The sequence below is a fragment of the Psammomys obesus genome, unplaced genomic scaffold (assembly GCF_907164565.1).
Source record: "Psammomys obesus unplaced genomic scaffold, mPsaObe1.curated_primary_1811, whole genome shotgun sequence".
In the NCBI taxonomy this organism is placed as follows: domain Eukaryota; kingdom Metazoa; phylum Chordata; class Mammalia; order Rodentia; family Muridae; genus Psammomys; species Psammomys obesus.
The window spans coordinates 21388982-21460792 of NW_026596109.1; the positions used below are offsets into that span (position 1 = coordinate 21388982).

The following is a 71811-nucleotide window of genomic DNA, read 5'->3' on the forward strand; positions in this document are numbered from 1 at the left end:
CTCTTATGGGAGAATGCTCAAGGAAGCTGCAGAAATATTTTTAAATTGCCTCTGCTGACTACATTCATTGGCCTGTGTAACAATTATTCTGTTAAAAACAATCTTTCTCCTGCCCTTATTTCCTTATTTTTCCCCACTCCCATGATCCCCTTTATATATTTGAAGATTCCCAGGGGGTCCTGCAGAGACTGATGCACCAACCAAGGACCATGCATGGAGAGGACCTAGACTCCCTGCTTAGATGTAGCCCTTAGGCAGCTCAATCTTCATGTGGGTGCCTTAGTAAGGGGAGCAGGGGCTGTATGTCATGAATTCAGTTGCCTGCTCTTTCATCACTTGCCCCTGGTGATGCAGCTTTGCCAGGCCACAGAGGAAGAGGACCCAGGCGGTCTTGATGAGACTTGATAAGCTATGGGCAGATGGCAGGGGAGGAGAACTCCCCCTTTTAGTGGACTAGGGGAAGGGGATAGGAGGGAAGAGAGAGGGAAGGTGGGACAGGGAGGAGATGAGGGAGGGGGCTATAATTGGGATATAAATTGAATAAAATGTAAAATAAAGAAATAAATAATAGAATTTTAGAAAGATTATATTTCTAAAGTCATACCAAGGGACATATATTTAGTTGTTTTTTTTTTTCAGAACAGTAACTTCAATAAATTTATATGTATTTAAAAAAAGATGTTTGAAGATTTAAAACTTCCGTTTTAAGTATTTTGTTTGGTTCTTTATGTGTTCTTATACTAGGCCTAAATGTTTCCTGCTGTCCTGTGCAGTTCTGCCTACTTCCTGTTTGGTTAACTTTTATTTCCTGTACTCAGTCAAAAGGCTTGGTCAAAGTTGTAAACTTCCATTATGATGTAGGAACTATGTTCTATATTCAAATCTGTCAGAGTCTTGGGCAAGAGTAGGAGTATAGTAACTGTTAAACATAATAAAGAAAATTTAAATTCTGACTGGTTTGTTCGCATTGTTTTTCTTTACTTTGTTTTGTTGACTTCATAGCCTAGATTGTCCTGGAACACTGTATAACCCAGGCTGGCCTTGAACTCATAGCAATTCTCCTTCTTCAGCTACCCACCTCAACCTCCTCCAAGTGCTGGAACGGTAAGTGTTAGACAGCAGACTGGGCCGTCTTCATACTGATAGCATTTGTCATGTGTGGCGAATGGATATGTCTACAGTCCCACCCTCTGGGATGTGGAGGCATGAGAATCAGGAGCCCCAGGCTAGTCTCAGCTACACAGACGCCTGAGCCAGCTTGTGTTGAGATCCTCTCTTATAAAAAATAATAATAATGACCAGTTTAAAGAAATATGTTTTAGAGGACACCATTTCCTGAAAGTTCAGGTCTCAATCAGTTCACCTGCTCTAGGCTTTTAGCTAGACCACTGAAGATCCAGCCCAAAGGTTGTTCCCTGACCCCACACACATGCCACAACACGTACATGCATGAAAGGTAGTAAATTAAATTAAAATATAAAAACCCTCAGATTCTTCCCAGATATTTTTTCTGCACTGAAGTCTCAAGCATGTTGGTTTTATCTTTAACTAGTGATCTTAGGAGGAGGCATTTACAATTTGTACTCAGATACAGTAAAGGCCAATGAACTACCCAGTGTCTTTTTTTTTATGAGTTGGGGAAAAAAAACAACCTCTTAGTCTATGCTCTTAGAATATACGAGAGTAGAAAATTAAAGAAGAACAGAGCGTTGTTTTCCCCCAGCGGTGGAAGCCATTCTCTGTGGAGGCCGTGCTGCTGGGTCATGACACGATGCGGGAGGCGGAATGGCAAGAGCTGGAGAGAACCCACACTTCAACCTCAAACCCTCCAAAAGGGCTCCAACCCCATGCAGGACAGATCACCTCGTAAGTACCTTTGCAGACCTCAACGTGCATCAGTCTCACTGCTGCAGCCAGACAAGTGAAAGGAGCAGCATAAGGGGCAAAGGGCTGCCTTGGCCCACAGCCGGAGGTCCGCCATGGCCGGCAGGCATGGCAGCAAGGGTGAGGGCACACCTGCAGTCGGGAACCAGACGGGCGGATGCTGCCGCTCTGCTTGTTTTTGCTTTTTGGGTTTGCCTCAGTCTGGCACCCCAGCCCGTGGAAGGGTGCTCCTCAAGTTTAGGGCATGTCACCCCATCTCAGTTAACCCAACTGATTATAGAAACTCCCTCACACACATGCCCAGAGGTTTGTCTCTTAGGTGACTCTCAATCCAGTCGAGTCTTAGAATTGTCACATGAGAGATTAGGCTTCCAGCACATGAATTTGGGGGAACGCACTCAAACCATGAAAAAAATTCTAATACAAGTTCCCGTATCAAATTTCTCTTCTTCGTGCCAGGCCAAAGATAGAACCCCATGTCTCACCCCTTCTCTAAAGGTCCAGGAACCATCTTGGAAGAGGGGACAAAAATACTGTACATGTCCAAAGGCCAAGAAGGACTGAAGCAAAACAATGCTTTCTGGACATGGCAGGGTTGCCATCTGTACAACACCTGCACAGATCAATCCTGTAACAATCCATTTCGGGACAGACAGCCTCATCTCATGAGCCCATATATATGTACTCACACAAAGACACTGACACAGAGACACACATACACACAGACACACACACAAACACATAGACGTATGACATGAAGTTGGGTGGGAGCGAGGAGTGGATCTGGGAGGAGAGGTGACTATGACCAAAAGATAAAATCTTCATGTACAAAGTTCTCAATGAATGGAAAAGACCATTACATTTTAAACATCTCTTCACATGTTCCATTGTTTAGAATTCATTTTTGTCCACTCCTAAATCACCCAGCCTCTGGATCAACAACTGGGTTAGAATACGGTGATTGTAGCAGGATGGATCACCAAACAAAATCTACTAGAAAAGAGGCAGAGAAGAATGGATGGATAGACGGAGTCTGCTCATGTTTGGATTTATTCCAAGGCAAAGGCAGAGCTTTTCTGAGGCAGGGAGCTTGTTTTTCCTCCCGGCCCTGCGCTCCTGGAACAACATGAGACTCAAAATATATTTACAAATGCCTAGGCCACATAGCTAGGGTCGTTCCCGTGCTAGCCAACAACGTAAACTCGCCCGTTTACACTAATCTCATTCTGCCATGTGGCATCCCTCCGATACCTCTTCCTATAGGCCACAGGTTTTAGCGACAGGTGTCGTATTCATACAGTACACAGGATATTCTCTCTGTACTTTCTTCTTCCAGGATTCCCAGATCACCAAATGGCACCACAGTCAATGAATTTTCTCAAAGAAACCCAGAAGTCTCCCCAAACAACAATCTTGACTGAAGAATTTAGTCTCCTCTCCCCTCTGCTGTTAAAATTCTTTTCTACTGGATGCACTGTCTCCAGCCTGACACTCTTCCAGCCCACACGAGACGTGGCTGGAAAAGGGGAACTTCCTCTTGGGGTCATCACAGTCATCACAGTCGATCCCGAGGAAGCGACTTACACGCCATTAGTGCTGCCTGTTTCCTCCTGCACGGGGGAGCCACGTGGAGAGCTCGGTAGCAACAGAAGTGTCCAAGAGCTCTGGTATCAAGAGGCATTCAAGAGACAGGTGGGAAAGGGAGAGGACTAGAAGAAGCACAACGCTGTGTCCTGCAAGCCGCCGCGACGGCCCGGGGCTGCAGGAAGATATGGGAGCCACAGTCCCTAGAGCCTGTATTCATGGACCTAGGAAGACTTGGGGCACACACGGCGCTGTGTGAGGCCTACATGACAGTCATACGCTCTTTGACAAAGGGAAGTTCTTCTGTGCTAAATACAGGTGAGAAGGCTCCATGCTCTACCACCTGGTGTCCACTTCAGTACTAACCATCCCAACTGGAATGACATGTCTGTGATCCCATGAGGAAACAAGGCACTTAATGCTAGAGCATGAGTTCTCTCCGTGCTTAGCACAGTGTTGACATGCAGTGTTTACTCAATCATGCGTGGTTCAACAAACATTTATTGTTTGATTTTCACTCACATATTCACAATCCCATGACCATTTACAGAGTTAATGTGACTAAGACAAAAATGTACTCATTTCACTCAATAAATCCGGTATATAAAAGTACGCTTTTATCAATTCTGTTACTTCAAGCATGCACTAAATAACACTGAAGGTGTACCTAGACACAGTGGAATATTTGGGTATTCCCAGAACTTGGGAGAGCAAGCAGGAGGAGGCAGAAAGATTGAGACTTTGAGGCCAGCTTGAGATACACAATGAGATATTGGTTCAAATAAATAAATATGTTTACTATGAAAATTAAGATACTATCTGGAATATGAAAAAATAAATGTTATTGTTTGAAAGTTATACTTGTCTTCAATTTTAATTACATTACATATCTAAGTACAAGTCTTTCTCTTCTGGCTAATAATTTAGCAAGCCCACCCTCTAGTTCATAACTTTCCATTCTTCCAATCTTCTTACTGCAGAGTCATTCAAATCTTTATCCTGAGAGGGCACTGCAGCCTCAGAACATTCCCAGTTTCTTAGAAGAGCTACTCTCCGCCCGGCTTCCCCCTTCCCAGCGCAGTGTAAGATCTCTGTGGCACAACAGCAAAGTGAAACACAAAACGCCATGTACTACAAGCATGACTGTGGCTCTATATCATATGCAAATAAAATGTTAGAATATATTTTAAATTATTACTCCTGGAAATTATCACACGGGGGTGGGAATGAGGTTGACTCACTTTCTCCGCTGTAACGTTTGACTAGAATCTGGGATCTGAGTTGTATCTGTGGCCCTGAGTGCAAACAGGACATTTAAAAATGCCCAAAAGACAATTACAAAGACGAAGACAGACTATTGTACCCTCTTTTTCTTGTGTCTTTATTTTATGTGTATTATTGTTTTGTCTGAATGTACAAATGTATGCGCACCACATTTTTTTTTTCCCAGACCAGGTTTCTCTGTGTAGCCTTGTTTGTCCCAGACTCGCTTTGGAGACCAGACTGGCCTCAAACTCACAGAGCTCTACCTGCCTCTGCCTCCTGAGAGCTGGGATTACAGGCATGCAGCAATGTGCACCATTTGTATGCCTAGCACCCCAGTGGCCCGAGTGTCAGATAATCTGTAACTGGAGTGACAGATGTGAGCCACTGTGTGGGTGTTAGGAATGGAAGCCAGATCCTCTGGAAGAGCAGCCAGTGCTCTAGATATGGAAACATCTCCCAGGACCACTGCCAGCACCGCCCTTTTTTCCTGCTTGAGACAGGGTCTTGTTAAATAGCCTTGGCTGACCCAGGTATCACCAACTAGACCAGGCCTCAGTTTGTAATGGCATGCCTGCCTCTGCCTCAGGCATGCTGAGGTTACAGGCAAATGCTACTAAGCCGGGCTCTTTGTTCTCTCTCTTAAGAGTTCACCCAAAAGGGATTAGCAGGCATTTGGACAGGAAAATGGTCCTTAAAAAGCCGTTTGGGTCACTGGGATGGCTCAGTGGGTAAAAGAGCATGAGGTTAAGCCTGATGACTTGAGTTCCATCCCTGAGACCTACGCTGCCGAAGGAGAGAATAGACCCCTGAAAGTTGTCCTCTGACCTCTGTATGCCAGCCGAAGCATTCATGTGCCCCTCTCATCCCTACAAAACAAATAAACGTTAATAAAATATTTTAACTTGTCTGTTCTAGAAACCTGAAGATACATGACACGGGGGCCTGAGAGACGGTTCAACAGCTAAGAGTGCTCACTATTTTCCGAGGACCCACACACTACAGTTCCTCCAGCTCTACGGGTCTACCGCCCTCTTCTGGTCTCTGCAGTCACCGACACGCATGTGATGTACATAAACACAGTCAGGTACACATATACAGAAGGAGCACCTGAGGAACATTACATGTCCTTGCTTGAAATGGAAGCTGGCTGGAACGGAGCCAGGCATTCAGGCACAATGACACATCCTGCCCAACAAGCTCAGGGGCCGCTTGGGCCACAGGGAGTTCAAGGCTAATGACAGCAAGACTCTGTCCTGGGAGGGGGTAAAGGGAGAGAGACTCAATGTCTAAATGATCTAGCGTTATTTCCAACCTTCAAAATCAATTCTCTTCTGCTGATACATATCAGAGACATGGTTTGCCTTTATTACTATCAGTTCTGAAAAATATGAATTCTAACTGAACAAATGACTGGGTCTCATGTGTTACCTCAGATGTTATTCCTGTTACAGAAATCGGATTAGCTGTGCCATACTCAGAAGCAGTGATATATACACAAACTGGCTTAATTGGTTGGGCATTGTGGCACTTGCTTTTAATCCCAGCAGAAGCAGGTGGATCTGTGTGAGTTCAAGGCCAGCCTGGTCTACAAAGTGAGTACAGAACAGCCAGGGCTCAGTTACACAGAGAAACCCTGTCTCGAAACAAAACAACAACAACAAATGGCTTAATCCTCTAGGGCTTACCTAATATAAACACAGACTAAGAAGATAGAGGTTTCTGGCTGGTTTATGGCTGCCTTTAGGAGTTCTCAGGTACTCAAATTTTATTTCTCTGGGACTTCACTAACCCACTGTTTCAGTTCCTGTTAACATAAGCTGTGTCTTACCTGAGGGACTGCCCCTAACATTTACTTAACAATGGTTGCATATGCCCTCCTCATAGGACAGGAGAAATTACAGACAACATTGATGGCAGGATTTGGGTGATGCCGCCCTCTGAGTTACCTATACATTTCTGAAGTGATCACACATATTTCCTGATGAACCTGAAGCATTTCAGACTAAAATCTTTGGACTTGTGTTTGGTTCCTACTCCCTAGTTCTCCAAATCCACTTGTTCGCCGAGGTGGGCAACTTCTCCTTAGAACCTTTCTTGGATTTTTGCTTCATATCCTGGCTGTTGGAGGCTCACTTTGTTTCACTACAGAGACGTCCAGTGGGAGCTTTTTCTGCTGCCAGTCTGGTTTTCCTCAGATACAGCCTCCATTACACCACTCCCTAGCTTAAGAACTTGTCACACTTCTCTCTCAAACTGTGGGTCTCAGCTGAAGGTATGGGTCACATAAATTTGGCAACAGTAAAAAGTGTCTGAACATGCACCTGTAAACACACCACTCAGGGAGGCAGGGGCAGGCAGATCTCCGTGAGTTCAAGGCCAGCCTTGTCTACAAAGTGAGTCCAGGACAGCCAGGGCTACACAGAGAAACCCTGTCTCAAAAAAGCAAAAAGAAAAGTTTCTGAACATGCAACTATCTACGATGAATTCAAAACAAAAAAAAACAAAACCCACAGAGACTGGTATTTTTCTGGAAGTAATCACCAGTATTGAGTCAACTGATCTATCTTATTGCAGCCTGGTACCTGGAACACGCATGCACTAGTTTCACTAAGACGTGCCGTGTCTGCAACCCGAGACTGTTTGGCTCAGACTTCAGATTACTGTGTTTTCTTAATTGTATGAATGAGCTTCACTATCTTTACAGAACATGAAAGAGTCAAGGGCTTCGCATATCCCCTCAACATCTAAGTGTGCAGTTAGTATATGTTTGGATTGTATCATCCTAGAGTGCTTTTTGAATTTATTTAGTTAATGTCTGTTGCTAGATCCTCGATGTCAGCAGTTGAGAGAGGCTTCTTAACTGTAGGCTGAAGGGTGGTGGTAGGAGGAGGATCTGAAATGTAGATGACTTCTGATCACTTCTTTCACCAAGGGAATTTGTCACTCTACAGACAAAGAATGTTTGATTTTTAAGAACTGTTGTTTAGCTACAATAGATGGCACATGCCTGTAATCCCAGACTCTTTGAGGGGCTGAGGCAGGAAAATCAGGAGTGAAAGGTCCTGCTGATTTGAGTCTGATGCCAGCCTGGGCTACAAGAAACTGTTAAAAAAATTTTTATACATATATGAAACTCTCAGGGTGGGGGTTGTTTGTTTTGTTTTGTTTTTAATGTCTGAGTTGCTAACTTAAGTTTCATTTGAAAAAATCATTTAATTTTGATGTGGTTTAGGATCAGAATTTCCAACAATTTCTAAAACAGCCCTCTACACATGCGTCTGGTATTTTGCACTACATATTTACGCAAAGTAGCATTTTCATTTGGTATTTTTTGATTGATGATAATAAAAGCAAAATGTTTTCAAAATGGTTTGAAAAGCACTGAAGATGTTCGACAAGCTGTGGAATCAAATATTCATCCAATGTTTAATTATTAAATTAATTAATCAGTTAATGATTGATGCTGGCGGGAGATGCCACAACAGAGAAGCTCACCAAGATGCTAACGAAGCCTTCGTTTTCTGAAGGGGCCTAAGTGTTCAGCCTTCTTGAAAAAGACGGACTCCCGGCTAGCTCACTCCAGTTACTTTATTCAAACATCTGCAAGGTTAATTTGGGCATGGAAAAGGTTCCAACTACTAAAATTATCTTGCCCTTGCTGCCCGAAATTGCAGACAAGCCACACAAATCTCAGGCCCTTTTGACCACAGCTTGTCATAACCAAAGGTAAGAACTCCAGGTTTGCCAGCAGTGTTTTAGGATCAAGGTCAACGCAGCTTCAAGCTCTCAGGTAGTTCAGATTCTCTAGGGGGACAACATTCCTTCAAGGTTCAAACAGTCTCAAAACAATTTCTCAGCCTCTACTGCTTGACCCTCACACAGCAAAAGCTTGGCTGAAACATTTCACTCAAAGCCAGACACAAAGGATTTACCATCCCTTTCCGTCTTCAGCAGATTTGTTAGGAATAACAATTACTCTGCAGATTATGAAGTTGTACAGTAAATATGGCCTTTTGTCTATCTTGTTGTGTAACAGTTTTATGCAAATAAATCAACATACATTTCAAAGCCAGGAAACTATCATGACAAAGAGAATTATGAAAATCCAAGAGCAAGAAATTTATCAAAATGATTCATGAGAATAAATGAAGCCACAACATCTGCAAGACATTCTGTAACAGCCAACCCTGCTACATCAGCTCCTTTGAAAATGCTTTTCCCAATCATATGTACCGACACTGAATCTTAAAGGTGTGGTAATACAGTAAGAGGTAAGACTCCAATCACATTTCAATTTCATTTGTTTTCTCAGTAATTCTAACTGATCTCCGAAATAAGAGTTACAGCTTGTCTCAGCTCAGCTGTTTCAACTGTCTCCCTATCTATCTTATGTTGTTTTCTGAGAAAAGGTCTTGTCATTTTCTTTTCTTCAGAGATAAAGTCTAACACTGTAGCAGAGAAGGTATGGGATTCACCATGTAGCTCACTGTGGCCTCAGGTTTGTGGTAATCCTCTCTCAGCCTTCCAAATGCTGAGCTTACACCTGTGAGCCACCACACTCGGATAAGACAGACTCAGGATTTATGCAACACACACCAACTTCCAGTTCTGTGTTCATGAGGATGACCATCAACTCCTGATCCCTCTGCCTCTACCTCCCAAATGCTGAGTATGTGCCACCATGGCAAGCTTCAACTCTTTATGTAAAAATTTAAATTTATGTAAAAATTTATCTGATATCTCAAAAGTATGCAAATTTGTCCTAACCTTTAGTAAATGGTAAAATTATATGTACACCAAAAGTCAGTTTGTTTTTATCTTAGTTTTTTTAGAGACAAAATCTTTTAAAAATTTTTTTCTATATTAATTAGTTTATTCACTTTGTATCCCAGCTGTAGCCCCTTCCTCATTCCCTCCCAATCCCCCCTCCCTCCCTCTTCTCCTCCATGTCCCTCCCCAGTCTTCTGAAAGGGGAGGTCCTCCTCCCCTTCCCTCTGAACCTAGCCTATCAGGTCTCATCAGGATTGGCTGCACTGTCTTCCTCTGTGGCTTGATAAGGCTGATCCCCCCCCCCCCCCAGGGGAGGTGTCAGAAACTGAGTTCATGTCAGAGACAGCCTGTTCCCATTACTAGGGAACCCGCTTGGAGACTGAGCTGCCATGGGCTCTACCTGAGCAGGGTTCTAGGCCATCTCCATGCGTTGTCCTTGGTTGGCATATCAGAGAGACAGAGTCTTATGTAGCACAACAGTACTTTTATTTTGTTTTGGCTTTTCAAGACAGGGTTTCTCTGTGTAACCCTAGTAGTCCTCGAACCAGGCTGGTCTCAAACTCACAGAGATCCACCTGCCTCTGCTTCCCAAGTGCTGGGATTAAAGACACGTGCAACCACGGCCTGGCTTCAAACTCTTCAAGCAGCCAAGGATTACCTTGGACTCCTGTACCTCCTGCCTCTAACCTCAACTTCCCAAGTGCTGAGGTTACAGGCTTGGGACAACACACCAGTTAAGAATTATTTTAAAACAAGTTTCTCTGTCATTTGCTTTTAATAAATACGATCCTGTCTCAAAAAGAAAAGCAGATCTGCCCTACAAGACAGCGTACTCTGTTGCTAATAAATTTTATTGTAATTTCCCTCTTTTTCCTAACATACACACCTACGTTGGTCCATATTAGCTACTTTATCAAGTGTGGTAGTTTTTGGATTGTCTGCTCTCTGCAATCACTTGGGCTCCGTCTAGCTTGTAGCTTGTTTCTCTACCGTCCTCTCTAGAGCACCTACAGTTTAGCTTAGGGTAAGGTGAAACAGAAGCATGTTTGCCATCTGAGAACATACCCACCGAAGGGAAGCCGGTGGCTGCCTGGCAGGGGAAAGACCATGATGGCGCGGGTAGCTTTCCCGCTGAGGCTCTCCCAGTCAGGGGTGCTGACCCCGTGACTGCCCCACACACGGGAGACTCAACAGCATAACTACTACCTAAGTGAGGGACTAGGTTCAAACTCTCCCCCGTTGAATAAAATTAAAAGAAATGGTGAGAGACAGAATACAGCAGAGCAACTATCTATTAAGTTCCAAGTAGAAATTGGTGGGGGTGGGGGTGGGGAAAGGGATTTAGACTCACTGTAACCCAGCAACTGTACCTGCTCACTGTGTAGCACCACCTGTCCTCAGTCAGGCCGCCTCAGCCTCTCCAGGGCTAGATTACGAACTTGCGCCACGTCTGGCTATGGAGCGGCTACTGCATCGTAGCCCCAGCTTACAGATGAGCAAGCGGAGGCAGGCCCCGGCAGTCTCGCAACTTCCTTTGAGAACAGGCAGGGCCCAGGAAGGGGTGCCTCAGGACTAGAGCACGAACCCCCTATTCTGCTCACATACAGCCTCTGCGCAGGCACAGCTGCCCTCAGCTCTCAGCTGAGGCTGGAAAAGGGGTGCTGTCCAGGGGAGGTGTCACGAGCTGTGGGAAGCATGGCCTGCCATTTCCTCTCCATTCCTTCATCGGTCTGGACTCGCTGAGAGGCAACAATAACCTTATGTCTTCCCCCCCCCCCCCCCCCCTCATCCCCCCGGGCGTTCCCTCACCCCCCCGCCCCCACCCCTTTATTTGTAGCTTCCATTACCACAACCGCCAGCTGTGTTTTAAAGTTTACATGCCTTTCTAGAGTGGTAAAAATTAATATTACTGCAACTTCCATTACTCAGAATTTTTGCTTTTGTTTATAATAAAATGTTGCTGCCAATACCGCATTTTTTTTTTTATGGCTTTAAAACATAAAAATACTAAGTAATATAAAGATTCTTAGAAGCTGGGCCCTGTTGAGATTTTATAGCATCATCAGGTTGAAATTGTATCAAGGTTGGGCTTTACTTGTTATTTATTTGTGTTGAGACAGGGCATCACTATGTGGCAGAGGTCAGCCTCAAACTCATGGCAATCCTCCTGCCTCAGACTCCTGAGTGTTAGAATTACAGACGTCAGACATCATGCCTGACTCAATGTTATTTTTTATTAACTTCTTTTTATTCCTCCTTCCTATTGCTGTTAGAGCATTACCTTGATTTATTTAAAAGTACACATTTAAGGTAGATTATGATTCACTTCAGGTGAGTAAAGGGCATGTCAGATGCATAAGTTATTAAACAGTTGGTACTGACCTGATAAGGTGGAAAATAAGTATATTTGATACTAATGAACCTGCATTAAACATATAAAATAATTCTTTTCACAGTGTCTCGACATGTGGCCCTGGCTGGTCTGAGACTCACTATATAGACCAGGCTGGTCTCAGACTCACAGAGACCTGCCTACCTCTGCCTACCAAGTACTAGAATTAAAGGAATGAACTACCATGTGTGCCTGCATGTGTACACACGCACACACACACACACACACACACCTCATAATTTTTAATAACATAGCAGTGAAGAAGTCATAATTCTAACTAGCAATTCTAACTAGACTTTTGGTATATGACCCCCCCCCATAGGATATTAAGAAAATAAAATGTAAAATTGTTCCATGAAATTTTTGTTGAAAGAACTAAGAAATAGCTGCCATCACAGTGAGCGAGGGAATTATAACCAAGTTTCAGAACAAGATCCATTCTAGACTCCGCTAGGCTCAGAACCGTGTGTAGACCCCTGAAAACAAAGGGGTTCATGTGTGTGGGGAGTCACAGCTAGGAAGCGAGCATTGGACAATACTGACAGTTTTGGTCCATAAACATGGCACATCTCTGGGAAGGAGTAGTCTGGGCAGAGAAAGAAGAAAGCAGACAAATAAGAAACAGCCTTGTTTATATACCTCAGGGGCTTTAGAGCAGTTCAAAATGTATAAAATACAAGATGCAGATAGCAAGAAATGAGGAAGGGGGCTGTGGCCAGATTATGGAAGAGGTTGGAAGCCATGTGCTAGTATCCAAGGGTGGTTTTAAATCACAAACATAGTGTGGCCTGATGGACAGCCACACAGGTGACTCGGGAAGCAACTGATTGAAATAGATTTTTTAAAGGGGACAGAGGTAAAAATGCTGAGGGCATTCCAATAGTTCAGATGAGACATAGCAAAGACTTCCCAATGACAGTGGCAGCCAAAATGAAGAAGAGGGCCACTGGCATAGCTCAGGGGCAGACCTAGCATGCTTAGCATGTTTCCAGGTGGGTCTAACCTGCAGCCCATGGGCCATCTGTGCTAGGATAGCTAAGGCACAGCCCAACACAAAATCATGAACAGCTAAAACAGCGTGAGATATCTTTTGCAAGTTTTGTTTTGTTTTTTTTGCAACTTAACTATGCTGTTCTCAAGTGTGAATTTTATAATACTTTACAATGTATTGTAACAATGTCAAAAGAATGGACATTCCTCCAAGCCTTAAATTTAATCCCCAGCAACAGAAGAAGAAAAACGATTTATTGTAATTGACTGCATGGTGAACAGATGCTGCAGGGTAGGCTGGAGGTGGCAGGAAAGTCAAACATGACTCCCAGGCTGGAGAGATGGGTCAGTCAGTAAGGTGCTTGCTGAGGAAGCATGAGGAGCTGAGTTCACACCCCCAAGAATCCACATGAAAGCCAGATGCTGTCATGCAAGTCCTTAATTCCAGCGCTCCCGAGTGACATGTCCCTGTGCCTTCAGCCAGAGTAAAGGGTACAGACCCAAAACAAAGAGGCAGTCTTTAAGCCTATGTTTTTGGAGCACCTCTCAACCTGTGCATCTCGACCCCTGTTCACAGAAGTTGATTATCTGATATCCTGCATATCAGCTATTTACACTACAATTCATGACTAGGAAAATACAGTTATGAAGTAGCAACAAAAACAACTTTATGGCTGAGGGTCAGCATAACACGAGGAACTGTTTGAAATGTGGCCGCATTAGGAAGGTTCAGGGCCACTGCTTTAAAGCCTTGTAGAATCAAGTGAGCAGTCAATGCTTTTTAGCAAGGCAGCTCCCACATTCCTTCCTCATTACCTCACACGGGTATCGTGTTCCAGCAGCATCTGTGCTCTGATGTCGCACGCTGCCGTCAACCTCCTTCCCCACCTTGTCCCATTTTTACACTGCATGACAAATGTCACAAAAACGTCCATACCAGAGACTGACAGTGCTCACTGATGTCTTTGTTTGCTTGTTTCCTCCCCTTTCTCAGTCTTACTCTGCAGCCCAGATTGGTCTAACTCTTGCTTCAGTCTCCTAAGTGCTAGGATTATAGCTATGAGCCAATAAGCCTGGTTATCTATCACTTTCCTTTACCAATTTCTGTTTCCTGATATTTTTGGAAACTAAGGCAGTGTGTACTGTCCTACTGTGCAGTAATAGGAAGGTGACTATGCCTGGCCCACGTAAATCCATCACTTGTGATCCTTTTCTCTCCCCTGGTAAGGCAGCCTTAACGGTGTTACGTATTTGTTATGGGCATATACATCAGAAACATGGGTAGACATATTTATGTCTTTAATGTCAGAATGTACTGAGTAACAAGAAATTCACAGCCTGCATCAGTTTTGTTAGCTACATTTTCCCAAGTCTCCAGACGCCTGTTGGAAATCAGCAGCTCTTAACTCTCAGGTCACACGATACATTCATGTACGTGCATGTACAAGCACGTGTGGAACAGGTTAAACAGTGTTTAAGAAAGGGTGAAAGAGGCTCCAGAATACACAGACGCAGAAAGCAGACACAGGCACAAGGAAGAGCCTGCCAGGACTGAGTCTTACAGGCCTGGACATCGAGCTGCTCAGGTGCAGAAAGGTCAAATGCCAGTCCAAGTGACAGGACATTTCCAGGGTCAGCTTGAGGTGAACTGAGTGTCACTTGCAGGGGACTCTGAGGCTGGCGCCTGGGACAGGGGCAAAGGGAGTCCTTGATACAGCAATTACCCTACATGAGGCTTATGACAGGTAACTGGGTGACAGTTAGCATGATGCCTGTCACATTTTGGTCCTGGGGGTGCTCCTTCTTTTATAGTCCCAGGTGTGGTGCTTCTGATTGCCGCCTGATATATTTAGCTCCTGGTTAGTGTCTCATGGCGTGTTGGCAGATAACGGTTGTTTACTGGTGTGAGCAAGATGTAGACTCATTCTTTCTTGGCACTTACACTCAAAATGGAGTAACTTTAGGTCATGACTGCTGCTTTATAAAATGAAATAAATCAAGGCTAGTGTAGTGGTCAGGATGAGATTGGTCCCCATAGGCTCATCTCATATATTTTAACTTGGTCCAAAGTTGGTGGAACTGCTGGGAAGGATTAGGAGGTGTGTCACTGGGGTGGAACCCACCCCATTCCCAGTTAGCTCTTTCTCTCTGCCTCATGGTTGCTGTCTCAAGATGAAAGCTCTCAGCTACTGCTGCAGGGCCATGGCTTCCTTGCTTCTATCTACCATGATGGTACTCTACGCCTCTAAAGCCATGAGCCCTCAGATTAAATACTTTCTTTTACAAATTGCCTTGGTCATTCTTGTGTCTTGTCACTGTAATAGAGAAGTAAGTGAGGTAGCAAGGCATAGCCTGAAAGGCGATATTCCACGTCATCGAGTAAGTCAGAGCAGGCCCAGCCTGGGGTCTCAATACTAGTACTGCAACACGGAAGGCACCTGGGTCACTCCTGGAGGGCAGCCAGTCAACTCACAGGGGACTCTGTGCTGACTTGCTGAGAGTGAGGTCAGTGACAGCCCTGAGCATAACAGAAATACACACCCTGTACCAGCTAGCACTCCATTTCTGCTTTCTTCAACACTCTTCCAAAGGTCTCTCCTCAACCTTTTTTCAGCTTTTAGATCACCACCTTTCTAGCAGTTCTCAAGTCACAAGTGACCTCTTTTTTTTTTTTTTTTTTTAATTTACTTGAAACAGGGTTCCCAATTTTACCTAGGCTAGCTAGCCTTGGACTAGCCAGTCCTGGGATTACTGTAAAGAGCTAGGCCATCCAGTTTAATGACCTCCGTTTTGCCAAACTCATTAAGAAATCGTCATCTCCCTCAACTTTACCGGCTGTCCCTGCCACCACACATCTGACCTCCTTTCACCATCCCCTCTGCACAAACAGTAGTCCAAATCATGATTCTCATCTCTATCTATCGCTGTAGCAGCTTAACCGCCCCCCCCACCCCCAGGTAGCATATGCTAACAGTGCAACAGCCAGGTAAAAGCTCCAAATGCACGCACACATCAGTTAATTGCATGGTTAAAAGTTTCCAGTGGCAAGCACTGACTCAGCGCAAATATCGCTTCCACTGAGTGTCCCTTCTAAGAGAACCCGGTCAGTTTCTACCACTCCCACCACCTGATTTTCTTCATAGAAAGACAGGGACAAAATATTTATGTATGCTTGTTTTTTGACACGGGCTCTCCCATTGCTCAGGCTGGCGCTGTAAACTCATTATGTCGTGGAGTCTGACCCGGAACCCCTGCTACTCCTACCCCCGCCTCCTGACGGCTGGACTACAGACATGCCACCCTGTACTAAAACAACCACATACTAGTCTCCGTAAACCCCGGTAACTAGCAGCCTTACCAACTGTAGAGCGACAGCTCCCGAACACAAGGTCTAAAATTCTGTGAGAATTTAAACTTCTCTTGGCTTCAAGACATAGCTTCCTATTTACTTTGTATTTGGATAAAGACAATACATAGAAAATATATCATATGAATCTAGCTACATTAAAGGCTGAAGTGTGTGTGTGTGTTCAGCACATTGTATAATATGTTTTGTGGCTCATCCTAGCTTCAAAGTTATGAACCTCCAGCCTTGGCTTCCGGAGGACCGGACATAATTCACCCTGCTAATTCCTTTTACCAGTATTTTTTTTTTTTTAAATGTTTGTGGCTTGCCTGTTTTTGAGTTTAACCAAAGAAAACAAGTGCTATTTATACCCTTATGAAGACACTTTTGAATTAAAAGATTTAAATCATTTCCTCAAGCGTGTCCCTCACTTCGGGGTACTTGTATGATTTTTCTGTTGTTTTGTTTTGAAGGCAGGATATATTTTAATTATCTAATTTTTTTTTTTTTTTTTTTTTGGTGTCCTTTCAAGAGCATTCCTTCGGGCACATGTAGAGGACAACTTTTGGAAGTCGGTTCTCTCCTTCCATGGATGGCCAGGTTGTCAGACTCGGTGGCAGGCGCAGTTACCCCGGACGTGCAAGATGATATTCTCTATTTCCCCACCATTACTTGTTTCGGTCAGGGACTGGAGAACGCAGGAGGCAGCTCCAGATAACCGGGTTATTTCTGTCGTTGAGACAGTCCACCTGCCCCAGCCTGCAGTGTGGGGAGAGCGCGCTAAACTGGGCTGGGCAATCTCACACCTTAAATCGTGCTTTTCCTTACTAGAGCTCTTACCGACAAGCTCCTCGACTGCCCCAAACCCCAACCAACTCAGTGTTCCCGGCGAAGCTAGTACCACAGACCGAGGGAACAGGTGCGAATCAGAACTGCAGGGAAACGCGGTTCCGGCCGGGGCGCTGCAAGTGCGGGCCGGGCCTGGGCTCGCGGGTATCTCGGTCCATCTCGGGACGCCGCGTTCACGGGCGCAGGCGGCGCTCGGTAGGCAGCCCCGGGAGGGGAAGTCAGACCGCGGGGGTCTCCGTATGCAAATCGGCGCCCTGCGGCCGAACGCGGGCGCCGGCGCTTCCGCACTTCCCCTCGAGAGCCCCGGGACGGCGGCGCGCGGCGGCGCGGGGGCGGAGATTTGCATGTGCGAAATCGGGAAGACGGGGAACCACCGCGCGAAAACCCCGGGCGGGCCTCCCGCGGAGGAGGAGCGCGCCCGCCGCACCGCCCGGCCCGCCCCCGGCCGCTCGGCCCGCGCGACGTCACGGCCACGCCCCCCGGCGCCTCGGCTCCTCGGCGCGCTCCGGAGGGCTCCGGAGGGGGGGGGTTTCTCAGGGGCCGGGCGGCCCCTCGGGCGGGGGGGCGGGGCCGCGCCCCCCCCCCCCGCCGCCGCGAGGCCCCGCCCCCTCCCGGGTGGGCGGCGGCGGCGCAGTGACGTCCGCGGCGGGAAATCCCCGTCCCGCCGGGCCGCCCGCCCCCCGGCCCCGCCGCGGCATCCTGGCGGGGCGACGCCGGGACGCCAGTGGTCCGAGCGCGAGGGCTCAGGGGTGGGAGGGTGTGAGCCGCAGACCGAGAGGGGCCGGGAAGGCAGAGGAGGCCCGGGGGAGGCCGGAGCACTGGGGTCCCCGCCGCTGCCGCCCGGCCGGCTGACTGACGAGCGAGCGAGCGAGCGACCGGCCGGCTTGGCGGCGTCCCGTGGAGCCGCGCCATGGCCTCGGGTGAGTGCGCGGCCGAGCTGTCGGGGGGCCGGGCCGGGGCCGGGCTCGCCGGTGGCTTCGGGGTTCGCGGCGCGGCCTCGGGGCCAGGGGGCACCGCGGGGGTCGGGGAGGCCTCGCGTTTAAGGACCGGCTGCCGCGGGGACGCGTTTACCTTTTCGAGCGAAAAAGAGGAACCTCCCGACCAGCTTGCTTTGCCCGCGAGCCGCGGCTGCGGGGCCGGCCGTGAGGGAGGGGAAGGCCGCGTGCAGACGCGAGCTGCCCCGCGCCGAGCTAAGGGTCCCCTGTCCAGACGGCGGTGCGGAGACCCCGGCCTCCGGCCGCCAGCCCACCGCGCTTTGATGGCGCTGCTTTAGAGGGCTGGTAAGGGCGAACCCCCGCTTCGAGGGGAACAGGTTAGTCAGGGCAGTTTACAGGGCGGGGACGGAGTCTGCCCTGGCAGCCTCGCTGAGCCGGTGCCGGAGCACCCCCCGCGGTGGGAGCCTCCCTGGCCGCGACCCCTCTGTCCGCGGTGCCCTTCGGTGGAAGGCGGCCGGCGTCCAGCCGAGAAGAGGAAGTAGAAAGCTTAAAGAACTCCCGTAAGAGCCGAGCAGAGCAATGCCATCACTCCCGCTGTGGGCCCTGAAGGAAACTGGGGTGTTTCACATGACACTTGATTTCAGTTTGTCTGTGGTTTTCATGAGAAAACAAGTGTAGTTTAAAATACTTCAGCTTTCTCTTTACCCATTCAAATGAACCCGGACTTTCAAATGATCTAGTAAATTTGTAAATTTAACTCATGTTCAGATTAAAAGCACAGAGGCTCCCGGTATACGTTGGTAATGAGAAAGAGATTTGGTGTGAAGGCTAGAAAGAGTGGCAAGCTCTGTTAAATAAAACAGCTCTGCCACTGTCTTCTTAATAGGTTTTTATTTATATACGTAGTGCATGAATGTAATACTTGAAAATTTTTCAAGAGAAAAATCACTTATTACATGAAGTTCTGTAAGGCAGTTATGATTTTAACGTGATTTGTCTAAGGACACATTTTGTGCTGTTGTAAAAATTACTCCCAAAATTAAAGAGGGGAATTTTTGAAAGAAATGGCAAGTTTTAAGGATTTAGAACTTGGGTTGGGCTTCTAGCTCTTGATAGCTTGCTCAGCTTCTTTGAAGCCCTGGGTTCAGTTCTCAGTAGTCAAGGAAAAAACCCCAACAAACAAAAGCAAAAATGAACGTGTAAGTTGCACTGTCATTATCTGCTTGGTTTTTGATCTTTTAGCAAGGGTTGTGCTAAATGATACTATTTAAAATACACGTCATTTAAATTGTAATTCGCTTAGTTGAAACTTCTAGGCAGAAATATAGTTTAAAGGAGTATGTGGGTGTATTGTCAGTTATAAAGACCAGAGAGAGAAAAAAAATGAAATACATTAAAAACACCTGTTCCATTCTAAATAGTAATTTAAGAATAACAAAAATTGCTTAATTTATCACTATGTAATTTAGATTTTTTTTTTTTTTTTTGCAATGTGGTATTGAAACCTTGAACAGTATTCCTATTGATTGCCAAGCATTAAGATCATTTGTTCATTTCTCTCCAGGTGTCATATGTAAATAGGTTTGTGTAATTGAATAGGTGGTGCCTATGTAAAATATCATAGATCATAATCTCATGAGCAGAATTATATAAATGCTACAAGTAGACGGGTTTTATGTGGTGATTCTAATTATTGTTCAGGCAAATTAGCAAATTATGACTTTCTAGCTAAATTATGACTTTTTAAGCTGCTTTTATTGCCTTTTAAAAAATACTGAGCTTTGATTCTCCCTTTTGATAAGATTAGTTATAGCAGGCAAAGTGGAGAAAAATATTCTCAAAGGTCTGTATATTTAGGTAATCATCATTCATGTGATTCTATTTTATTTATTCTAAGTTAGACCTTTATGTCCACATTTAAAACTTCTCTTTATTTCCTCAATAGAACAAAGGGGCCCACAATTACCTTGGGAGGCACACACTGTGGTTACTAACTTTTAATACTGTCTTTGGTGAAATGTGCATTAAAACTTTAAAAGTTTGTATTTAGTAACATTCTTTTCTTTAGTATGATTCTGCTGTGTCACATAACAGGAAGTACAGGAAGAAATTATTTTTGTAGACCGTACTACTCTCCAACTTTTTTGTATGTGAATTTCAAGATAACTTTTTTCCCCTAATAAAAGTGAATGTAACTGTGAGATAGCTTACACTTTAATAATAGAGCTGGAAGTTAGGAGTGGTTAGCTAAAACAAATTACTTCCTTTTTTTAAAGTAAGCCTGCTCACAAAGGCAGATATCTCAGAAGCACATGGAAAAGAGATAAAAGTGTTATACAATTAGTGATGTATAATAAAAAGAATGATTGGAGACAGTGACATGGCATAGGCATGGTTAGGAACACAGGTGTGTGTGATCTCTTTCTCAAAAACAATTTAAGGGGCTCAGAGAATTTTGTTTCAGTTTTCTCCTATCTGTGTTTCCTGCATGATTGTGTGTATGAGCACATGATTTGAATATTGCAGAGGAGGATAAGTTTGTCCAAAAACATGTTCATTTCAAATTTTTATTTAACTGGGTCTCTTGTATTTTTAAGTCTGAAATCTTTAATAGAGATGATTTGGCAGATGATTTATTAGAAATGATTTATTCTGGGAAAGACTTTAAACATTACTTTTTAATTCTAGCAGGTGAGAAACTTAAGACTTGTTTTGTTTTGATTTTTTTCCCCTGTACTCACAGTAGTGAAATTTTACTGCAAAGCATTTATATCACTTTGATTGATTTGCCTGTGATACATACATCAGTTGAATACTCATCTGAAAATTCTGTTACTTGGATTTTTCCTTCTAGTTGAAAGTGAGATGGTTATGTTGAAATTTAAGTACACACACACACACACACACACACACACACACACACACGGAATGTTGTCTTTGTTTTTTCATAGATGGTCTCATGTAACCCAGGATGGCTATGAGGCTTCGATGAACTTATACTCCTGATTCTCCTGCCTCAGCCTCCTGAATGCTGCATTTCAGGTGTGAGTGACAGGGTCTGGCGTGATTTAGGCTTTGATAGACCTGTCTGGAGGAAAAAGAATAACTTTTTATTACGTTTTCTCCAGAATGAATAGAGATGATATTTGGGAGTGAATGCTTCTTAGCTGCTTGCTTCTTTGGGTTTCAGGCAAAGACTTACCTAAGATTTCTGAGAGAGAGGTGCTGTAGTCAGCTGCTCTCAAAGGTGGTTAGTATGACTGTCATTTGTTGCTGTATTATAGATAATAAGGTACAGATAGTAGTTCAAAATAATATTTTATATAAAAAAGTAATCAAAGGCTATCTTTAGAATGTTGTTTTTTGTTTCAGTTGGATAAGCTTTCCCCCCAGCCCTTGGTCAGTGGGAGAATGTTTTTTGGGTTGCTCCCCTGAATAATTTACATTGTTGTTTTTACTTTTTCATGTTTTAAGGCAGTTGCTCTTTAGAGTATTTAGACTAATTTCGAAGGCTTCTTCAGAAATCTGGGCTTTATTCTTGAAGAGGTACATTTCTCCTCAGATCTGTGTGAGGTTAGGATATGATTTGGAAAAGCTACCTAGGTGGTTTCTGATGTAAAACCCCCAAACAAACTTGTTCTAGACACCACTTTAAATCTTAGCATTTGCCTTATATTCTTAAGATATTTGCATTTATTTTAGACTACAGGTTATAGCCATATCTGTTGAGGTTTTATGTTTAACTGTCTTTTTCTTGTTACATAAATAAAATAATTGATTTTATTTCAAAACTTGGTTGTAATTACATCTCTGCAGTTTCATGACACCCAAGACTTTTGTTCTTTCAGCAAAAAAATCTTATGGAACAGTTTCACTCTATCATTCTTTTCGTATCTCTTCTGTGTTCATAGACCCAGAAGACATCCATTTGGTAGTCATATTTGTTAGTTTCTTGGATTATGACTTCTTCACCACTGTATTCCTAAAAATTGTTAGTGTGTATGACAGGCATAGTAGTGTATGCCCTTAATCCTAGCACTCAGAGGCAAAGGCAGACAAACCTGAGGTAAAGGCAGACCTGGTCTGTAAAGCAAGTTCCAGGCCAGGCATACCACATAGTGAGACTCTGAAAAAATAAACAAAACATAAAATAAAGCAGTAATAATAATCTTTTTTCCTCAAAGTTTCATATTATTTTGAAGTTTGTTTTATCATTTTTAAATTGAGATAACATCAGTTTTCCTTATGAAGATTAAAGTTGAGAGAATCAGTGAGAAATAACCATGTTGTTTTAATGGTGTTATAGTTAATATATATAGTTAACATATTCTCATTGTCCACTTAATTGTGGCTTCTGATTTTAGCAATAATATTTTAGTAGTTATGCCTATTTTACGTATGATTCTGACAATTGATCTCTTTCTAATGTTTAAGTGTAATTTCTTTTTAATCTTAAAATCTCTTACTTGAGATGTTAAATAGGCTCAATGTTTTCAAAGAGCATCTTTTTTTACCTAACTGTACATGAAGTCATAAGTATGCTGCAAGAACTTTAGCTATAATTCAAAGTTTATTCTAGTCAGCATTAGTATTTTATGATGCAATTCAAAATATAGGAGCCACTCCTCACTTTATACTTGTCCTGGTTTAAGAAAAATGCCATAATTAAATTGTTTAGAAAGAATTTTGAAAACATTCCTGTGTTTTTAAGAACCATAGTGACTTTCAGTAATCTTATTTAAGAGTATTTATTTTCCCCAAGGTTCCTTGATTGATAATGTTTCCTTCTTCCTCTTTATAGAGGACTACAGTTTGCATTTTTCATCTTCAAGAAGAATGGCTTTGCAAAGAGTGCCAAGGAAGAACATGACTGGCTCATTGTACTGACACATACTACAAATGATTTCATAGCTAGGAGGATCTTAAAAGTCTTAGGTTTAGTTAAATCAAAATATGAACAGATATGAGGAAGCATGAAGGTGTAGTTGTTCTATTACCTACAAAGCACTATATTTTCCTTTATAGAGGAATCTAATAAGGAGGAACTGATTAATCGTTAACATAGTCCTTTCATTTTTTAGTAACTGACACAAAAGAGCTTTGGAATTTTAATCTCCCCACAGATGTTAATTTAACGCCTTCATGAGTAATACAATTTCTGTCATTCAGTAGTTTGAGGTTTGATGGCAGAAATCTATAATTCTGGTACGGGGAAGGTAGAGTCTGGAAGATCAGAAGTTCAAGGAAAGCCTCAAGCTACACATTGAGTTGGAGGCCACCCTAGGTTACTTGAGATCCTGTCTCAAAAAAAGAGAGATGTACTCAATTGGTAGAGCAGAGCTGCGAAGCCTTGAGAAGCCTGGATTTGATCCCCAGAACTGTACAGAGTCTTGTGATAGAGGAGCCTGTAATTTCAACAATAGGGAGGTGGGGCCAGAAGATTAGAATTCAAGGCGAGCCTAGGCTACAAAATAAGCTGGAGGCTAGCCCTAGATAGACCTTGTCTCAAAAAATGAAGAATACAATAATTAACAAAAATAAAAATAAAGAACACAAAAGTTAACAGTAGTTAATTTTCCCTAAACTAATGTTCTTTGGAATAATTTCTGTAAATATCATGATTGTTTGTTTACAGGAAGAGATGGTTGTTTCCAACTGGAAAATTGTAGACTCTAAATTCTGAAACTTGGTTTTGAGTGAGGCGTGTTATCAATGAAGAGTTTCTTTTTGTTGTTATATTTTTGTTTTTTGATTTTTCAAGATAGTGTTTCTCTGTGTAGTCCTAGCTGTCCTGGAACTCAGTCTGTAGTTCAGGCTGGTTTTGAACTCAAGAGATCAACCTGCCTCTGCCTCCCCAGTTCTGGGATTAAAAGCAAGTGCTACCACTGCCTGGCTCAATGAAGAATTTCTACAAGAGGAAAAATAAATACAAATTCATGATATTACATGACAATATTTAGGTAATTCTTACTACTTTTAAGAATTTTTAAAATAATCTTATTAACAATTTCATAATTTCATAAATACACTTACTGGTTTAAAGAACTATGTAATTTGCTTTGACTGACCCTACCATGTTTGTTTGTTTTATTTTTTAATGATTTTTTTATATGCATTGATGTTTGCCTGCATGTATGCCTGTGTGAGGGTATCCTATCCCCTGGAACTGGAGTTACAGAGAATTGTGAGCTGCCATGTGGGTGCTGGGAATTGAACCTGGTCCTCTGGAAGTGCCATTAATGATGTCATTCTATATCAATTTCCCATCAGAACACTCTTAAGTAGTGGGCTGGGATTTGTTTGACCTTTTAGTTCAACCACATAAATTCTTTAAGATGCCACTGAAAAAACAATCATGTTGAATTTAACACAATTGAGAAGAAGTGTGCATTCTCTTAAACAGTCCTACAAGAACACGTAGACTATGAAATTCTTAAAATTGAGGTGTATGTTTTACATATACAATGATACATACATTGTGAAATACTCATTTGCTTTATATTTTCAGTATTTGTTATAAACTTGGTTGGATTAAAATTGTTTCCTCTCTTTTTGTGTTTGTTTGTTTGTGTTCTTTTGTTTTGTTTTTGTTTTAAGATTAAACCAGGTCCTTGGGCCTGTTTTCTGTCCCTTGAAGAAGCAAATGAGTGATAGATTCAAATGCAAGAGGTCTGAATCAAAATGAATAAAATTAAAGGTAGCAGCAATAAGTTATTGAGTAACTTAAAATAGGAACCACATGGCCGTGTGTGTGTGTGTGTGTGTGTGTGTGTGTGTGTGTGTGTGTGTGTGGTCACTGGGGACCTAGTTCTTACCCATTAGGCTAGGCTGGCTAGTTAGAGAACTCAAGGTCTCCCCTGTTTCCTCTCCAGCACTGGCCTTCCGGGTGTGTGCTGTGGTGCTTGGCTGTGGGTGTGGATGCTGGGAACTGAACTCTGGATCTTGTGCTTGAATGACAAGCACTTTTCTGACTGAGCTGTCTCCCTAGCCCCTAACCACCAGTGTTTAATTTGTCATTTGTCTTTGATGTTTAGGAACCAAAATACTGTCTGGTTTTTTGTTTGTTTGTTTGTTTGTTTGTTTGTTTGTTTGGTAGTGGTGTTGCTGTTGTTGTTTGAGACAAGGTTTCTCTGTATAGCCCTGGCGGTCCTGAACTTGCTTTGTAGACCACACTGGCCTCACACTCACAGAAATCCGCCTGCCTCTGCCTTCCCGAGTGCTGGGATCACAGGTGTGCGCCAGTGCACCCAGCTACTTTTTTTTTTTAAGTAATCTTTTATTTTTATGACAGCCATATTTTGGACATACCCACCTTATTGCTCATGTGACAATACTTTCCACTTATCTATAGTTTCATTTTCCTCAGTTCATTTATTGTAATCAACCGGTAGTACAAAAATATTAAAAGGAAAATTTCATAGTTTCAAATAACTTGTAATAGTTTGTTATAATTGTTCCATTTTATTGTTGTGGCAAATCTCATGTATGTATGCATTTATATGAGAACGATCATATATCTTTGTGTAAGTAATCTTTAAACTGATCATTTTCTTTTTTCTTCAGTCCATCCACTATCATCAGAATTCTTACTCTAGAATGCTAATCTGATCTTGTGATTTCCCTGAATAAAAAACACTGATTTCTTTCATGTATAGAATGAAATCCTAATTACAGAATGTACTTGGACTTTTGGTTTTTTCTAATCGTGGAATTGTTCTCCACTTCATTGGAGGTTAATGTGCCTTACATAGACAATTACTTTCCTTTTTCTACAATGTCTTTTCACTCGTTTGGTTATATTTTCCCTCTCTTAAACTGTTAGATTCTGCTTTTGTTCTTATTATAATTTTCTGCAGAATTTTATTAGTACTTTCCCCCGTTTCTACACTAATAACTGTGCTGTTCACTAATAATTTCCTCCCTGTTGGATATAAGGTTCTTTAGCAGTTGTGGTAATGATGGTATCACTGTGCCATTGTCTTCAAGAAACCATCTGAAGTAATAGACCACCTCTTGTGTGCGTGATGCTTGCTAAGAATTTAATACATGTTTTTTACAGAGGCTATTAATAGTAAGATATAATTAACACAGGGTCTCGCTGCATTCTTGCTGGATCTTCTTTGGTCTTAAGAATAGAAGTCAGGAGGCAGAAGCATGAAGATCACTGCAAGTTCAGGGGTCAGTTGAATCTACATAGTAAATTCTAGAAGGAAACAAAGGAAGTGGCCAGGTGGAATAGACTTCATCCCATATTTTATAAAAATATTATAGTCATTGTTTTATCATTTCTGAAGATTGTTTACATTCTAACAAGATAAGCCTTAGTGAAATGAATTTATGGTTTGGGGAATTTATATTCCTAAAATAAAATCACATGGTTATCTGTCCTAACTTGAAAACACAGTTATCTTTATTGAACTTTTATTTCTACAACTTGGCTAATAAAAAAAGGTAAGGATGTATATGTTTTTAAAGTTTTCTTGACATGTAATTAATTAATTGTAATAATTATATATAAGCTTTTTTTTTTTGTTTTGTTTTGAGACAAGATCTCATTATGTAGCTGTGACTGGCCTGGAACTTGCTATATATATTAGACTGGTCTTGAACTCACAGAGGTCAGCCTACCTCTGCTTTTGAAAATGCTAAGATTAAAGGCCTGACCCACCACACTTGAAAATATTAAATATATTTATAGTGTGTGTATATGTGTATATGTTTTTGTGTGTACTTACATATAAACACACACATATATAGATCACAATCAACACAATAAAAGTAAACATGTCCACGACCCTCCAAACTTTCTCATCTACTGGTTTTAGACAAATAGTGGTCACCTTTCTTTCACTATAGTTTGGCTTACATATTCTATAGTTTCATGTAAATGGGCCACATAATATCTTAGATTAGCTTTTTTCACTCAACCGCTTACTTTGGTAGTAGTATTAACAGTATTTTATCCTGTGGGTACATATTTTAATACATCTTAATGGAAGGTAAATTATTTTATTACCTCCACATTATATATTATATTTTGGTGGAGGTTTAGATAGAAGTGATTTGAAATTTTAGTTGAGTCTAAACTCAGTGTACTGTTTTAGTATATTGTGTACAGATTCTTTGATATTCCAGATTTGCCTATACAAGGCTTTAAATTGATTTTTCAATGAGTGTCCTTTCATGCAATGATAGTCTAATTTAAAGCAGCTGAATACATTTCGCTAAGTTTTGGAGCATAATGTACTTCAGAATACTATTTTCTTCACCCTTCTTGGGAAATATTGGGAGAAAACCCTTCTAATTGGCCTCATGTAGACAAGTGGAAAAGCTAATATTGTAATTAGCTGTAGATCTTAAGCAATAAAGCACTGATCAATTGTGTGTTAATACTATCTAGAAGCTCAGTTTGTATGAGGGAAAAGGTATCTTCTTCACCCAGTCTTTTTGATGGCTACATTTTTACTTTGTTATTTAATGTTGGGAAGGAAAAAGATCTGTTTTGGTGTATTGTTTTTTAAAAACCAAGTCATTAAAATCCATTCTATTGCTTTTCTAATCTCACTGCCCTGTTACTTTTACATTTTTTCAGGTGGATATAATCCATATGTAGAAATAACTGAACAGCCGAGGCAGAGGGGAATGCGCTTTAGATACAAATGTGAAGGGCGTTCAGCAGGCAGCATTCCAGGGGAGCGCAGCACAGACAACAACCGAACATACCCGTCTATTCAGGTAACAGGCCTTTCTTCGCGTGTAGAGGTTCATATTTCACTATGGCGGTTACATTAAAGGCTCAGTTCTGTAGGCCTGGCTGTCCTGGAGCTTGCTCTGTAGACCTGCCTGCCTCTGCCTGGTGGGAAAGGCATGCGCCCGCACCCCCAGCAGAAGGCTCAGTTTCTAACCAGTCTTCTGCCCCCATGCCCTATTTTTTTCCTTTCTTCTCTGTGTTGCTCTGCACTAACTAGATGTATAGGGACATGTCTTTAAAGTGCAGCATCTTTCCTGCTCTATAGTTCCTGTATAAATGTAACTGCAGTGATTCACAGTGCTCACTGTACCGTTGCAGCTTTGGATCTGATCTCTTTCATAAACACACAGCATTTAATGAGGAAAAAGCATTCTACTGAGGGGGAACTATTGTATATGTTAAACAGATTTAGAAACATTTTTTTCAGTCTTTTAATCTAGGGGCTACTGATAAAGAACTTTTCCCCTCCTTTTTTCATACTGTTATTTGCTTATCTCCAATACTTTTAAGTTATTGACTTCATTTAAAGTATCACTTTTTTTCTTTGTGTGTAGGGTGTGTGTGCTCCTTTGTGTATGTGAGTCAGACACTCCTGTGCTTCAGCGCCCAGGTGGAAGTCAGGACAGCCTTGGGTGGGTTGCTGTCACATTCCACCTGTTTGAGACAGGTGTCTTTGTTGCTTTTCCACTTCATATGCCAGGCCACCTGGGCTGCTAGCTTCCAGAGTTCTGTTTCTGCGCTCTGTCTCCTGACAGGAGTGAGTGCTGCTATTACTGATGCTCAAGCTGCTGGTCTCTTTGTTGACAGACAGTACTGGGGACTGAACCTAGAACCTTAGGAACACTAGGCAAGTGTTCTGCTAGTAGATATGTCCCTAGCCTATGAAGATAGGTTTTGAATGAGAATGAATTTAGCAAATGTTCCATGTTTACAAGGTTTATGTTTATAAATGATATCTACTTGCCTTTTAGTTTTTATAATTTATTAGTTTTTATGATTTATTTATTCATTTATTCATGTTTGGTGCTTTGAAATAAAATTTCACTAGGCTAAAACAAAACTTTTAGCAATCTTCTCTCTTGCTTCTGCTCCCTTCATATTGGAATTATAGACGTGCAGTCATGCCTAGCTAATTTTTATCATTTAAGTGCCAATTAAAAAGCTTAGTTTTGAGTTGATGTGGTATCACATGACTGTAACCCAAGCATTTGGAGGCAAAAACAGGTAGATCTTGACTTTGAAGACTACTGGGCTACATAAGTTCTAGGCCAGTCTGGACTATTTAAGCAAGACCGTGTCTCTACAAACAAACAAAAATAAGATTAATAACTAGTCAGGGACAGTATCACCCACTAAAATCCCACCTACTTGGGAGGCTGTGGTAGGAAGATTACTCGGATCTAGAGACTACATTTATGGATAAAAGTAAGATACCATCTCAAAATGGATTTTGAAAAACGGTTCTTAATATTTCATCAATAGATCTGAAAACATTGTTTTATAACTAGCTTATTTACAGTTTATTTCATTGACCCTAAGAAGAATTACAAAATTAAAATAAGTCAATTGTCAAGTTATATATTAGTTTCCAAATTTCTGTTTTTATGTTTTAACGGATATGTAGATGCTTAAATTATACATATTAATGGGATGTCATGTAATATTTGATACATGTATAAATCATGTAGTGCTTCAGTCAGGTTAAAGAAACTTAGCTCCTCAAACATGTATTTGTCCTTGTGGAAGCATTCAAAGTCCTTCTAGTTTTTTGTTTTGTACATAGTCACCATATTGTACAACAATGTGCCTGAAGCTTTTTGTCCTTTCTACTATACAAATTTAATTTTTTAAAAAAGATTTTATTTTTATATATGTGTGTGTGTGAACAGTGTGCATGTGTGTGTGCACAGAGGCCAGAAGAGGGTCTCAGATCCTTTGAAGCTGGAGCTACAGGCAACTGTGAACCGCCTGGCGTGGACCCTGAGATCTGAACTCTGGGCTGTGGAAGATCAATAAGTCCTTTTAGCCCCATAACTTCATGTTTTCTATATCACATTTTTGTAATTTTCTTCCAACCTTATGGGTCACTTTTGGCTGCTCTTTTTAAAAAAAAAAAAAAAAAAAAAAAATGGTTCCTAAATTTTAGGAATTCATTTAGAACATCCCAGACCAATGTGTGGTAATCCACACTCCCTCTTCCCTTCACCCTGGCTAACCCGGAAGCAGCACAGACAGCTCAGAGTTCATCTGGCTGCTACTGACAGCGTGCAGCCAGACCTGGAGATGCTTCTTCAGGTATTTCTGAAATATTTCAGATACCTTGTGGAAGAAGGTAACTCGGAAGAGACAGTGATCTGCTCTTGTTCCTTTTGATGATCATAGCCCCTCTACCAAGATTCCCAGCTTTCTCTTTCACCTTGAATCTCTTCTGGAGGAACTGCTCAAAACTAGTAGCATCCATGAATCTATCTTCTCTAGTGTGGGTACAGTCAATGGTGACTTTCAAAACCTGCTTCTCTTTACCCTCCTTTGCCACAGGTTTTTCATAGGCTGTCATCTTAGAGAACTCTGGCTTGTTTTTTAAACGTCGTTATTTCAGATTTTCTCTCTCTTCCTGTGTGTGCGCGCGTGTGTGTCTGTCTGTCTGTCTGTTCGTACACATGTAGAGGTCAGGACAACTTCTAGGACAGTTCTCTCCTTGTGCTATGTAAGATCTCGGGCTTGAAGGTGGTGGCAAGTGCCTTTCCCTGCAGCACCATCTCCTCACCCTTAGTTCTTAAACCATCTTACTTTATGTGTCAAAATTATATGTAAGATTTATATCTTTCTGTTCCAACAGGCCTAAACACTTTATAGCTTGAATTCTTTCTCCATCACCCTGTTTTGTAGTCTTGAGTAATTACCTTCTCTTTCATCTAGAAAGGCAGTAAATATTTCTTGGTTACTGTTCTGTTTAAAAAAAGAAGGAAGTAGTGGTGGGTGGATATGATCAGTGTACACTGTATAAATAAATAGGTGAAACTTCCAAAGAATAAAAAAATAAGATGCCCAGGCCAAGTGGCACATGTCTTTAACCTCATATCTTGGGAGGCAGAGGCATAAATATGCCTTGAAAAAAATGTTTTTAAACCACATTGGAAATAATAGCAATCAAATATGATCATTTTGCTTAATATATATTTCATTTCATAAAAATATTTGTTAGTAGATAAGCATATCACAAGCATTCACTGTGTAATGAACAGTAAATCAAGTTAAGTTTAACAAGATGAAATTTTACACAGAAAGTATATCCATGGTGGCACATGCCTTTAACCCCAGAAATCAAGAGCCAGAGGCAGGTAGGTCTCTGTTAACTTGAAGTCTGCTTGTTCTACAAAGCAAGTTCCAGGCTAGTCAGGGCTACATAGTGAGACCCCATCTCAAAAACAGTATTTTTTTAAAGAAAGTACATCTAGTTTAGCAGGAGAAAGGTGGGAGGACAGTCCCAGATAGGAAATGATAAATGTTTTTTTTTTTTAAGTTGGCAAATTTGCAAGAATAAACAGAATACAAAAACTTGCATACCACAAAGGAGCAAGGTAAATTGAGACAGGGTTGTTTATTAGGTAGAGGCACTAAAAGTCATATTTTTTTGTTTTATTTATTTCTTTGTTTGTTTTGGATTTTTGAGACAGGATCTGACTATGCAGTCCTGGCTGCCCTGGAACTCACTATGTAGACCAGGCTGGCCTTGAACTCACAGAGATCTGTCTGCCTCTGCCTCCCAAATTCTGGTATTAAAGGCATGTACCACAGTGCCTGGCTTGCTTACCTGTTTTAAAAGGAAAATAAACAGTCAGATGATAAAGATAGATAAAATTAGGGCAGGAAGAAACATTTCAGGAGTTGAAAAATAAGCTTTCCTCATTGGTATATTCTCTAGAAACTTAATCTCAAGTAAGCTGTTAAATATTTGAACTTTATTCTGTGCTGACTACATTATATACAGTGATCTTAAATTAGTGAATCAGTTCTTTGTATTTGTTTGCTTATAGAGTATTATTGTATGTAGCTCTGGCTGGCCTTGAACTTGTGCCAATCCTGCTTCGGCCTTCCAAATGTGGGGATTACAGGTCTGTGCCACAATACCCACCTAGTAGATCTGTTCTTAACAAGATATACTTATAGGTTGTGTATTTAATTCCCCTTTCAGGTTAAGAACTACTATGGAAAAGGAAAAGTAAGAATTACATTAGTAACAAAGAATGACCCATATAAGCCTCATCCTCATGATTTAGTTGGAAAAGACTGCAGAGATGGGTACTATGAAGCAGAATTTGGACCAGAACGCAGACCTTTGTTGTAAGTATACAGATGTAGGGAGAATTCTGGAATTTTGGTTTAAAAAGCTGAAATATTATAAGAATCAGTTTTCATTTTAATTCCAGGTGTGGAGGAATGAGGCAGGTGACTATGATTTGCCTCATGCTCTAGCAGAGGCATGGTTTTACCAGCTGCAGATAGTTTCTGTGATTGTCTGATGTTGGGAATTCTGGGAAATAGGTGGGATTGGTGGGTGGTGGTCATTCAGGGAGGTTGGTAGCAGTTTGTTAGTAGTTGTGTTTAAAGAAGAAAGAAATTAAATTCTGAACTCTCGCTCTCTTTCTCTCCCCTCTATCCTTGTTTCTTTCCTATTAAGTAATAGGGGGTAAAATTGGGGGGGGGGGTGGATAAAGGGTAGAAAAAAAAAAGAACTCAAAAAGTAGTAAAGACAAAGTACATACACTGACAAAAAATTTCAGTAATAGGACAAGGATTACTTTTAGTTTTTAGCAAAATAAATTAATTTTATATTTAATTTACTATAGTATACATTAAATTTTTAATGATTTATTTTATGCACACTGGTGTTTTGCCTGCATGTATGGTGTGTATGTTTGTGTGAGTGTGCCGGATCCCCAGGAAGTGGAGTTACAGACAGGTGTGAACTGTCATGTGGGTGCTGAGAGTTGAACCTGGGTCCTCTGGAAGAGCAGCCAGTGCTCTGAACTGCTGAGCCATCTCTCCAGCCCATACATTAAACTTTTTAATTCCCTTTTTTTTTTTTTTTTTTTTTTACCTGGGGGGTACATACATGTGCTGTGGAGTGCATGAGGAGGTGAGAATTGGTTCAACTTGTGGAGTTGGTTCTTTCCTCCACCATGTGGACCTGAGGATTGAACTCAGGTCATCAGGTGTGGTGGCAGGTCCTTTACCCACTGAGCCATCTCACCAACCTGACATTAACATTTTGTTTTTACCATTTGAATTAGAACTTCTCTTTCTTTCTTTATTAATAGACACCGTACATGATAGTTAGTGGAAGTACTTCCTTGGGAGTTGGGGGTTCAAATAGGCGTGGTGCCTAGGCTGGGATCTAACTTCCTATGTGGAATGACTTTGAATTTACCCTCCTGCCTCCACCTCCCAAGTTCTGAGATTACACGTACCACCACCCTGTCTGGCTCAGCAGGGATTGGTTTTTGTTTTTAATGTAATTATTTTGTTTTCCTTGTTTTTTTGTTTCTTTCTTTTTCAAAACAACTCTCTGTGTAGTCCTGGTTGTCTTGGAACTTTCTCTGGAGATGAGGCTGGCCTCAAGCTCAGAGATCCCCCTGCCTCTGCCTTCCTAGTGCTTGGACTAAGAGTGTGCGCCACCACTGCCCAGCTATTATTTTTTTTCTTAAGGCAGAGTGTTAGGTAGGCTAGGGTGGTCTTCCAGAGGACTCAGATACTCAGAGATTCCAGGTGTAAGTTATAGCCAGAAGGCACTACCTCCAGTTTATCAGATTGACTCAATCCTGTGTATGGTAGGCTAGCAGGCTGCCCACTGAGCTACCTGTCTACCACTTATTATTTTTACGTTTTGGCTGTTTTGAGACAGAATCTCACTATGTGGCTCAGCCTAACTTCCAACTTGTAGTGACTCTCCTTCCTCAGCCTCCAGAGTACTGAGGTTTTAAGTAGGCATTGTCATAACCTTGCCTGGCGAGGCGCACTTCTTTATTATTCCTGAAAGTAAGGAAACATACTTATGAGGTGATTTATCCCTTTATTCTGCATGATCTATGAAAAGATTTGAGCCAGCCTGGACTACACAGCAAGACATTGTCTCCACAAAGGTCTTGTTATTAATAGTAGTAACAAAACACAGAAAGCCCTGGGAGTGCAGCTGTGACAAGAAGTAGTACTGCCTGCATTACTTGGCCTTCCACCAGCTTGCAAATCTTCAATCATCTGTGTCTTGAAATATTCCTTTTTTGGAATCTCTATTCTTGTGAAGACAGACTTGTTTTAATCTGGAGTTGTGTGGCTGCTCTTCCGTATGGCCTCTGGTTTTTATCTTCTGCCGCAGCTGTCCTAGAACTCCCTCTGTAGACCCGGCTGTCCTTGAACACAGAGATCCACCTGCCTCTGCCTCCCAGTGCTACAGCTAACGGTGTGTAGCGGCACCGCCTCTCTCTGTGCCCCCAATCTTCATTGCAGTCGTGAGTGTTCCTTTGGTTTCCTCTGCTCAGAGGAAAAAGTTCATAGGAGCTTTTTCATTATGTGTTCCTTTTGAGTTCCTAGTTCAGTTCATGTTATCATTTCCATCAGGAAACCTGTCTGCCCGCCAAGAATTAATCCCATTGTATGCTCCTTTCCATAGAGTATGTTTCTCTTCATAAAACTTTTATGGTTCAATTGAGTGGGGTTTTTGCATGTGATTATTGAATAGTTCAGGTTTGAGCTAGCAGAATTTTTTCTCTAAAAGGCTAGCAGTGTCGTAGGTTTTGTGAGCCCTTTGGACGCTGTGTCCTACTGCGCAGTAGGACAGCATGCACCCCGTATGTGAGTGTGTGAGGGTGCTTGTGCTCCGGTTCAAACTTCATTTGCAAAAAGAGCTGCTGCTGAGTTTGCCCCGTGAGTCAGAGTTTGCCAGCCCCCTTCCAGACACTGAGATCCGCAAAGAGAGAACGTACCTCCATGCCTTGCTAACGTTTTAATGCACAGGTGGAACTCTAAAGGTATTGATTGGAAGGCATAAATCGGTGAATGAGCAAATATCCCATGATTCTTGGTTTCCTTAAGTCAGGTTTTTTTCCTTCCCCTTCTTTCCTCTTTTCTCTAGTCTTGGGGTTGGTTCCAGAGTGTTAAGAGTGCTACACAAGTATTGTACCACTGTGTACAAGTACTGTACCCCTGGCTCAGAATTTCCAAAGTCCCCATTACTTCTAACAGTATGTGCATAGCTGCTGTGATTATTATTCACATGGAACAAGATCAGGTATTGTATGTAGGGTTTAGAATTCTTTAAAGTCTTTTACTAGAGAAAAATTGAGAAACATACTAGGAATCTTTCAAAGAAAAGTTCCTTTTGAAAAGAATTATTTTGTTGCAGGATTTCAAGAAAGGATTAAGAATTGATAACTTTTTTGTTATTGGAGGTAGAGAAAGGAAATGACAGTTATTTTAGTTGTTACTAAAGTCCCAGGTGCGAGGTCACGCGTGAAGCGTGACCATAAAGCAGCGTGAGTGTGGAGTAAGTGACCAGGCAGCCCCTGGCTGTAGGTGCCCAGTGAAGGTTAAAGGCAGAGTGATGTTCTTATCACTGAGTTTGCTTCCTTATGCACACCCACCCATCTCAAATGATGTCATGGTTTTTCCATGTGGGAACAAGTATGACTGGGTGGTGGTAGGGGAGTTCCCCCACTATCATCTGTATTACACATATGCAAATGAGTAATATTTGTAGCTATTTAGAAGTTTTCCATAAATGACCTTTTGAAACTGTTGCTAAATATTGTTAGTATTAAAGCTCTCTAATAAAAAAAAAAAAAACCCTTCACTCTTTTTATTATAATCTTATAACATGGCATAAAGTGTATTCTGTGGTCTTGAGACTGCCTCAAGTGTACAGCAAGACATTGTACAGCTGCTAGCAGTGTTTTGTTGTATTTGATTATATATTTTTCAGAGATGAGCTAGGCAGACAGCATAAATGTGCAGAGAGAATCAAATATAGAAGGCTAGCCAGGCCCCTCATCAAAGTGGAGAACTGGACATAAATGGGCCACAGTGCTCAGCTCTAACCAATTGTCCCTCTGCCCAAGTAGTGCTGTCAAGCCTCTAAAATGTTCACAAAGCCAAAATTGCTGATGCTCATCTCTAATTACTTGACTTTTAAGTTTGGTGATGTATAGATAGTTTTTAATGCAGTAACCATGTCTATACAATTTAAAAATACATAGGTTAATACTGCTATCAGTTCAGCAAACCATAACTGCATATTTCAGGGTCTTTGCACCTCTTGATGACCAGTTTTAGTAAATTGATCATGAATGTCTTCAGAAGGTGAAATTTTGCTTTTAGTTAGTTAGTTTGTTTTGCTTGTAATGTTTATCTACCTTGGTGTATTTGCCTAGGCCTATTGGCCAACTGTAACTGTAACAGTGGATTTGAAAGCCATGTAATGCTCTGTGTGTTTTTTCAGTCTGGTGGTGTAGGTAACTGACTTCACTTGCCTCAGCTCCCTAGTGCTGTCTTAAGAACGAGCCATGGTGTGCTTTGTTTTGCTGTCAACAGTTCTCTTAGCCTGCTTCGTCACTCTCGCTACTATCACAGTTAGAGACAGGGCTCATGATCCAGCAGCTGGATGTGACAGGACTATAACTTCTCAATGTTGAATATGTTTGATTTCTGTCGTAGTTTTGTTTAACTATGATGTGATTTTGAAAGTTTCGTTTTTTACTTTTAGTTTTCAAAATTTGGGTATTCGATGTGTAAAGAAAAAAGAAGTGAAAGAAGCTATTATTTTAAGAATAAGTGCAGGAATCAATCCTTTCAATGGTAAGTAATTGGTTATAATTTCTACTATTTGGATATCAATGGACTGTGACTTTTTTTTTTTTCTTTTCCTTTTGGTTTAGTTTGGTTTGCTTTTTCGAGACAGGGTTCCTCTGTGTAACAGCCCTGGCTGTCCTGGACTTGCTCTGTAGAACAGGCAGACCTCAAACCCACAGAGATCCACCTGCCTCTGCCTCCCTGAGTGCTGGGATTAAAGGGGTGTGCCACCACACCTGGCTGACTGTGATACTGTAATTCTACTTGTTGACTTACTTAAGTGGACAGTGTTTTCTTTGAGGAAGCCTCCCATTCCCCTTATTGTTTTAACATAAGGTCTTCATTTATAGCTCTGGCTGATCTGTTACTCACTACATATCCCAGACAGGCCTTGAATTCTCAGCAATCCTCCCTCAGGACCCCCACCCTCAAGTGCTTGGATTAGAAGTGTGAGCCACCATGCCTGGCTAAAACAACTAAAACCTTCTCCAAGTGTTCTGATTGTCTTTTAATATGCTTCTTCCTTATGCCACTCCTCCAACAAACACTATCTCTCTCCTTTCTGAGTGTTGAGTGGGCACTGTCTTAGAAAATAGTGTCCTCCCCAGCGCCACAGTTTCTTTTTAGTAGGGACCTCATACAGCCCAGCTGACCTGAATTGCTGTTTTGTTGAGGCTGACCTTGGGCTCTTGATCTCCCCTGCCTCTGCCTCCCAAGTTCTGTCATTACAGGCATGAGCAGCATACTTGGCCACTCACAATATTTTTTAGGCTACTTTTGTTTTTTATGTGTGAATGTTTTGCCTACATGCATGTATATATGTGTACCACATGTGTATCTTGTACCCTTGGAGGTCAGAAGAGGGTATCAGAACTGCTGAAACTTGAGTTGCAGATTTGAGTCACCATGTGGGTTCTGGGAATCGAACCCAGCTCCTCCGCAAGAGCAACAAGTACTCTTCCTGAAGCATCTCTCTAGCCTTTCAAAAATATTTTTGTAGTATGTTTTTTGTATTGGCAAAATATCTTCCTTTTTAGTACATTTTGTTGCAAATAGTACTTACTAAGCATTTTATTTTCAATTTCTTGTTCTGGGGACAAGATCTTACCACATAACACAGTCTAGCTTCAGATGCCATATTCAAATGCCCAGTTTAAGCATTTTTCTTTGTTGTTGTTTTTGTTTCCATTTTTGCTTTTTTTACAGGGTCTCATGTATTCTGGACTGGTCTCAAACTCACTGTTTAGCCAAGAATGACCTTGAATTTTCTGACCCTCCCAGTACTGAGATCATTCATATGCACTGTAATACTTAGTTTATGCACTCCTGGAGAGTGAACTCAAGGTTGTGTGTGCTAACCAAGCACTTGGCCAAATGAGCTGCTTCCCTGGCTCCTAAGCACTTACTCTTTATGACACTATTTGATATAGCATCTGATATCTTAGCATTTGTATTATGAAACAGATAAATGATTACTGAAGTGGATACAGTTATCCTATACTTAAAAGTCCTCATTCTAAAGTCCTATGTAGCTCCTGAAATAGTTTTGTTTGTTTAGGCGTGATAGAGAACACATGTAATTAAAGCTACTTGAGATTGTACCTATAAACTCACTATGTAGCTGAAGATAACCTTGAATTCTATTTGAGCCTTTAGTCACTCATTAATTGAAGAAATGTAATATACGTCCATTATATATGAACACTTCTATCTTCAATGTTGAGTGAAAATAAAAAGATGCAACAAACACCCATTCTGAGCTCATAAAACTTTGCTAATAGGATAGAAGTGGCACTTGTGGGTGATCATGTAAGATAAAAACTAAGTACAGATGTACTGCTGTGCTATTTAGAGAGAAGGGATATTTCTTCTAGTCCAGGGTGGTGGTTAGGCTTTGTTCGGGGCTGGGGTGGGGCTCAGTTAGTAAGTGCTTGCTGCATAGGCATGGAGAGCCGAGCTCAGTCCAGCACCATCTGAGGAAAGCTTGGCATTCCCAACACTGGGGAGGCGGCTGCAGGAGGGCTTCTGGGGTTGGCAAGGTTCATCGAGAGACCCTGTCTCAGAAATAAGGTGGGGAGTGAGTAAGACACCTACTGTTGGTCTCTGTCCTCCACATACATACTTACTGTTCGTACCTCTGTAGTTTCATGGCACAAAGTAGTTATTAGTTGACTTTTCGGTCTTTACTCTGAGTCCAGATATCAGTTGTGACTTTTGGTTGTCAGCGGTTTTTAACCATGTTGTACAGTGAGGAGAATAAGATTTATGCAACGAAAACTGTTTTTCCACAGTTCAAAGCAGAGTCCCTCAAACAATAATCTTCTGTGAAAATAGAATTTTTTATTAATTACACTTTATTCACTTTGTATCCCCCCAGAAGCCCCTCCCTCCTCCCCTCCTGAATCTCACCCTCCCTCCCCCTTCTTCACGCATGCCCCTCCCCAAGTCCACTGATAGGGGAGGTCCCCCTCTCCTTCCTTCTGATCTTAGTCTATCAGGTCTCATCAGGAGTGGCTGCATTGTCCTCTACCGTGGCCTAGTAAGGCTGCTTCCCCCTCAGAGGGAGGTGATCAAAGAGCAGACCAATCAGTTTATGGCAGAGGCAGTCCCTCTTCCCATTACTATGGAACCCACTTGGACACTAAACTGCCATGGGCTACATCTGTGCAGGGGTTCTAGGTTATCTCTATGCCTGATACTTGGTTGGAGTATGAGTCTCTGGGAAGACCCCTGTGTTAATTTTCTGGTTCTGTTGCTCTCCTTGTGGAGTTCCTGTCCTCTCCAGATCTTACTATTTCCCACTTCTTACATAAGATTCCATGCACATTGCCCAACAGCTGGCCATGAATCTCAGCATCTGCTTTGATAGTCTGCAGGGCAGAGCCTTTCAGAGGCCCTCTCTGGCAGGTTCCTAGCTTGTTTCCTGTTTTCGTCTTCTGATGTCCTTCCTCTTTGCCTTTTGGGATGGGGATTGAGCATTTTAGTCAGGGTCCTCCCTCTTGATTAGTTTCTTTAGGTGTACAGATTTTAGTAGGTTTATCCTATATTACATGTCTATAGAAAATATAATTTTTTGCCTTTGATAGAATAATTGTGTGGCTAAATACATTTGTATTTTAGTTTATTGGGCATTTTATTTTTATTTTACATATCATTTTCATATTTTAAACACTTATTGACAAATAAATCCAGGCAGATACAGTCTTTCCTGTAACCTCAAGGCAAAGAAACATTTCCCACACACAGAATGTCTCTTCTCTTCCTCCATCAGTTCCCTGCTTCCATCTCTTCCCCCAGTCAACAGCTCGTCTCCTTTATGTCACCTAATATCGTCTAGGCTTTCATGTAACTGGAAGTATATTCTTTTATATTCTATAGCCTTTGCTGTCTGGTTCCATTTGGTCATAGTAATTTTTGCAGTGTAGCATGTTGGAGTATATAGTCATAGTTTGTTCTTTGTTGCTGAATATTAGTCTGTTGTATAACTGTACCACAATTTGTTCCCCGTAATATAAATTTATTTGTAAACCGTCAGGAGCACCTAGCTATTCATTGTTTTTGGCTGTCTTTTCTTTTACTCACCTTTGAAATGAAGACACTGGAATCCTTAAGTTTACAATGTTATTAAATGTGACTTTTTTTTTTTTTTTTTGGTTTTTTGAGATAGGGTTTCTCTGTGTAGCCTTGGCTGTCATGAACTCTCTTTGTAGACCAGGCTGGCTTTGAACTCACAGTGATCCTCATGCCTCTGCCTCCCTGAGTGCTGGAACTAAAGGGGTGCAGCACCTCGCTTTTTGTTTTTGTTTTTAATGTTCATTGCTGTTCTTCCTGCATGTTTGTCCTTGTGAGGCTGTCAGACCCCCTTGAATAGGGCTTACAGACAGTTGTGAGCTGTAGGTGCTAGGAATTGAACCCAGGTCCACTGGAAAAGCAGTCAGTGCTCTTAACCCCTGAACTATCTCTCCAGCCCTCAACTGGGACTGTCAAGAGTCACGTACTCTTTCTGCGCCTGTAATGGTTCCGGGAGGGTACACTGCTGTGACGCAGGTGCTGGCATCTTAACATCTGAACCCCATTCTTTTCTCTTAAGCCTGGGATGGGAGTGCATAGGTGAAGAGGCTGGAGGACGGCCTCACCTGTTGTTCCCATTGTCGGCCTTCTCTTTTGAAATGGGTTGTCACTGGCTTAGAGCTTGACAGATGGGCGAGGGCCTGCCTGCCTGTGCCTTGCCAGCACTGGGGTCATCCGGCTTACTGCTACACCAGGCCTCATGACATGCATTGTGGTGCAGACTTGTGCTTGCAGTGCAAGCGCTTTATCAACCAGTCGTCTCTCTCAGCCCCCTTTTGACCTTCCTAGTTGTACAGGCATGTTTTCATAGACTCAAATGGTAGACTTAAGAATGCTGATAAATGGAATAGGCTACTTGACTGGCACTGCGTAAAATAGTTTTTAATTGCTTACTTCCTATAAGAGTAGGAAGTTTGGCTAATTGTTCTTCATATTTAGTATTTTAATTCAATACTAATGTATACTTTCCAAGTAAACTTTTCTTTTAACTTAATGAATGTTATACTTTTTTAATATGGCGTATATTAGTAACAGTTTATTGATGTTTAAAATATTATTTCAAAAGGCAGCAATATTTTGTTTTAGAAGTGGATTTCTTTTCAAATATCAGACTGTTCTTATACTATATTCTATGTCAGGTTTTTTTTTTTTTTTATGTTTGTTTCAGAGCTATAAAAATGCCCTGATGTGCAGTTCGTTTTTAAGCAAACTTGACTTACACATAAAGTTACATTATCTGGTACCTTCTTCAATGTCATCTCTATAATGTTGGTGTGGATTTAGTATGGCCCTCTGGCTCAAATTTCTACTCTACCATTTAACTGTGAAACTTTGGACAAATAATTTCATCTCCCTTAAATCAATGTCTTACCTATAAAAACAGGGATGACAGTACTTCTTGCTAGATTTAGAAGTAATTACAGACAGGGCCAAATACTATGTTAAATGAAGAATGCCTATTTCCTGTTGTCTATAACTTGTATTCATACGTAAGATTTTTTTATTTGTGGTTGTCAGTTTGTGATTCTACCCTTACCTTCCAGGTTCCTGGTGTAGTTGCTCCCTGAGCATGGCTGTAGTTTATTGTATATAGTTAGATAGTGAGCACACAATCAGGAAAGCTGTTCCTGAGACACTGTCTATAGTCTATTGTATATGGTTAGGTAGTGAGCACACAATCAGGAAAGCTGTTCCTGAGACACTGTCTTAGTTTACTATATATAGTTAGGTAGTTTTCACACAATCAGGAAAGCTGTTCCTGAGACACCATCTTAGTCTTGTGCAGACTTGGGCGCTACTTGAAGTTATTGGTTGTCTTGGGTGGAGAAAGGCAACAGGACTTTAGAATTGTGTAAACCATTAGTGTCATGTGTTCTACATTCTAAAAATCGCATTGTACGTTCAGTCCCTGAACAGCAGCTGCTGGACATTGAAGATTGTGACCTAAATGTGGTGAGGCTGTGTTTTCAAGTTTTCCTTCTTGATGAGCATGGTAACCTGACTACTGCTCTTCCTCCCGTTGTTTCTAACCCAATTTATGACAACCGTAAGTGCTTTAATTTTCTTCATGTCTGTACTCCTAGCTTGTTTTATTTCCTTAATTGTAAAGAATTTAAAGCATTATTATAATTAGAAAAGAAGTATGTTAGGCGGTGGCTCATGCATCTAGCAGTCAGAAGGATAAGGGAGGAGGATAACATTTGAAGGCATTATAGGCTGTACATTGAGACCTTACCTCAAGAAACAAAAAGAAGCTGTGTGTGGTGGGGCATGTCTTTTAGCCCAAGCCCTTAGGAGGCAGAGACAGGCAGATCTCTGTGAGTTTGAGGCCATCCTGGTCTACATTGTGAGTTCCACGGTACAAAGAGAGATCCTGTGTCAAATAAACAACAAAAAGAAGCAGTGTTCATTACAGAAAAAAATTAAAGTATATATACACAGGTAAGAAGAGCAAATCACTTTAATCTCTTGCAGAAATGGCCGCTGTCCTCAAGCACGCATTGCAGTTCCTTTGTACAAACACAGACACCGCCATCTTTCTCATCACCACCATTCATGTACTAATTTTAGCAACGTTTAAAAAAAGGATCAATGCTCTTTTAAAAACTCCTTTCCAAGCCAATAGTGGTAGTGCATGCCTATAATCATAGCACTTGGGAAGCAGAGGCAGGAGGATCAGGAATTCAGAGTTATCCTTGGCTGTGTTTAAGAATAGGGAGTTCAAGACCATCCTGTGTTATATGAGATCCTGTCTTAAAAGACGAAAAGAAAAGAAAAGATCCCAAAACTTTTTTCTCAGCAATGTATCTTGAACCTTTTTCAGTCACATTTTTCTTTTTATTTTTTTAAAGATTTATTTATTTACTTACTTATTATTTATACAGTATTCTGCCTGTATGTGTGCCAGCAGGCCATAAGAAGGCACCAGATCTCATTGTAGATGTTTATGAGCCTGGTTGCTGGGAATTGAATTCAGGACCTTTGGAAGAACAGTTAGTGCTCCTAGCCTCTGAGCCATCTTTTCAGCCCTCTCTTCTTTGTAAACATTGCTGGCAAGGAACCGAGGGCATGAGCTACACCGCAAGCCTCACTTAGGTTTTAAGCAACTGCATATTTTCTTTTCTTTTTTGTTTTTGTGTTTTAAGACAGGGTTTCTCTGTGTATCAGTCCTGGTTGTCCTAAACTCACTTTGTAGACCAGACTGGCCTTGAACTCACAGAGATCCCTCTGCCTCTGTCCCTGCCTTTCTGCCTCCGCCTCTCTGCCTCTGTCTCTCTGCCTTTCTGCCTCTCTGCCTCTGTCTCTTCCTTTCTGTCTCTTGCCTTCTGCCTCTGCCCCTGCCTATGTCTCTGCCTCCTAAGTGCTAGGAGTAAAGGCCTGTGCTACCTTGCCTGCCAGCATATTTCTATATGGCTATATATTAATTTTAAGAAATCATTACCCAGTTAAAGGATATTTGGCTTGTTTCCTTTTATCTATCTATCTATCTATCTATTTATTTATTTATTTATTTATTTTTGTAGGCATTATACTGAAATAAATTTATGTGTGCATTTTAAACACATCTCTCTGTCATCTGTCTGTCTGTCTGTGTGTGTAGGTTAGAAGACAACTTGCAGGACTTACTTCTGTCCTTCTCCCATTTGTTTCCCCGGGGTCAAACTCAAGTCATCAGGCTTGCAACAGGCACCTTTACCTACTTAACCATCTCACTGGCTCCTGAATTTTCAGATCTTATACCAATATTTCTGGCATTTGCTTTTAGAAGCATAGATTTTGACAAACACTACATCAAAGGATATAGAATTTTATTTGAAAATATTTTAAGACTTTCATCCAAAATATTTTGTACACACACACATACACACACTCACACAAACTCACCAGTAGTGTGTGTTCTGCCTGCTTTGCATGTAGAATACTGGGCCATAGTAGTAAATGATCTCACCAGAGAGCCTTAGATGCCTTGGACAACTGTCAGAATAGTCCTGGGCAGGATCCTGCACTGCCATAGGGAGATAGGCATGCTATAAGAAGACTACTGTAGTCACAGAGAGACGGAAGGAAGAGGCAGGGGAATTGCTCAGGTTCAAAGGCCGGCTCGCCCAGTGTGCGCAGCTGCAAACAGTCTCAAAAGAGGTGGAGATCAAGGGCTGGCAGCACAAGATACCTGTTCTACTCCTGTCATGACACATACTCACCTACACTTACACATACTTCAACACTTACACCATAGACACAAAATGTTTAGTTTCCTTTATCTGTACATTAAAGTTTTTGTTTATTCTCTAAAACATTTTCGTCAAATTCTTCTCCTTACAAACAGTAAAATATAATGCTTGCACTGGCTAGTTTTATGTCAGCTTGGCACAGCTAGCATCACCAGAGAAGGAGCATCAGTTGAGAAATTGTCCCCATAAGATCTGGCTATAGGCAAGCCTGTGGGCTGTTCTTAGTGGTCCACTGGGAGGGCTACCCCAGGGCTGGCTGGTGGTTCCGGGCTCTGTAAGAAAGCAGGCTGAGCAAGCCACGAGGAGCACCCCACTAAGCAGCACCCTTCCGTGGCCTCTGCATCAGCTCCTGCCTCTAGGTTCCTGCCCTGTGTGAGTTCATGCCCTTAGTGCTCTGGATGATGAACTGTTCCATGGAACTGTGTGGGAAATAACTCTCTCCTCCCCAGTTGCTTTTGGTCATGGTGTTTCATCACAGCAATAGTAACATTAACTAAGGCAATGTTAATGTTAACTGAGACCCATTTTTAAAAATCCTTTATATTTAGGTGCCCCAAATACTGCAGAATTAAGGATTTGTCGTGTAAACAAGAACTGTGGAAGTGTCAGAGGAGGAGATGAAATATTTCTACTTTGTGACAAAGTTCAGAAAGGTATTTATCAGTTTTGTTTAACTGAATTGGTAATGTATATTTGATTAAAATATGTATTTTACTGTTTCCCCATTGTTATTATTCTTTGGCATCTTATTTACTAGATGATATAGAAGTTCGTTTTGTGTTGAATGACTGGGAAGCCAAAGGTATTTTTTCACAAGCTGATGTACACCGCCAAGTAGCCATTGTTTTCAAGACTCCTCCATATTGCAGAACTATATTGGAGCCTGTGACAGTGAAAATGCAGCTGCGGAGACCTTCTGACCAGGAAGTTAGTGAACCTATGGATTTTAGATACCTGCCAGATGAAAAAGGTGTGACAAATTGATAGTAATGCATATACACAGTGTGCGTGTGTGAGAAGTGGAAACAGTCTCCTGTACCCTGTGCCGTCTCTGAACTCGCTGTGTGGCTAAGGATGAGTGAGTGGCCCTCCTGCCCCCTGCCTGGCTGTGGAGGGCAGCAGCGCGCCACTGTGCTGTCTGCTGCCCTTTGCTGTGCCAGGAAGAACTCTGGTCCCTGCATGCCAGCCAGTGCTGAATGGGCTGCTCTCTGCGCTCAGCTCAAGGGTCACTTTCTTAAGCCGAGCATGCCAATAACATTGAAAGTAAACATGTACAGTTTTATATATTCAGAATCTATATCTTTTCTACAAGTTTTAAGTTGTATATTTTTGTTTTGGGTTTTTTTTTCCGTGCTCTTTACATTTCTTAGGAGGGTTTGAATAATTTTAGAGTTCTTGAACTGTTAGATCATATTTTCTTTCTATATATGTATATATTGGATTTATTTTTATACTTATTGTGCCCTTTTATAGGTAGGAAATTTGTTTTTGTTTTGTTTTTCAGGACAGGGTTCCTCTGTGTAGTCCTAGTTGTCCTGGACTCTATTTGTAGACCAGGCTGACCTGGAACTCAGAGATCTGCCTGCCTCTGTCTCCCAAGTGCTGGGATTAAAGGCATGCACCACTGTACCTGGCTTAGGAAATTTGTTAATAAGAAAGTGGTATCTGTTTTGGTCTATATCTTATCAGACTTATTTCATTAGTTTAAGTTGACTTACAGGTGTTTTTTGGGTGAAAAATGACTATTTTAAGCTTTTTAAAAATTACTAAAAGCATCCTTTTCAACTGATACAGGATGTATTGCAAAGTAATGTACTTAGAGGTCCATATTACTTGCATTTGTTTGGAGCATTTCTGTATGTTAAAAATGCACCTGTTCATGGTGAAGGGAGGTTGAATCCCACGATTCACTGCTTTCCTGTTTTCCCTTTTAATCAGATGCATATGGCAATAAGTCAAAGAAACAAAAGACAACTCTGCTTTTTCATAAATTGCTGCAAGATTGTGGTAAGAATATTTTGGATTAATTTATATGTAAATAAATTTGTTTTATTTATTTTGTTTTTAAAGATTTTTAAATGATGAAATATTTTTCAAATTACATTTAATAATAGAAAACCTTTATCATAGCAGCTAGCTTTCCTGAGAGACCAAGAACTGTCCCAGGGGGGTCGATTGGAGAAGGAAGATTCATCAAAAAAGGTATTTCATCCCTATAAAATACTGTGATTTCACTTTTTACTAACAAATGCTTTTTGAATATTTTTCTTTTCTACAGATTTTCATACTTTCAGTATTGAATTGTACTGGACTCTACCTCTGAAGGTTATGTATGAAACTGACTATATTTGGGGGATTTTATTCATACACTGGTAAATTCCGTGTGCCACAGAAAATTCTATAGATGTGGTAGGCATGGGAAGGACCTCAGGCATGCTGAGCCCCTGCTGTCATTCCCAGCCCCTCTTAATTCTGCTACAGCAACAGAGTCAAATAGTTCTAGCACACATTGTTCACCCCAGAAATCTTGATCTGGCCGTTTATAGAAGGTATCTTGTGAGCCCCTAGCAAGTTCTCCATCTTACATTCTTAAGTTGGTACTTTATCCTGGTTTGTATAATACTTGTGTAATATGTAAATAAATATAGAAATTTCTCCTCAGGTTTTTGTGATGTGGAATTTTGTAAGACCTTAGGATCATATCTTAATAAGCCTTTAAAACTATGTGTAGTTTTCAGTCTTCCCAAATGGATGTCTTCTTCATCTCTCCATTTTCTCTTAAAAGTTGAAATTATAAGATGATTTTGGCTGTTGGATACCTGTTAATTTATATTCTAATATTTATCTTCTACATTTTAAAAATGTACCTATATGGTACAAGAAGCTGGATTTTCATATTTAACTGGAAGAAAATTACATATGCCAAAATAACTTATAAAAATCACTTTTCATCTATTTATAAAGCAGTTTACATGTTACAGAATTTAGCTTTCAGTTCATGTAATGAATTTTGTGCTTTAATTTTTTTTTATTTGCAATGTATCAGTTCCCTGGAAAATTTTTAGTGTGTTCTTATCATTTTAATTCAGAAATAATGCTCTACATCAATCTGTTGTTCTTACTCTGTAAAATATATTTTCTTTCTACAGAATCAAACTTGTTTTCTCATGGTACAGTTTTAGCAGAAATGCCCAGGTCTTCAGGAGTTCCAAGTCAAGCCGAACCCTACTATTCTTCGTCTGCTTCCATCTCAAGTGGATTGCCACATCACCCACCAGCCGTACCCTCAGTGGTCCATCAGCCTACCAGCTGGACATCAGTGACCCACCCCACCTCACAGCCAGTCAGTACAAACACTCTGAGTAGTTTCTCAGCGGGGACACTTTCCTCTAATTCGCAAGGTATCCTTCCATTCCTAGACGGGCCCAGTGCGAGCGATTTAAGTGCTTCTAATGCTTGCCTCTATGGTACTGATGACCTAGCTAGAATGGAAACATCATCCATGTCACCAGCTGACTTATATAGTATTTCTGATGTCAACATGCTATCTAATCGCCCTGTGAATGTGATGACAACCAGCAGTGATAGCATGGGGGACACTGATAATCCAAGACTTGTGAGCATCAATCTTGAAAACCCCTCATGTAATTCAAGGTTAGACCCACAAGAGCTGAGACAACTACATCAGATGTCTTCTATGGGTATATCAGCAGGCACCAGTGCCAATTCTGCTTTTGTTTCCCAGCCAGATGCATTTGATAGATCAAACTTCAATTGTGTAGACAATGGCCTGATAAATGAGCCTGAACCATCAAATGAAGCAAGTAATCATAATTTTGTTCAGAGTAGTCAGTATTCAAGTATCGATACTCTGCAAAGTGACCAGTTGAGTGATGCCTTTGCTTATAGTTTTTTTAAAATATAACTTGCAGGACATAAATCTAGAGAGCTATAAAACTTTAGGTGTATAGAGTATAAAGAGAAAGTTCAGAAGGAGGAACTTTACAAGGCTCTGCTGTTTCTTACTTTGAAAGATAGACCTAAAGTACATGTGCTCGATGTGAACTGTTTTCCGTATTTCTCTAAGACAAGCTATGTGTCTTTCATAACGTATTAATGTATTAGTTAAATGAACTGATATTTGCTTTCAAGCAGATATAAGGTAAAACATGTAATGGCTATGCCATTGGGAAATAAATTCATTATTGTTAAGGCCCATAGGCCAAAGTGACCCCTAAGGGGTTTTCTGAGATTTCTTGGTATTTTGAGAGAGAGATAGAGAGAGAGAGAGAGAGAGAGAGTGTGTGTGTGTGTGTGTGTGTGTGTGTGTCACACGTGCTGAAGTGAGCTTTCAACACATGGAAGATTTTTTTTTCTATTCTATATTATTTAGACCCTTATCTTTAAACTTATGAAATTAGCTTTATGCCCATATTTTCAAGAAAAAGAGTTTTTCTTGAGTGAGCCTTTTCTTCATTAGATGCCTTTGATCCACCTTTGATCTCATAAAGCATGTCTACTTCTCTATGAAGAATTAACCAGATAGTCTGGCTCATGTCTGTCATCTCCCTACTCGAGACTGCAAGTTCAATACTTGCCTGAGCTATATAGTAATAAGTTCAGTACCAGCTTGGGCTGAACATTTTGTCTCAAAAATAGAAAAGATTAAGGCTGTGACCTAGTGGTAGGGCTTGCTTAACATTTGCAAGATGCTGTGTTCAACCCCTGTGGAAAAAAAAGAAAACATAACATTTGTTTTAGCCTAGTATATTCATACCTAAGTTTTGAACTTTTCTCTCAGACTTGTTGTCCTTCAGTCTTCGCCAGGCTTCCAGCTGCTAAGGCAATGTAAATTGTCATGCCAGGCTTCCAGCTAAGGCAAAAACCTTGATGCCACCCTTGATTCTTCTTTTGTCTCCCATATTTGTCCAATCAGCAAATCCAGAAGGCCATTCCCTCGATATATTTGCAAAGCTGACCACCTCTTTTGAACTTTTGTTTGAGACTAGGTGGCCTCAAACCTGCTATGTAGCCAAAGGTGACCTTGACCTGAGGCTCCTCCTGCTCTGCCTCTGGAATGCTGGGATGACCAGTGTATACCCCACACCACAGTCATGTGGTGCTGGGGATCATAGACAGAGCTTTGCTGGGAGAGGCATACATGCCCAGCTCAGACTAATCACAGGCATTTTGTATGAGCAGGCACTAACAGACACAGCTATTAGAACGCTCAGCAGATGGTGCTTACACATTGACTCGTCTCACAGTTTCTCCTCTAAGTTGAAGTAAGGTACTTCTGCATCTGTGTGTAGAGTGTTTGCAGTTGATGTTTTACTTCCGGGTGCTACTGGCTGATCACAGCTCATCTTATAACTTACAGCGCATTTGCTACATGATTCCCTGGTTGCATTTGTGTTCGCCTGGCTTTGAAGGGATCCAAATTCCACTTTCCACTACATCTTTCCTCCTTTCCCCAGTATCCTCACATCACCATTTAGTTTTTGCTTCCTTTGTATAAACAGAATAAATATCTTCTTGAGCTTTAAAGGAAGTGCTGAAAAATATCCCCCAAAGTTCCAAAAACCCTATTCACATGGTGCCCCTTCCTTCCACGTTTAACTTTGAAGTGCTGTGCCTCCATCTTCTCATCTATCTGTCTTTAGTTCACCCCATTCCTTGTCAAATCCCAAGTCTTTTTTTCCCTACTCATCTGCCCTGTCCACAGCCTGCAGCCTGCTGAGGGACTGCATCCCCTGGGTTCCTAAGCCCAGCCCTCAGGAGGTACTCTCATCAGACCACTGCGGCAGCTTTCTCTCATGCTGTGTGAATGCTCATATCAACTGCCTTCTCTTACACTCTGCTTTTCCAGTTGCATTACTGCTGACACTAGATATATTTAACAGAAAGCTCAGTCATATTTGATTTTCCTCAATTCATACATAGTCCTTTTGAGTCTTCCTACTCAAAGGCTCTTGCATCTCTTCATTCTTTTTCTCCAATAAATATCTTTTCCATATGCTCAACATTTTTTTTAGGCACCCTGTTCCTTTTAACTTTGTGGTTGGAAGATGTTGAATTTTTCCCGCGGATCTCCGTCTATGTGGCCCATTCTGCCTCTGCTCCTAACACTTACCTTTCAGCAGCAGCTTCTCTGCAGGGAGGGTCTGGTCCTGCTGCTGCAGCCGAGGTGAGGTGTAGCTGTGTGCTATGCTCCCATGTTACAGACTTAAGTCGGTTAAGTGTGCGTCTCACTCGGGACTCCGGCACTTGACACAGACTCTGGCATCATTGGTGCTGAATAAATGGTAGCTATTTGTTAGACATGGGAGGGTGACTATAAAAATCGTATTTGAGGATACGGTTTTTAATGAGAAAAGTGCTTCACCCTTCAGGAAAAATAGGCCTAGATGACCTGTCTTGTGAGACATACTTTTCTTCTGGCAGACGGCCTTTCTCTTAAAAAAAAAAAAAAAAAAAAAAAAAGAAATATGCAGACACTGGCACATAACTTTGTGGTAGACCACGGCCCTGTGTTTGATACCCAGAATTACGACAACAACATTATAAAAGAAGAGCATAAAAACTACCCTGAGGCCCTTTGAGACCCAAAGCAGCTCTCTTGGAAATCGTAGTACCAACAGTATCAGGTGGAAATCCTGCCTCTGCATGTGGCATGTCGTATCTCAAGTGCCCCTGAAGTACCCCGTGACAGTTTGCCCGCACAGATGTCAGTAGCCAGCGTTCATGCCGTAAATTATATGACATCCTTGTGACTGTGTATTGTACAGTGTACTATGTTCTGTGTAGAAAATAAGCGAATGATGTTGCACTCTTGTCCTTAAAGATGGTTTTTTTCTTAAGAGGAATCATACATACAGTCAACCATAGAAGCATGGAAAAACTTTGAGGTACAATGTGAAGAAGTTTTGCTTGTGTGAAAACTGTGTAGCCACCGTGTTTGGGACCCCAGAGGTTCTTATCAGCACCTCTAAACTTCTGTTCTGACCCCTGTCATCAGAGCCTGATGACTTCCTGTCCTAACAGCCTTTTCCTTTGCTAATTAATTCACCATTAAAAGAATCTTAGTGTAGAGTAACTGGGTTGTCAGTTTGTCATGCTGTGCTCTGGCTTGTTTCCACAGCCTCAGAAAAACTACATTTTCCATGGTGAGACCTAGAACTGGCAATCCAGGATAATTGTACCATATTGTTTTAATCATAAATTAATATATTGAAAAATTACCATAAGCTCTCAGACAGTGTGAAAAAAATATAAAGAAGAGAGACTGGTTTTAGTCAGTTAGCCTCGATAGGTCTGCTGGTTCTGGCCTGGAATCTCAGATACTCCGGCACACAGATCACAAGTTCAAGGCCTGCCCTGTCTGCAGAGTGAGTTCAAGGGAACAGCTTTGTGAGTTCTTATCTCAAAACATAAAGTGAAAATGGGGTGGCGGTGGGGATTGTTCTTTGGTATAGTTCAGTGGTGGAGCACCTAGCATGCACAGCCCAAGATTCAGTGCCCACCCCCAGAAAAACAAAAACCTGGCCGTCATGCTTCCCAGGGTGTGCTTTGTACTAAGTGATGTCTGAAAAGAAACACTTTAAATTGCAATATGTAAGTCAAAGATAACAAACCAATAGCTGTGTTCCTCATGTAGTCCTGATTGGTCTACTATCCAAACATTCTCATCACCCAGGAGAGAAAAGTCACAGGGGAGGAAACGCTTTGTGAGACTATGACACAGGTTTCTCTTTAGACTAATGTCTAAGTTGACAGCTGTGGAGAAGCTTTTGGAGGCCTTACTCTTTCAGAGTATGCTTTCTTATCAAGGGAAATATTGGTTATTGGCTCTACTTTGAAAATGTGTGACTGGATTTCTCTGTAAAAATTGGGTTTTTCATTGGGAGTACTTTGACATATGTGAAGGTGCTTCTGCAAGATTTCAGGTTTGTTTTCAGAGGCTGAGTATGCAGAGGCTAGACTGCTTCTGTGTCCTATGTGCAAAGCCCACGCGACTCCTGCAAGCCCAGCGGTGGGCCAGGAGGGATGAAGGCGTCGGGTTTATCCAGTGTCTTTCTTCCCTTTAAGACATAGCCACACGAATATATAGATTTCGAGACAGGGTTTCTCTGGACTCACTTTGTAGACCAGGCTGGCCTCGAACTCACAGAGATCTGTCTCTGCCTCCGCCTCCCAGAGTGCTGGGATTTCAGGTATGTGCTACTGCACCTGGCTCACATTAATATTTTAACTGAACATCCTGGCAGAATTTAAAGCATGAGGTCAATAGTAGATAAGATCAAGTCTCAAAAGTAATCACATTTTTTTTTTCATGTATGCAAAAAGACCAAAAACCCACTTGCATCCTCATTGTTTTTTGTCTTGCTTTGGGTTTTTTTTTTGTTTTGTTTTGTTTTGTTTGGGGGGGGGGGAGGTTGTTTTTCCCAAACACAGGTTTCTCTGTGTAGCCTGTTGTCCTGGAACTCACCCTCTAGACCAGGCTGGCCTCTAACTCAGAGGCCTCTGCGTCCCCAGTCTGAGGCAGTGGTCTGTACTCTGCATTGTGCCCCACCCTCTTTTTTACTATAAAGACGTAACTTTTTAACAAGCAACTGCACTTTTCCGAGCATGGCTCTGAGGCGGTTGCCGCTTGTTTAATCAGCTTGTTTCTACAGCTGCAGAGGGTCTTTTGGTTTGCTTGGTTTTTGTTTTGCTTTGAGGCAGGGTACCCTGTTGTAGCCCCGACTGGCCTACAACTCACACAAGTCTGCCTGTTTCTGCCTCCTAACAACTTCAGGAGTTTTCGTTCTTTATATTTTTCAAGTTTTTGGAACTTTAAAGAATCACAAACAAGCCAGGTAGTGGTGCCTTTAATCCCAGCACTCAGGTAATCCCATCGCTTGAGGAGCAGAGACAGTCAATGAGTTCTGTGAGTCTGAGGCCAGTCTGATCCACAGAGCAAGTTCCAGGATAGCCAGGACTACATGGAACAACATTATAAAACAAAAAAACAAAACCCTCACAAACAAAATTCATTGAATACTTTGAATTCAATTACAAAGTTGGTTCCTCAACAAATTGACGTTTTAGGGCTATTAGCAGATTGCCGGAGCCTGCCAGCAGAGTTGAATGGTTCTTGAGTTGGGAGTGAGGATTAAAATTAATAAACTAAACACACAACACACATGGGACTTTTCCAAGAGGCTCCAAACCTGACCAGCCAGCAGCCGCCTGACTTTATTACAGAGAACTTTTAAGCCAGAGTAAAAACAGCTCAGAACAATGGGTTAAATTTACAAGGAGGTGAAGCTAGAGTGTGATCTTCACAAGCTATCCCACCTGCTGTCACAAACAAAAGGAGATGGACTTGCGAATTCTTCCCTGACTTCAGTGAAGGCCTGGTAAAAGCAGTCGTTCCACTGAGATTTAACTATCAAAGCAGCTGGCAGATCAACAGCTCCCAACAGCAGATCTGTAAATTTTTTGTTAAAATACCAAATTCATCTTGTCTAATTTTCTTTCTAAGCTTCATTAACCAAAGTGTAACTTCCCATGAACTGTGGAGTAAGATAGGGCTGGAGGCCTGTGGGATAATTGCATGACATCCAGTCTTCACTAGACCTCATAGTGAACCAGCCGTAGTGACACATGCCTGCGGCTTCCAACACTTAGAAGGCTGAGGCTGGAGGGAGGAATTCAGGTTCAGCCTGGGCAACACTGGGGGCCTCCGTCAGCCATCAGTCAGATAATTTTAAAATGCCATTGGTTAATAGAGCCCAACAAAACAAGTGACATCTTTTGTTGTTGTTTTTACCTTAAATTTAATATCTACTGCCTCTCCCTTCTGAGTACTGGGATTGTAGGCATATGTCACCACACTCTACATTTTGGAGAGAAGAGGAAGGGGGCATCACACTGGAATTGAACCCAGAGTCTCTCTCATACATGTTAGAGTTAGTGCTCTACCACTGAGCTTTCTGCTTTGAAACTGATTTTATATGATTGATGATAAATAATGAATTGTTTTTTAAAGTTCTGATACTGTTACCTTTATATCAAGATGAAATATTTTTTTAATGTAAAGATGTATTTTATTGTACAGAATATTGTGTTACTTTTGCAATATCTTTGTATACTGTGATTTTTTTTTTCTTGGTGATATAACAAATAAACCATTTTCTAAAACTTTGCTATTTGCTAACAAAGTATCAATGAAGTTTCCTTATTGTTTTTAACTTTTTTGTAATAAGGGGTAGCTATTTGGGGTTGTTTAGAGACATTAGATATCTTTATAAAGTGTTCTCAGGAGGTGCTTCTGTCTGTTAACTACTCTTTGAAATGGTAGTCTCAAGAAGAGACTTAAGAAATGGCTTTTGTTGTTGCTTTTTCATGACAGGGTCTTACTTTGTAGCTCAAGCTGTCCTGGAACTATGCTAGCTGTCTTCTTCTCCTCTTCCTCCTCCTCCTCCCCTTCTTCCTTCTCTCCCCTCTCCCCCCTCCTTCTCTCCTCCTCCTCCTCCTCCTGTTGCTCCTCCTCCTCTTTTGGTTTTTTTTTTGTTTTTTTTTTGAGACAGGTTTCTCTGCATAGCCTTGGCTGTCCTGGACTTGCTTTGTAGACCAGGATGGCCTCAAACTCACAGCAATTCGCTTCTGCTCCCTGAGTGCTGGGATTAAAGTCGTGGGCCACCACACCCAGCTTGTTTCTGCTTGTTTCTGCAGACTAGGATGTAGCTGTTAGGCCCAGCAAGAGCCTAAATATAAGAAGGTATGAAGAGAACTCAGGAAACTAATCATCCATTGATGCAAAATCGCAAGAGGTTCATTCTGACCTTTGCGCAATGGGGTCACCGCTGCTGGTCAGCAAGGAGTGGCACCGGGAGACAAAGACCTTAGGTTTTTAAAAGACACAAGGCGGGAATCTCCTGGGGTTGCTATCTTGGCAATTCGGGATTGGATGAGGTGTTTAACTTTTAAAATAATTGGTTAGTTCTGGTCACCCTTAGGTGTGGTCAGTCCTGTCGTAAATATCTGATCTTCTAGTCAGTTTGGAATTTCCTGCCATATGAGATATAGCTACAGTTAAAGGTGGGAGAGCGATTAACTCCTCTCGGTTTCCAAACAAAGCTCATTTTACAGTCGCCAGCCGGTGATTTACTCTCCATTTAGTAGGGATCTCTGCTTGTTCTCTTCCTTATCTCTGCCCTCACAGATAGCTGATGTCAGGAACTTTTACATTCCTCGGCTTTCTGGAGAAGCTCTAAGAGGCTTTAATTAACATGGGCCTAAAACTTGAAAATATAAGTTATAAGGCAATTAAAAGAAACAGGTTACAAAATTAGTCTGATTCTTTCAGTAGCCATCTCCAGGTGGCAGTGTGGTCAGGTTCTTTGAGACTTCTCTTCATGGCTTGCAGGTGGCTGTCTCAGAGCCCTTACACGGGGTGAGACGTGAGGGGCCATGGAAGAGAGCAGAGGCTGAGAGCGAGCCCAGGGCTGTGTGTTCTTTCTCTCACAGTTTTAGGTTCAATTTTTTTTTTTTTTTGTTAAATGTTATTTGTCTATTTGTGTGTGAGAGCATGTGTGGAGGCCAGCAAACAGCCTGCAGGGTTAGTTCTCTCCTTTCATCATGTGGGTTCCATGAATCAAAACTCAGGTCATCAGATTAGGGGCAGGTACCCTTACCCACTGTACCATCTCACCTGCCCCAATTTTATTCTTTAAAGATGACCCCAAAATTGTGTCCTTTGACCAGTCACTTCCTCAGTTCCTCTCAAGTGCACTCTGAGCTTCCAACATCCCATTCTATGACTTGAGCATTTTTAGATTTCATCTATAAATTATATCCTGTTTTGTCTTTCTGTGCCTCACGTTATTCTATGTTTATCCTCATTTTTATAAATGATAGGATTTCCTTTTTTAATGGCTGAATACCATTACACTGTATATCTGGGATGTAGACATAAACCCAGGAATGGGATTGCTAGATGACATCGTAGTTCTGGTTTCCTCATTGAGGAACTCCCATAATAGCTGGACCAACGTACACTCACCAACACTGCAGGGTTTCTACATACTGCAAGTCTTACCAGCTTCTTACCTGTGTGTGGATGCTGGGAACTGAATTTGGATCCTCTGCAAGATCAGCAAGTATCCTTAGTGCTGGGCCATCTCTTTAGCCCCTATCTTCCCTCTTACTAGTAACAGCTATTCTAATAAGTATGAAGTGGTATCCTATCAATTCACCGATGATTAATGAGGTTTTCTCTATTGCCTTATTGGCCTTTTTTCTTTTGAGAACATATATAGTGGGTTTGGTCCATTTTACCAACTACATCCTTTCTCTTTTAAACATGTTTTTACTTGCTAAGGAGATCAGGCTGGCCTCTTAACTCAGAGCTCTGCCTGCTCCTCCTTCCAGATGCTGGGATTAAAGGCATCACCACACCTAGGCATCCTTTGTGTTCTTGCTGTTGGGTTGAGTGTTGGATAGCAACCTGTTATCAGATGTGTACTGTAAAATGAACTTTTATTCGCCTGGTTCAATTGTTGTGGGAGGCTTGCTGCCTCCTTCTGCTAACCTAGGCCTAGTCCCAGAAGCTTCCAGCCTCTGTACAATCTAACCTAGGCCTAGAATATTTTTAGCCTCTGAGACTTACTGCTTAATATACTCACCCTTTCTGAACTCATAGTTGGCTGGTTCAACTCAGCTGTTCTGGCTTAAATTGCTCTCCCAGCTGACTTATTCAATATGCCTTCTCTCTCTCTCTCTCCCTGAGTTGCTCTGCTTGACCTCAAACTATCTCCAGCAGTCTTTTATAATCGTCTGGCTCCTTCTCATTCTCTGGTTCATTGGTCTTCACCTGACTTCTTTCTCTGAAACACATTTCTCTATTACTGTACTGGTTAAAAACAAACAAGCAAACAAAAACCTGCCTCCTCTTTCTCCCATTGTCCCTTAAGTAGCTTTCCTTTCCTCTTTCTTCTCGTGAGAGTTGGGCATATCTTATTCTGTCAGATCTTTCTCTGATTTGTCACTTTTTCTGCCACTCAATTAGACTTCTCTTTCAAACAAGGGTACTTTCTTCTACAAACTAACTTTACCTTCATTGTTTGAGATTAAAGGTGTGTACACCACACCTGGACCTAAGCTTTTCTTCACCTGATACTTGCTCTTTATCAGGCTGGCCTTGAACCCAGATCTGCTTGCCTCTATCTTCTGGATTAAAGGTGTGTTTGTATTCTAGCCAGATCACACAGACCTAGATCTTTGGATCTGATCTCTTGCCAGAGCAGCCGTGTCTGAATTAAAATTCTCCTACAACTTCCCCCCTTCTGTTTAAGCTAAAGATTTCACACAGTTTAACTTTTACAATAGAAACAATTCTCATTATCACAAACTTAACAGTCCGAATGTCCTTATGAAGATCCACTCAGCCACTAATGCAATGATCTTCGGTAATTGCAGTCCTGGTCCTCAGCAACAGTCCTTTTCAGCATCAAGCTTTTCCGGTCTGCCAGTCTAATGAACCGTCTGTCTCTCTTCAGCTGGTTTGTTAAGCTGTCTCCATGCAAAGGGGATCTGCTTTCTGTGTCATCTGCATTGTTGTCTTTCTTCATCTCTTCCTTGAGTCATGCCTTTCACTTGAAAGCTTCTCTTATTCGGATTGGACCTTTATTAATTTTGATGCAACCCAGTCTTTCATCAAGTATGAAAATATAGGCAAAACCTCTTCCCCAATGTAACATATTCCCTGAGTTCCAGTCTGATGTTAAAACATCTTTGAAGTGTTACAGGTTGATCTAATTCAGTAGCTGTTGCTGCAATCCAATGTTTGCCGCCCCCACCTTCAGACAGGTGCTTCTCTGTGTAGCCTTAGCTATCCTGGACTTGCTTTGTAGGCCAGGCTGGCCTTGAACTCACATCAATCAGTCTCTGCCCTCTCTGAGTGCTAGAATTAAAGGCATGTACCACCACAAATGGCTTATGCCAGTCTGGGCTATCCAAAGGTGAACATATTAAGCAGTAAGTCTCAGAGGCTGAAAATGTTTAAGATCTAGGTTAGATTTTAAGGAGGCCAGAAGCTTCTAGGACTAGGCCTAGGTTAATAGGAGGCAGTAATCCTCCGAGACCATCACTGAAGCAAGCGAATAAAAGTTCATTTTACAGTATATTTTCAAATATTTCCTTCCATTCTACAGGTTGTCTTTTCACTTTATTCTTCCTTAGCTGCTCCAAAGAAGCCTTTTTTGTTGTTGTTTCATTAATTCCATTTGTCTTGTCTCACTTTTGGTGACAAATACAGAAGCACAATTGCCTAGATCACAATCAAGATGTTTTTCCTCGTTTTCCCCCTAGTTTTAGTTTCAGCTCTGAAGATTTGAGGTGGTTTTCAGGTGACCTTTAATATGGTGTGGTTTAAGGAGCTCATTGCATGCAGATGCTGGTAGACCCAGTTCCCAACACCTTTTACTGTTCTTTCCCCATTGTGTTGACACTTGTCAGTAATCAGCTGTATGTAGATGCATGAACTTATTTCTGGACTGGAGTTTGTGGGTATAATGTGGGCAAATGCATACTATTTTGACTACTGTAATTATCAGGACATTTTGAAATCAAATATTGTAGTCTAGGCTGGCTTCACAGTTCCTGTGTCACTGAGGATGAACCTGAACTTTTGATTCTCCCACTTCTACCCTTCAAGTGCTAGGGTTTCAGGCATGATCACCACACCAGTTTAACAAGGTACTGAGCATGGAATCCAGGGACTCATGCATGCTGAGCAAGCATTCTGTTGGCTGAGTGATATCCTCAGTCTTTGTTGTTTACAATTTTGAAAGGGGGTCAGACTGGCCTGCATCTTGCTGTATACCTCAAACTCATGATCTTCCCATACCTGCCACCTGAGTCCTAGGATTTCAGGTTGAGTCACCATTCCCCTCTCCAACTTTGTTCTTTTGGCTTAAACTCACTTTGATTGCTTGCTCTCTTGTGGTTCCATACATATCTTAGAACGGCCCTGCTAAAAATGACATTGGAATTATGACTGCTTTTGGCATATTGAAGCATCATTGAGTCCTTGAGGTGGTCCCAGGTGCTCAAAGTGAGCAGCTACCTTTTGAGTATGCTATTGAATTTGTCTTGCTGGCGTATTGATTTTTTTCATGTTTGCTCATCAGGGATGCTGATCTGAGTTTTCTCCTAGTGATGTCTTTGTTGGATTTTGCCATCAGAGTGGAAGCATTTCCTCTTTGCTTGCTTTAGGGGAGTTGGAGATTGCTCTCAGTTCTTTAAATGTTTGGTAGCAGTGAAACCATCAGGTCCTAGACATTTTTTTTCTTTGAAACTTTTCTTAGTTTGATCTCCTAAATCATTATTAGTCTGTTCAGATTGTATTGATTTGTGGGTAATAGCACTGCAGTGATCTGGAATAAGAAGGAAGCAATAGGAGGCTGGCCATTTTTAAGGGTTATATAAGTGTACATGTTATGGCATATACTGAGGCAAATGAGAGTCAGATGTACCATCAGAGCAGAGAATTAAGAATTTTGAAAGGGAGAACTGGATGGCAGGCATTGAAAATACTGACATTATGCTCATAGCTTTCAGTGTATTTCTAGATGTGTCTTCTGTGAGAGGGCTTAGGAACAGCAGTTCACAGTAACAACAAACACCTTTCTGGGTTTGGGGCTGTAGCTCAGTTCCTTCTCTAGCTTGCCTGTGACCCTTCCCTCCAGCATCACATAGAGCAAGCATGACATACATGTGTAGTCCAAGCTCTTGGATGTGGAAGGTCAAAAGTTCAAGACCATTCTTGGCTACATAGTAAATCAAGGCCAGCCTGGGCTATATGAGATCTTGTCTCAAAAAAAAAAAAAAAAAAAAAAAAAAAAAAAATTTTTTTAAATACTTTTCAGTCAGTGAGATGGCTCAGTGTCTTGGTAGAATCTTAATGTTTTTCATGTAAGTTCATCAGAGATACTGGCCTGAGTTTTCCCTTAATGATATCTTTGTTGGGTTTTGCCATCAGAGTTTGGAAGCATTTCCTCTTTGCTGCCAAGCCTGATGGCCCACGTTTACTCCCCAGAACCACATGGTATCAAGAACTGACCTGGCCACATGTGAACTGTCCATGCGTGAACACACATATAATAAATGTAAGAGGCTTATTCTAGAAAAATACCATTTCCACAACTGGAACCAGGTCTTCGTAGAGGAATTGCCTATTTATTTCATGGCTGGTGCAGAGGAAATATAAAGGTAAGCATGGAGCAGCTTTGTTTTATAGAAAGAATATACTCAAAGAATGATGGAGATAATGTCAAAAGGACAGCTTGAGAATTCTCACTGCTCTGACCAATACTTAGGAACAGTATTAGTAACAAATGACCACCTCATTGAATAACATGGGAACCTGAGAGTGGAGTGTTCAGCTTAGTGAGAGTGATGCTTTGTCTTGGTTCAATCCCCAACCCCACAAAGAGCAAAAGCAAGGCCACGGTCCACACGGATGCGGTGAGCGAGTGCAGTGAGAGAAGGAAAGGCCCTGCCTTTCGGTGGGATGCCCCATCAACACATGCAAAAACAACGGCAGAATCTGGCAGTCAGTCTAGCGGAGATCTTCAGTGGATACTAAATCTGAAGAGTGAAACGCTGGCCCGACTGCAAGGGAGAGAAGAGGCACACTGCGACTGGGACAGGGTGACAGACAATACCTTACCCAGCAACACCCACCCCTCAGTAACTGGACCTGTTGGAACTGACACTCAGAAAGGTGCGAAGAAAAACAAACAAACAAAAACCAAAGCATTTCTTCACAGGCCTACGTCTAGTAGCAGGTAAAACGGAGCTGGAGCAGTGGGCTACTAAATAATTGCTCTCGTGAGTGTCAACAGAAGCGCTGACTGCAAAGTGGGCTGGTGGCTGGATCATGAAGTCTGTGACAAGTGGCAACGGGAGCGAAGCGTTCGGGTTAGAGGACGGTGGTCTCTCATGCTAACTTCCTGGTATGGTGGGTGTTGTGGGACTTACGTCTTCTAGGAATTATACATGAGTCTGTTGAGACGGTGAAGTGTTGCCGACTCCGCAACCCAGTGGAAAAGTCCCTTTGTACTTAGTCCTTTTAAGTCTAGAATTATTTTGAAATAAAAAAATTTTAAAGATATGAACATAATTCTTTTTTCCTAATAATAAAAAGGTACTCTGCTAGCTAGTTTTCATGTTAACTTTGCATACACCTGGCGTATCTCGGAAGAGGAAATCTCAGTTGAGAAAATGCTTCTGTAAGCTCGGTCTTAGGCAAGCCTGGAGTGCAATCTTCATTCTTGATTATGCGGGAGGGCCTCGCCCGCTGTGGGCAGTGCCACCCCTGAGTTTGTGGTCCTGGGTGCCAAACAAAAGCAGCCTGAGGAAACCACAAAGAGCAAGCCAGTAAGCAGCATTCCTTCTTGGCTTCTGCTTCCGTTCCTGCCTCCTGCCTTGAGTTCTTTGCCCTGACTTCTGTTTGTGATGCAAGTGTAAGCAAAATAAACCCTTTCCTCCCCAAGTTGCTTATGTTCATGGTGTTTCATCACAGCAGTAGAAACCCTAACCAAGCAAGTACCATTTTAAAACAGAACAGAAAAGCTTACATCTGGACTGGGGGCTGTGGCTCATGAGTATAATTCAAACACTTTTGAGAGGCAGAGGAAGGAAGGTCCTAAATTCAAGTCCAGTGCAAGCTATAAACTGAAACCCTATCTCCAATGACCTCCCTCACAAAGCTTACCTCACACAATTCATTCTCATGTGTGGATTTAAAAATAAAAGACTAAGGAGAAGAAATAGCAGATGAGCTGGCTCAGCTCAGATGAGGAATGCTCAGACATAACCTTCTTGCCAAGATCACATAACTGTAGCAATCAAGAACTCCCGGCACCTGCAGATGCCTGCATGGGTCAGGATGGGGCTCCTGGGCCCTGCCCCTCCCTGAGGAACCACTAGCGGTTGATAGATGCTTGAAGGGGCACTGTCTTAAATGCTGAGTGATCTGTGAGTTCGCTGTCTTCCACATGCAATTCCAGAAAGCTGGCTAATCTCAGTGGGTCACGAGGACATGAAGTGGGAAGGGGTCTCGTGTTGCGGATGGGAGGGAAATGAGGTGGTGGGCAGTGTGGTGGCCCTGGCCTTTCGTTCCAGGGCCTTGAGGGAGAGTCAGGCAGAAACCTGTGCATTCCAGTCAGGGCTACACAGACAAAAACAAAACAAAAGAGAAAGGTGGGCTAAGTGTGACCACTGTGTATTATCTTCATGTATGAAACTGTCAAAGAATAAATTTAATTAAAAAAAATAAAGCTCTAAATGAAAAAGAAATCTGCTTTTTTTCTCTTAGGAAATGGAAATTTAACTTATTAAGTCACTTAATTTAACCTGCGAAGGTAACCAGTGACCTTACTAGGAAAAATCTCAGTTATCAATTCTATTTTTTTCTAGAGTTCTTCAGTTGAATTAATTTTTTTTTCTAAAATAAACTAGAGATTATATCTGCAACAAAGAGCTCATTCTACAAATGACAAACATTGCTTCAAGCTTAAACAAAGTTGATAGAAGGGAAACAGTAACAAAACACTGTGTGACAAAAGGACCCAAACCTACAAGACTTCCTAACCCTGTGTCCCCAAGCCCTGAGGATATCTGGACATACTGCTTATCCTTCAACAGGAAATAATTCAAGAAATGGCTTTCTGGAAGTTCCCGGCCTCCATGTTTTATGTCCACTGGGTTCAGAACTGAACTAAAAGAAGCATGCAAAAGACTTTTCCTAAATTATTTAACTCACTTTTGTAGCAGAATTTTAACAGAAGCTGAGAAATATTCATCAGAAGTCTTTAACTTTTAACTTTTTATCAGTTAAGTTCTGTTAACCCTCTGGAATTTTCTGACAATGAAAATATCCTTTGCCATTATCCACATATGATGAACACGGCTTCAAAGGCTGCCCTTTATCTCAATCAAAAACATTTTCCTGATATAATATCTAAAGTACATCTTAAGGATCTGTGAATTTCGTGCAGAGAAGAGAAACATGAATACTATTCAAATCAATGTATAAAAAATAACTCAAGAAATTGCACCAGCTGATGAAAGTTAATACTTAAACCCATATTTTATTGAGTTCTCCTTCTGGAGTTTCTAATGATTAATTCATCTTCTGGTTCAATATGTTTAAGACTTCTCTTCATCATGCATCACCAATGGTGACTATACAAACTCATGTAAGACATACATAGCCGTTCCTTGGGAGGCTACCTGACCTGGTTGTGTAACCTTCCTGGCACGCTCGGGGGCACTGCCATCACAGGGGCACAGGTCCCCTGACAAGGGTTATAGGAAGGAGCCTGGAAACACAACTTCTGCTCCAAACCTGCTTACACGAGCAACTAAAATTTTAGGGATCATTTAACTTTTGTTTTCTTGTTTATGAAATTAGATATAATGCTAGATATACCTTACCAAGATGTTTGAAGTTAGAAAGTAGTTGAAACACGGAAATATGTTTGTATTTGTTTAGCAGTCTCCAATCTGTAACCCTGGGACAGACATATCGAAGGCACTTGTTTCTCTTAAGGGGCTTAGGGAATGTTAGAGTATGCCGCCAGTGTTAAGGTGTCGCTTGCCTTCTATAGCAGACATGTATTGACAGTTTTAGATTGTCAACAGTAACGCGGTCATTAGCACTGTGACAGATCATACCTTAAAGTCCTTCCATTGATGACAGCTTCCATGAGGGACTGGGAAAACATTAGTATCAGCTTTGCATCTGACATTCTAGAATACCCGGACACTCTACACCATGTCTGGAAGACCCGGAAGCTTTAGCACGTGGCTTTAAAGGTATCGTCTCCTGTACGAGATTGCGCTGGAGGAGCCACAGCTCCCTAGGCTGACAGGACCTCAACTGCACACCTCTCAGAAGATGGGTAGATCCTTCCTCTTTTGGTTTTGTGGTCATGAGACAGGGAATGAGAAAAAACAAACAAACAAACGACAGAGCACACAACACACACACATGAAGATCGTGAGATGTTACAGTGAACTTCAGGAACAGATCAACATGATCCAAGTGGTTTTGAAGACACCGTTATGGTGGGTAAACAGCCATTTTCCAGGATACGCCGCCTGTATGTCCTTGTCACGACAGGAAAACGCTTTGTGTTCCACTGGGAGAGCTAGTCATCCAAAGCAGGTGGCCAGTCAACATCTACAGACTAAAAGGGGGAAAACAGGTTAGTGAAACAGAGATCCTGGCAAGCACTTCTGGGCACAGTTTTACTGTCATGCAAGAGAAGGTCCATTTGATAAGAGCAGCAACAATGATGGTCCATTTCTGAGTTAGTGGAGACACAATGACTACTGCACCTCTTGGCTCCTAAGAGAAGAAACTGAAAAACTGTAATGTCAGTTAGGAGGAAAGTGTAAAAAAAATTTTGATCTGAGAGCTATTTTTCCCCAGAAGTCTCAATAACTACTGTCCTGACTGTTCTACCGTCTTATATTTGACAAAACATAGTTATGTATCACATTTTGAAAAATGTGTCATTACTTGACGTCATCACTGGGCAAACACCATAGTGTACTTACTTAACTAAAAGGTATGATCTCACTCGGTGAGATAAGACCACTGTTGACTAGAATGTCACGTGGCTCAAGCAGTCTGTAATTAAATGTGAGGTAAACTAATAAAGACCACTAGAACCAGAAAAGCATCACGTATCTCATTTCAGAATTTTTGTTTCTTTTAAAGTCCAGTTCAAGCCAGGTGTCATGAAACATGCCTATAACCTTAGCACTTCAGAGGTGGAGATAGGAGGATCATGAACTGATAGCCTTCCTGGGCTACAGAAGACCCTGTTCCACAACACCAAAAATAACTAAATAAATCCAAATAGTTGCTACTGCTACCTTCCTTGCCCTTTGTTCTTCTAGATTAAAATCTCAGAACGTAATCTGTTCTAGCCCACAGAGCCACATTCCAGACATACTCAAACACGCCACATCTCAACTTCTCTGTGGGGCCTTAAGAGAAAGCGCAGCTAGGTGCAATGGTGAACACCTGTAATCACAGCAGCAAGGGGCCTGCGCTAGGACAGATCAGTAGATGCTAGCCTGAACCACCAGGCAAGTTCCAAGCTAGCCTGGGCAGCATTAAAAGGCCAGACCAAACCAAAAGCCTGAAGTGGCTTACTGAAACTAATGCATTCATTCCCCCACACGTCACTTTACATACCAGATTCCCTGAACAGCAGAAAAGCCAAATAACCATTGCATAGGTACACACTGCACAAAGTCTTTACAAGTTCCAAGATGGTATTGTGCTAGTGTTTTAGATATTACCATATGCCACATAATCATATTTAAGTTACTGAGCAGTTTCTCAAACTGAAAATAAGCACAAGGGCTCACAGCCATGCGTGCTGAGGAAGGAAGGGGAGGTGCCTTACTGTGGGCCAGTAGCTACACTTGACAGGCTGAGACACTGAGTTGGGCTGACTCTCCTGAGCGGTCTATGGGTGTGGACTGGGAATATGGCTCAGAGTAGAGTCCTGCAGCATTCTAGAAGAAAATGTCTTAGATTCTTTTGAGATTATAATGACAGCACTTTGCTCTTACCTTTCCTCCTTCCAAATCCTCCCATATACTCTTTCTTGCTCTCTTTCAAATCCATGCTCTCTTTTTGTTATACACACACACACACACACACACACACACACACACACACACACACACATATCTCTATACATATGTAGTTCCTAAATAGAACCTGTCCGGTCTGTGCAATGTCATTTGTACATATGCTTTCAGGGAATTAGACAGTCAAATTAAAAAAAAAAAAAAAAAAGCAAGTGTGGCTGGCACCTTGTAACACTAAGCTGCTTCCTGATGTTGGCCTCACGAGGCTCCTACAATCTGGACAGTGGATCCTGGCGCCCCACGGGAGCCATATACAATCTAAGGACTTGAGAAATGAGAGCACATTAAGTCGACATGACTTTGACTGCCATAGCTGTTTCCATATCTGGCGTGTGTCCATTTCTCGTACCTCTGTAAAATGACTCTTAGGACTTTTGGTGAGGTTAGGCAGGAATTCAATTTCTAATCAGATTTTGCCTAGGAGCACAATTTGTAATATAGCCTGGAAAAGCCATTTTTTCTTTAGAATTTTTTGTTTTGTTTTTTTAAGACAAGGTTTCTCTGTGTAGCCCTGGCTGTCCTAGAATTTGCTCTGTAGACCATGCTGGCTATGAACTCAGAGATGTGCTTCTCCTGTGTGGATCCCAGGGACTGAATTTAGTGGTGCCCTGGCAGCAACTGCCATTACTGAGATGAGCTAAACCCAGCCATAAAATCCAACACTCCACTACCTTTTTTTGGTTTTGGTTTCCGGCTCCCACTCCCTTTTTGAGGGAGGGTATTCCACACTGCCCTGGCTGCTCTGGAACTCTGTAGAGCATGAGCCCAGACATCCACCAGCCTCTGCCTCTACAGGGCTGGGAGTAAAGGCATGCATCCACATGGCCAGCTCCAAAACACAACCCAAGCATTTGGAAGGATGCATGAGGCACAGCTACAACTTTGTTTCCTTGTTTAAGGCTTTAATCTGACACCAGAGATAAATCAGTAAATGACAGAACCTGATACCAATTAGTAAATTAGCCAGGTAACCTGCAAGTATCACAAATGGAATCCTGGTTTGTTGCTGTTTGTTTGTTTGTTTGTTTGTTTGTTTTTAAAAAGAATTCCAAAGATAATTTTTCCCTGGAGAGGGCTGGAGAGATGCTCAGTGGTTATCTTCCAGAGGACCTGGGTTCCATTCCCAGCACCCACACAGTGGTTCACAACCATCTGTAACTCTGGTCCAGGAGAGCTAGCAGTCTCTTCTCAACTCCAGGAGCACCAGGCACAGATGGGGTGCACAGACACATAAATGAAAATAAGTCTTAAACAAACAAAAACCCCTCATATAAAAAATATCCCATGGAGACAGGCAGTGCTGCTTGGTTACTGTCACAAGAACTTCTTTGGCTGATGTGATTTGCAGAGAGATACTTTACCTCCACATCCAGCTCAAGAATGTCTGCGGTCACATTCATCAGGGAGCCAATGTTCGGCTGGGTTCTCCCAAAGTCTCCATGCACAAATTCTTTAATGTAGCTAGGTCTCTTTAAGGAAAGAATTATGCAGTACCAACTACTTTGTCAAGTAGAAGAAAAATAAATAGAATAAAAAACCTTACCAAAGAGGCCGTTTCTAAACTCTGACCTGAGATGTGTATCTTAGAAAATAAGCTATGGGGAACTGGATCTCACCAGCCTGGATGCCAAGACAGTAGCCAGGACCTCTGTTCACATCAAACTTACCAAGGCCATGGCTTTGCTTTGAGTCAGGTATCATGTAGTCCAGGAAGACCTAAGTTCTGAGGGATATTCTTCCTGGATGCAGCAGCTGAGAGAGCTCAAATCCCCAGAGCCTGTAGAATCTAGTCTAGATTCTGGGTTGAATGGACCCTCCTGCTTCCATGCTCTAAGTGATGAGACTAGAAACCCTGGCGTGCCCTGGCCCCACCCCAGGCTTTGTTTTGTTTGTTTTTTAATTAGCTCATCTCAAAATCCAAGGTTTGAGTATACATTAAGTCAGGTTCAATTTTCTTTTGTTTTTTTTTTTTTGAGACATCTCACTGTGTAGACCTAGCCTGGAACTCACTCTGTAGACTAGGCTCACCTCAAACTCAAAGAGATTTGCCTGCTTTTGCCTCTTGAGTGCTGTTAAAGACTTGCACCATCATGCCAAACCCAATGTTTGTTTGTTTGTTTTTTAGTCATCACCATTTCTATTTTGTTATCTGGGTCCCATTTTTCCATAATGATAATTGACATCTACCAAATGAAGAGTTTCCACAGGACCACACAAAAAGTGACTTCAATGATGTGGTTCCTTGAAATACATTAGCATTAAAATGGAATAGAGAATTAAAATATTAGTCTTTTTAAGATAGATTTTTTTTTTTTTTTGGTGTTTCAAAAAAAAAAAACACCTGTGTAGCCCTGGCTGTCCTGAACTTGCTCTGTAAACCAGGGTAACCTTGATCTCACAGAGACCAGCCTGCCACTGCCTCCCAAGTGCTGGGATTAAAGGCTCATGCTACCACTGCCCAGCTAAAATAGATTTTACGGTTATTATTTCTGATGCACGTGTGTCTGGTGAGTGTATGTCATGCATGTATGGGTGGCATCAGTGGCCGGGAAAAGGAATGGGATCCCCACGCCTATGCTGCAGTTTTACAGGCAGCGGTGAGCAAAATCCTTAAGGTGGTTTTCTTTGTTTGATGTTTGCTTTCTGTTTCTTTCTGTTTGTATACGTTTGGGTGCTCTGACACTCCCGCCTGGCCTTGGAACCATCGAGTAATGTAGGCTGTCTTGAACGTGCAGCAATCCTTAGTGCTAGGATTCCAGTGTGGCCTACCACAACCTGGCTAAATTCTTTTTGGGGTTTGGTTTTAGCAACTTTGGTTTTTTCTCATAGGTCTTCATATTTTGAAAGCATTGGCTAAATCTGGAATTTGTTCTTCTTAAGATTAGCATCTGAAAAAGATACATTTCCCCATTGTTCACTAAAAAAAAAAAAAAAAAAAAAAAAAAAAAGTAACAAAAACGCAGCATTGTATTGTATTCATAAAACCAGAATTCAGTAGAAAGAAGTTAATGGTGTAACTACTTAACAGTTAATACAGGGAAATGGAAGAATTCTCAAGTGAGAGCAAGAAGCAACACTAAGTTTTCTCGCTGCCCTCCCACTGCATGTTTTGATTCAAACAGAAGACATACAATTACCTAATAGCTCCTTTTTCCCTAAACTCATAATTTCTCCTCAATTGCCATTCTTCTTCTCTTCTTTTTGTCAGAGAAAGCTAGCAACAATAAAGGAAGAAGTGGACCAAAAAGCTCCCCCCCCAAAGCAATGCAAAGGTCTGGAGCTCATTCGTGCTGGGGGAGTACATGGAGCTGGTTCAAGGGACTAAGCCATGTGAGCTGAGACAGGGCAGGTGAGCTCCATACGTAAAGAACGTACATACCTCTATGGTGTCACCAGAGGTATCTATAGGTTTTTACCAGATTCTCTTAGCTAACATACTAAGTACATGTATGTGGCTGGTTCCAAAAATGTCTTAGCAGGATCAAAAAGGTATCAGTTTCTCCAAAAGACACAGCAGTAACTGAAGACAAGGGTTAGTTTTACTTTGTTTTCATAATCTGAGGTAGGGCTTGAAGCTCAGTGGTAGGGTATGTACTTAGTGTGAATGAGGCCTGGCTTTAAAATCCCTACTACCAAAGTCAAAATGAATTTTAACTTGTGAGTAGTCCTGTAAGAAAGTAAATATTAGACTAAGCCTAAGATGACAGAGCTCTCTGGAACACTTAATTAGGAACTCGCTTCTGGCCCAGTGTCACAGGAGGGTAGACAAATGCCAGCTTTGGCTTGCAGCCATTCAGAACTCTTGAGGATTAACCTCTTCTACTTAAAGCATGGTCAGATGCTGGAGTTTTGAAACCCCGTCCTCGCACTGCTACATTATTGCTTAACTGAATGTGTGTGTGTGTGTGTGTCACAGACCTGTGTGTCCCTTACAATCACTCTGTGCAGAAGCACTGGGCACGGCAGTGTGTCTGTACCCTATCTTATTCCTAGGAGGCAGAGACAGAGAACGGTTTAGTGTCCAGGCAACATGGGGAACTTGTCTCAAACTTTAAAGAAAGAAAAATTCCAGGGCTGAGGAGATGGCTCGGCGGTTAAGAACACTTTCTATTCTTCCAGAAGTTCTGAGTTCAATTCCCAGCAACCACATGGTGGCTCACAACTATCAGTAATGGAATCTGATTCCTTCTTCTGGTGTGCATGAAGACAGAACATTCATTTACGTAAAACAAATCTTTAAAAAAAATGAAAAGAAAAAAATCATGGCAAAGAAAAAAAAAAAGAAAGTAAAATACCACCATTTCCTTCCAACACCTGCTTAACCAGTTGGGCAAACACTTGCAATACTATAAGGACCAATAGGATGAACATGTAACTTGTGAAACATGTAAGGACAGCAAACGAGTCAACTAAAAGTACTTTCTGGGTATATTATATGGGTAAGGCACTGTACCAGAACTATAAACTTTAAAGTTGGCATTGAATTGACAGGCACTTCATGGTCTAAAACACTGTTTTGAAACACAAATGGGAAAACAAATATCAAACCGAAAAGTACTGATTCCACTCCAAAATACTGAATTAGTACACTCAAATCCTTTCTAAAATATCCCAGACCACCTGAGGTGACGGAAGGCCTGTAATCACAGCACTTGGGAGGTAGAGGGCAGGAGGATCAGGAGCTCAGCCCAGCCTGAAGTCCATGAGACCTGGGTCCGTGAGAACACATCTCACATCCGTGAGAAGTAAGTAAGTGAAGAAACCTCCCTGATCAACAGACCCCGCTTTTTAGGGCAGTGAACTATCCTGACCCCATTCTGCTTGGGTCTCTCCGATGCATCACAGAAGGATACGTTCCAGCCTGGGTCTTCAAATACAGACGAAAATGATGCTCATCCAGGTAGTGTGTCTCCATAGAGTGAATGGCCCGCTTTCTCACGGCCAAAGGCCTTCGGTGAAGGACTCGGAGAGGCGTTTTCTGGTCAATCTTTAGGTCCTAGAGGAGAGGATGCAATCAGAGTCAGAGCCTTAACTTGGCCTTTGCCACCCACAGTCACCACAGACTTTCCCACCCTTGTCAGAGCAACGTGGGGACTCAGTAGTCGGAACCAGCTGTACCTCCTTAGGTCCTCACTTCCCAGGACTTCTCACAGCCTAGCTCATGGTTACTCGCTTTCTGAATACTACCACTATGCCTACCATGGTGCTCTGAGGGAATGACCCTGAGCGCTGGCTCTTCCGCCCAGAAACTTAATACATCAGTCAGAGTTCTGGCATAGAACTTTGCTAGAAGACTACACTGGTACCGTTGTTTTCTAATGCCACAAGTGACTGACATCAAAGTGAGGAGTTCAGCTGGAAGAGAGAGGGAGGTAGAAGGTGGGACCCCAGTGTCACTTGTGCAAAGTGTGTACATTTTACGGAACAGTATCCTCCATTTTGGGGTTTGTTGTACCACAGACTGTATCTGGAAAGGTGCAACCATGTTTAGCAAGATGTTTCCGTTTAAGTAGATCTGTACAGTAACGCAGTCTTCCACATTTCCTAACACAGATTTACACATGTAATATCTGCACAGGTTTTAACAATTCAAATGCTCTTCAGTGATACAGGCTGGTTTTTTTTCTTATAATTCCCCCTTATGTTAGATGAGATAAATCAAGAAGCAGGGA

General features: G+C 41.8%; 2 protein-coding genes across 6 annotated transcripts in view; one reads left to right on the forward strand and one right to left on the reverse strand.

Annotated features, from left to right (window-relative positions):
• Positions 1–17773: 17773 nt before the first annotated feature.
• Rel (REL proto-oncogene, NF-kB subunit) lies at positions 17774–54935 on the forward strand. Of its 3 annotated transcripts, none has more exons than XM_055628978.1 (10): positions 17774–18001; positions 27609–27751; positions 31963–32111; positions 36526–36617; positions 42088–42228; positions 44962–45066; positions 45171–45383; positions 46352–46420; positions 46544–46615; positions 47563–54935. In XM_055628978.1, exons 1-10 carry the CDS (start codon positions 17992–17994, stop codon positions 48336–48338), a joined length of 1770 nt encoding a protein of 589 aa, XP_055484953.1. In that variant the 5' UTR covers positions 17774–17991; the 3' UTR covers positions 48339–54935. The 3 variants fall into 3 exon arrangements, with proteins under 3 accessions (XP_055484953.1, XP_055484955.1, XP_055484956.1); XM_055628980.1 differs by having other exon boundaries at positions 46547–46615; XM_055628981.1 differs by lacking the exon at positions 17774–18001 and adding an exon at positions 26407–26467.
• Positions 54936–63275: 8340 nt separating this feature from the next.
• Positions 63276–71811, reverse strand: part of Pus10 (pseudouridine synthase 10) — a 54462-nt gene continuing 45926 nt past the window's right edge. For 2 of the 3 annotated variants that reach the window (XM_055628764.1, XM_055628765.1), the window contains 3 exons: positions 70993–71135; positions 67501–67639; positions 63276–64656 (listed from right to left, as the gene is read on the reverse strand). In XM_055628764.1, the coding sequence (XP_055484739.1) occupies positions 64618–64656; positions 67501–67639; positions 70993–71135 (321 nt within the window). In that variant the 3' untranslated portion in view covers positions 63276–64617. The remainder of the gene's footprint in view (positions 64657–67500; positions 67640–70992; positions 71136–71811) is intronic. The other variant, XM_055628766.1, reaches the window with a different exon arrangement.

Bases quoted from the DNA above. Each gene is read 5' to 3' on its own strand.
- Rel (XM_055628978.1), top strand. The intron at 32,112-36,525 runs GTAAGTATACAG...TTTTACTTTTAG, and splicing joins CCAGAACGCAGACCTTTGTT to TTTTCAAAATTTGGGTATTC. The intron at 42,229-44,961 runs GTAAGTGCTTTA...CTTTATATTTAG, and splicing joins TAACCCAATTTATGACAACC to GTGCCCCAAATACTGCAGAA.